General features: G+C 36.3%; 3 protein-coding genes, 1 non-coding gene and 1 pseudogene across 5 annotated transcripts; 2 read left to right on the top strand and 3 right to left on the bottom strand.

Annotated features, from left to right (window-relative positions):
- The first annotated feature begins 9,086 nt into the window (after nucleotides 1–9,086).
- Nucleotides 9,087–12,319, top strand: LOC127085919 (iron-sulfur cluster co-chaperone protein HscB homolog). 2 transcript variants are annotated; one of them, XM_051026472.1, is made up of 7 exons: nucleotides 9,087–9,355; nucleotides 9,960–10,086; nucleotides 10,804–10,900; nucleotides 11,063–11,152; nucleotides 11,407–11,466; nucleotides 11,853–11,921; nucleotides 12,060–12,319. In XM_051026472.1, exons 1-7 carry the CDS (start codon nucleotides 9,337–9,339, stop codon nucleotides 12,195–12,197), a joined length of 600 nt encoding a protein of 199 aa, XP_050882429.1. In that variant the 5' UTR covers nucleotides 9,087–9,336; the 3' UTR covers nucleotides 12,198–12,319. The 2 variants fall into 2 exon arrangements, with proteins under 2 accessions (XP_050882429.1, XP_050882421.1); XM_051026464.1 differs by having other exon boundaries at nucleotides 9,090–9,355; nucleotides 11,401–11,466.
- An 897-nt stretch (nucleotides 12,320–13,216) lies between these two features.
- Nucleotides 13,217–16,764, bottom strand: LOC127085909 (putative pentatricopeptide repeat-containing protein At5g06400, mitochondrial). Its single transcript, XM_051026459.1, has one exon. The coding sequence runs from the start codon at nucleotides 16,631–16,633 to the stop codon at nucleotides 13,520–13,522; it is 3,114 nt and encodes a 1,037-aa protein (XP_050882416.1). The 5' UTR covers nucleotides 16,634–16,764; the 3' UTR covers nucleotides 13,217–13,519.
- A 14,274-nt stretch (nucleotides 16,765–31,038) lies between these two features.
- Nucleotides 31,039–31,145, bottom strand: LOC127117009 (small nucleolar RNA R71). The gene has a single exon (XR_007801773.1). It is a non-coding gene; the product is annotated as a small nucleolar RNA R71 (small nucleolar RNA).
- A 26,494-nt stretch (nucleotides 31,146–57,639) lies between these two features.
- On the top strand, nucleotides 57,640–58,868 carry LOC127115325 (transcription factor SAC51-like; annotated as a pseudogene).
- A 413-nt stretch (nucleotides 58,869–59,281) lies between these two features.
- On the bottom strand, nucleotides 59,282–60,561 carry LOC127085896 (54S ribosomal protein L51, mitochondrial). Its single transcript, XM_051026457.1, has 3 exons — nucleotides 60,356–60,561; nucleotides 59,846–59,952; nucleotides 59,282–59,762 (listed from the first exon to the last, which is right to left on the bottom strand). The coding sequence occupies exons 1-3, from the start codon at nucleotides 60,433–60,435 to the stop codon at nucleotides 59,590–59,592; spliced, it is 360 nt and encodes a 119-aa protein (XP_050882414.1). The 5' UTR covers nucleotides 60,436–60,561; the 3' UTR covers nucleotides 59,282–59,589.
- Nucleotides 60,562–72,089: the final 11,528 nt, after the last annotated feature.

Raw genomic sequence — 72,089 nt, 5'->3', positions numbered from 1 at the left:
TTTTCGGGGAGAAAAATCCAGAATAACTTTTTTTTGGAAAAAAAAATTACTTTATTTTATATTTCAAAAGTTTTGGGGGAAAATTTCACTATAAAAATTATTTTATTCTGAAATTTTTATTTTTAAAAAAATATATTTTTTAAAGATTTTTTTATTTCAAAAAACAATAATTTTTTATTTTTCTGAAAAAATATTTTTCTTTCAAGGTTTGCAACACCACTCTCAGATGTTATACATGCTCTTCATCAGACTTCGAGTATATCCAAATATCCTCGTTGAATACAACCACAGATTGATCTAGATAAGGATGAAAAATCTTATTCACATATTCCATAAACACTCCAAACACATTAGACTCACCAAACGGAATCACATAATACTCATAGTAACCATATCTCATCCTGAATGCAGTCTTTGGAATATTGTTTGACTTCACACGAATCTGATGATTATCCGAAGGTAAAGCAATCTTTCTAAGCATGCAAAAACCAACCAACCGATCCATCAGATCATCAATTCTAGGAAGCGAATATATATTCTTGATAATAACCTTATTCAGTTGTCGATAGTCAACACATAATCTCATGTTACCATCTTTCTTCTTAACTAATAGCATTGACGCTCCCCACGGTGAAACACTTGGTCGAACAAACTTTTTCTCAAGCAAATCCTTTAACTATTTCTTCAGCTCACTTAGCTCTGAAGAATACATCTTATACGACGCCATTGATACATGACTAGTACCAGGTACTAAGTCTATGAAACTTAACTTCGTGCTCCAGCGGAAAATCACTAATTTCATTTGGGAACACCTCAGGAAACTCACACATAACAGTTAGATTTGTAATCTTTCTCTTGCTTCCCCCTCTCAAGGACGCGAACACCACGAACACTTGATCATTCTCTCTTAACGACATCCCTACCTATATCAGTGTAATGAAACTCGACTCGTACTATCCTCATATTCAAGGAACTTTAGTGATTTATCAAAATAGTTGATAAACACTTGGTTGAACTCCAACCCATTAATTACAAGAATAACATCGAGTTGACTTAGAGGCAAACAAACAAAGTCAATCCCAAAATCTCTATCATAAATTGTCAAAGGATAACTCAAACACACCAACAAAGTAGTCACTGAACCATTAGCGGGGGTATCAATGACCAGGTTACCACTCATAGCACACACTTCCAAATTCAATCTTGACACACACTCAGCAGATAAAAGTGAATGTGTTGCATCCGTATCAATAATAGTAATAAATGGAATACTATTAATAAAGCACGTACCTCGAATCAAATAAGATATTAGCACCCCGTGACATCCGTTTTAATCGACGAAAATCATTTAATTAGTTTAGCGAATAAGAGCGTTAGACTATGACATTTTTGATTTTTTCTAATTATTACGACATATTTAAAAAAAAGATAAAAATGAAATTTTTATTAGGGTGTTTTACAAGATGTTGAATTTTGCTTCTACGTATCTCTCAGTGCAATAGAGAATTTAAAACTACGTAGTTATGAGTAGCAAAAATTTATTTGTTAGTTGATTTTAATAAAAAATATTTTGATCGCATTCGAGCGAGAAAATGTTGCTTGCTGGTAGGGGTGTTCGTGGTTCATGAACTGCACTGAACCAAACCACATTTATAGTTCAGTTCAGTTTATAATAACCATTTTTTTTAAAAATGTAGTTAATTGTTAAAATGGTTTCAATTCAGTTTAAAACTAGTTTATAACCGGTTTATATTTATAAACTAGTTTATAATCAGTTTGCAATTATAAACCAATTTTATAATTTGAACTTTTTTAAAATCAATTTTTTGAATTTCATAAAAAATAACTAATTTTAAAAAATAATAATATTTGAAAATATTTATTTAAAAAAAAACTTTTATTTGTAAAAATTAAATAATTTTTTTTATTTTTCTGGAAAAAAAATCGGAATAAATATTTTTAAAATTTTATGCAAAAAAAAAAATTGATTTTAATTTTTCGGGGAGAAAAATCCAGAATAACTTTTTTTTGGAAAAAAAAATTACTTTATTTTATATTTCAAAAGTTTTGGGGGAAAATTTCACTATAAAAATTATTTTATTCTGAAATTTTTATTTTTAAAAAAATATATTTTTTAAAGATTTTTTTATTTCAAAAAACAATAATTTTTTATTTTTCTGAAAAAATATTTTTCTTTCAAGGTTTGCAACACCACTCTCAGATGTTATACATGCTCTTCATCAGACTTCGAGTATATCCAAATATCCTCGTTGAATACAACCACAGATTGATCTAGATAAGGATGAAAAATCTTATTCACATATTCCATAAACACTCCAAACACATTAGACTCACCAAACGGAATCACATAATACTCATAGTAACCATATCTCATCCTGAATGCAGTCTTTGGAATATTGTTTGACTTCACACGAATCTGATGATTATCCGAAGGTAAAGCAATCTTTCTAAGCATGCAAAAACCAACCAACCGATCCATCAGATCATCAATTCTAGGAAGCGAATATATATTCTTGATAATAACCTTATTCAGTTGTCGATAGTCAACACATAATCTCATGTTACCATCTTTCTTCTTAACTAATAGCATTGACGCTCCCCACGGTGAAACACTTGGTCGAACAAACTTTTTCTCAAGCAAATCCTTTAACTATTTCTTCAGCTCACTTAGCTCTGAAGAATACATCTTATACGACGCCATTGATACATGACTAGTACCAGGTACTAAGTCTATGAAACTTAACTTCGTGCTCCAGCGGAAAATCACTAATTTCATTTGGGAACACCTCAGGAAACTCACACATAACAGTTAGATTTGTAATCTTTCTCTTGCTTCCCCCTCTCAAGGACGCGAACACCACGAACACTTGATCATTCTCTCTTAACGACATCCCTACCTATATCAGTGTAATGAAACTCGACTCGTACTATCCTCATATTCAAGGAACTTTAGTGATTTATCAAAATAGTTGATAAACACTTGGTTGAACTCCAACCCATTAATTACAAGAATAACATCGAGTTGACTTAGAGGCAAACAAACAAAGTCAATCCCAAAATCTCTATCATAAATTGTCAAAGGATAACTCAAACACACCAACAAAGTAGTCACTGAACCATTAGCGGGGGTATCAATGACCAGGTTACCACTCATAGCACACACTTCCAAATTCAATCTTGACACACACTCAGCAGATAAAAGTGAATGTGTTGCATCCGTATCAATAATAGTAATAAATGGAATACTATTAATAAAGCACGTACCTCGAATCAAATAAGATATTAGCACCCCGTGACATCCGTTTTAATCGACGAAAATCATTTAATTAGTTTAGCGAATAAGAGCGTTAGACTATGACATTTTTGATTTTTTCTAATTATTACGACATATTTAAAAAAAAGATAAAAATGAAATTTTTATTAGGGTGTTTTACAAGATGTTGAATTTTGCTTCTACGTATCTCTCAGTGCAATAGAGAATTTAAAACTACGTAGTTATGAGTAGCAAAAATTTATTTGTTAGTTGATTTTAATAAAAAATATTTTGATCGCATTCGAGCGGGAAAATGTTGCTTGTTGGTAGGGGTGTTCGTGGTTCATGAACTGCACTGAACCAAACCACATTTATAGTTCAGTTCAGTTTATAATAACCATTTTTTTTAAAAATGTAGTTAATTGTTAAAATGGTTTCAATTCAGTTTAAAACTAGTTTATAACCGGTTTGTATTTATAAACTAGTTTATAATCAGTTTGCAATTATAAACCAATTTTATAATTTGAACTTTTTTAAAATCAATTTTTTGAATTTCATAAAAAATAACTAATTTTAAAAAATAATAATATTTGAAAATATTTATTTAAAAAAAAACTTTTATTTGTAAAAATTAAATAATTTTTTTTATTTTTCTGGAAAAAAAATCGGAATAAATATTTTTAAAATTTTATGCAAAAAAAAAAATTGATTTTAATTTTTCGGGGAGAAAAATCCAGAATAACTTTTTTTTGGAAAAAAAAAATTACTTTATTTTATATTTCAAAAGTTTTGGGGGAAAATTTCACTATAAAAATTATTTTATTCTGAAATTTTTATTTTTAAAAAATTATATTTTTTAAAGATTTTTTTATTTCAAAAAACAATAATTTTTTATTTTTCTGAAAAAATATTTTTTTTATTTCAAATTAAATTATATTTTTTTAATGAATAAAAAAAATTATTTTCAGAAATATTTTTTACTTTATGAAATAAAAATATTTTATTTTCAGATTTTTTTTCTAAAAAAACTATATATATTTTTTATAATTTTATTTTTAATTTTCAATAAAATATTTTTTACTTTTCATTATTATAAATATTTTTAATTTCCATTTTTGTCACTCTCATTAATTCTTCTTTTTTATATTAAAAAGATTATAATTAAAGCAATTTATAAAAGAAAACTGGTTATTAACCCGTTTTAAACTGAATTATAATTGGTTAATTTAAATGGTTCAGTTCATTAACTATTCAAGTGGTATAGTTATTTTACAGTGCAATGCAATTCAGTTTAGTCATATAGTTTGGTTAACCATATTTTTGCACACCCCTACTTGCTGGTCACGCTTGGGTGTAATGAAGTGTGACTTGTAAATCGCGTTAGAATATATAAAACATTATTCGTTGATAAAAAGTGAAATAGATTTGATCGCGCAAAGACGGAAAAAGTTGTTTGATTGGTTGTCTTTATTTTTAGGAGGAAGGCAAGGGTTCAAAAGGCAAGTTATACGACTTGTATCCAAACACTTGGAGAAAAAAAAGATATACATCCAATTAATCCTTTTTCATCCAATTTGGTTTAGAAAATATTTGATATGAATCAAACCACAATTCTTTAAAGAAAGACAAGTATTCAAAAGACAAACTATACGACTTGTATCCTGATGCTACGGGAAAAAAAGAATATATATTCAATTAATCATTTTTCATCTGATGAAATAATGAGTTTATTGAATTTTTAAAAGAAGACAAGTGCCCGAAAAGTACGTTATGATTTGTATCTGAATGCTCATGAATCAAAGAGACATACGCCTAATTAATCATTTCTTATTCCACTTTTGCTTTTAAATAAATTTTTAATACAATCAAACCATTATTAATTGTTTTAAAAAATCCTTGATGAAGGCTTAAATAACACACAATTTTCAAAACCTTAAATAATATAAATACATAATTATAAAGGCTTAATTTGACTTTTTCAAACATCCATATTTTCTAATTCCAAAATTAACACGCAAAAAGTGAAAAGAAAAAAATGCAAATGAAAACTTCTTTTTCTTCTTTACATGAAAACATATATCTCAAAGGAAGCATAAATATTGAAACAACAAATTGAGAATCTAAATGCATACGAAAACATGAATACATCGCAGAACAAAAAAAAGAAAAAAAGCAAACCAAATGGAAAATGACAACGGCGGTGACAATGTGTTTTCGGTGGCAAAGGTGGTTTCAGTGGAGTGAGGGTGTCTGGATCATTGTGTGATGTCTTGTGTTTCGCGGTTATTTGGCTTCTGCAATGTCAAATGAGGATTTTTGTTTCGTATTGTTTTGTTGTTCTTCACGCTTCTTTTTCCTTTGCTTTTTGTTAATAGTGTTTGTGTTAAATAATGGATGAGGAAAATATAGAATGGGTTCGGTGGTTATGGAAATTGAAGGGGATGAGATTTTTCGATCGACGATGGTGAGAGAGAGGTAGAAGAATCGTGAGAGAGGGAGAATAATTTATTAGTGAAGCTAGTGGAAATATACCCACATCGCACGCTCGAACATACAACAAAGTCACCATCAAACTTTATTTATTCCAGAAGGAAAGGGAAATCATCGATAAAACCCGGAGGGAATAGAAAATATATAAGGAAGTCGGTTATACAAGGGGAATGTATTAGCACCCCCTAACATTCGTTGTACTCAACGGGAACCATTTTGATTGTTCTATGCTCGGATGAGTGTTATATATAAGGTTACTCGCAAAAGAATAAGGGGAAAAATAGAATAGATAAAGTGCTCAGAGAGGATTGAGGCCATCATGCCTAAGTATCCTTATAGTGAAATAAGAAATTCAGAACTCCATAGTTCATATAACTAATGGTGGGAGGTGAAAGAAAAGTGATAACAAATATGGTTTGAACCAAATGATTAATATTGTTTGACTCCAAAAAGGGATGAAATCTAAACCCAAGAGTAGAACTGACATTAACCAATATGTAGTATAGCCTGAAGCATTAACCACTATATGGTATGACTAAAAAACAAAGAGAATTAAGTGTTTGGTATCAAGGAAAATAACTCTTGGATCAAAAGAAGACACTAGATGAAGCTCAAAGAAATAGTGTATTTGACTCAAAGAGAACAGTATATCACGTGAAGTGAATGATAAGTAGAAGGTATTAAATGTATGTAGTGAATAATGAATCATGGATATGAATGGAGTGAATAGAGAAAGAATAAATAAATATGCTCATGGAGGATTTGAACCCTCGTGTCTACGTATTCTCACAGTGCAATGAGAAATTCAGAGCTCTGTAGTTCGTGGAACTACGAAAATAAAGAAAGGCATTTGATTGGATTTTCAAGAGGCAAAGCAATTTGCTTAAAAAGGAAGAGTGTGGTATTAACCAATGATGGTAATAAACCTAAATGAATTTGTAAAGGCACGGTCTGAACCCAAAATGCTACCAGAGTTTGTGACTCTATAATTTAGGAAAAGATATTTGCTAGACTTTGCAACCCCACAAGGAAGAATGAGAGATAGCTAGAGTCTATAACTCTATAGGTAGAAATAGATGAATTCCCGAGTCTGTAACTCTATAGGATACAAGAAAATTAGCCAGAGTATGTAACTCTATAAGGCTGAGTGCAATGATACTTGCCATAATCTGTAGTTATATAAAGGCAAGAGACAGATTGTCATAGTCTGTAACTTTAAATGGAAAAATACAATGGGTGTGCCATAGTCTGTGACTATACAAGACGGAAGGAACTGAATGCCAGAGTCTGTAACTCTATAAGGCAGAATGAGGAATAGCCAAAGTATGTAACTATGTAGACAAGATGAACAAAGGTCAAAGTCTGTAACTTACAGTGAAATGTCTATTTTCCAAAGTCTGTAACTCTATAGGAAACGAGCAAGGTTATGTGCCATAGTCTGTAACTATATAAGACATACATAAGTGATTTCCAGAGTCTGTAACTTATAAGGGCAAAGAGAACTGATACCAAAGTTTGTAACTGTGTAGGTACTTAAAGAAGTTGCCAGATTCTGTAACTATAAGGTTATAAAGAATGAATGTATAGGTCTATAACTGTATAGGTAGAATGAAATGGGGCTTTGCCAAAGTCTGTAACTGTATAGGCAAAAAGCAAGGTTTCCAGAGTCTGTAACTCCATAGGGCGAAAAAAGAGCTTGCCACAATCCGCAGCTCTATAGGGCAAGAATGCCAAGATCTGTACTTTATAGGAAAGGAATAAAGGATGGCAAAATCTGTAACTGTATAGGCAATTCATGAGGAAATTGATTAGGAAATGGGTGTGTGGCCCTAAGATAATGATCCCCAAAGATGTATGGACATCAAAGAGGGGAGTCTGGCTCTGGATCCAATAAGAAGAGTATGATGATTAGAGCAAAGGTGATTCACTATTTAAGTGTTGAATTACTTATGTGTTTTCTTGAAGGAGACCTGTCAGTTAGATGATTCAAATTTCACTTAAGTCTATGAACAAAGGTGAACACCTTGAGCAGTTGGGTCATTTATCCCGTGCCCAAAGATATTCTAGACGAGGATAGGAATGCCTAACTCTCATTATTCTTCATTATTTAAGGCTTATGGCATACAACTTGAATCATGATTGATAAGTTGCTGGTAGAGGCTTTTGATTGCTGACCCTGGTGATACAATGTCACTTGTTGTGAGAGAAGGGTTGATAATCACTTGATTCGAATTGTGATAAAGTCTATGAATGAAGGTGAATACGATGAGCAACCGGGTCATTCATCCCGCACCCAAAGATATTTAGAATGAGTTAAGAAATTCTCCACTCTCACTCCTTCTCTGTTTCTTAAGGCTCATGACACATAACTTGAATCAGGATTGACAAGTGTTGATACCTTTGATGTGCTTGAGAAGTAATCCATTTTATTAGATATTCTTTGACTTGTATTGACTTTGAAGTCTTGATCTTGGATTTGAGTCTTGAGGCCTTGAGCTCCTGCGATCCAGCATATCTAGTACAACTTGAGCACAATGGATTTGTCATATCAAGTGATCAATGGTCTTTTTATCACTTGAATAGACTTGGGGATTTGAGCATAATACAAAGAATTTAGTTGATCAAAGTGAGCTTTGATTAACACTAATCATTGGGATTTAAGGAGATCAATTGAATTATGTAAAATAACCTAATGAATTAATTAGTTAATTAAATCAATGTGATTCTAAGGAAACCCTGAGCTAAGGGATCATGCAAAAATCAGGATTCCTAAACCCTAAGGGCAAAATGGTCAATGTATACAAATCAATTAGATGGAATTAATAATCAATATTATTTAGAATTAATTAATTAAAACCAATTAATTAATTAAAAACAATTCCTGAATATTTGATGAAAAATTAAGCTAAGTTCAATTAACTTAAACCTAAGATTTCTAAAGATTTCAATTAACCGATTAACTAACAAATTAAATCATAATTATCACATTAATTACAATTAATGAATTAAGTTAATAGTCAAAATTAATTATATTAATCCTAGGTATACACTAACCTAAAGATTAACAATTACAAAATTAATTAATTAAATCAAGAATTAATTGTGATTAATACAAAAAAACCAATGAAAAAAGGGGGGTACAATCCCCAAAAATTGGGGTGTGGAGCCAAAAAATCGTTTGGGCCTGAGGCTTTAGGCCCAGACACTAAATTGGTTGAACATAGGGGGTGCAGCTCATGAGGGAGTACCCAAGAAGAAAAAACTGTGGGGCTTAAGCCCAAAACCAAACCTAATGCTAAACCTGAATCCATCACAATTCACAAGCAAGCATGAAAACAAACTCACAAACTGAAGCCACCAACACTCCACAAGTTGAAAAACGGAATCAACTTATTTCACTAAGCTATAGCTGAAAAACGCTTCTCAAAATGGAAAGCTTCTCAAACCAATAGTCCACGTGTTATGTGATTTTGTCCTAAACTCATTCTCCACCCTCCCAAAATTCAGGAATCCCTTTTGTTACTGCTTTCACAATGACAAACAAGTTTCTCTAGGAATCCAGAAATGTTGATATGTGCTGCTTGATCATCGGTAACGAAGTTTTTTTCTCTCTATCTTTTCTTGCTAGCTAGTTGGAGAGTAGGGTTTGGAGGTGGTTTTGGTGTTTACTGGTTATTCATAAGTAAATAAATAGGAGATTTTTTTTGCGTGTTTATCTTTCCTGTCTGTCAAATGGAAGATGTTTTTGAAGTAGGGATAGGATCGGAGGTGGTTTCTGTTTGTTTAAGGGGATTTTTTAAATCTTGATATCTTGTAAATTGTGTTTGATGTTTGCTTATAATCCATTTACATTGATGCTGTTTTTGGAATGAGTTTTGATGGATTGTTAAGATCTTGCTTCTGATTGTGCAGTAAAGAGAAAAAATACTGACATTGAATGTTTGAGTATTGACAATTTGACAACCTGTGCTGTAAATTAGGGTTAGGGCAGTTTTTGGGGGAAAAATATTGAGACAAACCTTAACTTCAATTCCCCAAGGTTTATCTCCTCGCCTTAAAATTCAACCTTCATCACCACCCTTTGCACCACCGTATGATATTGATAATCTCTGTCATGGTTACCCTACCTGCTATTATTATTCTTCACTTGGGTCTCTCAGATTTTGCAGAAAAAGTTTATGTTCAAAACCTGCAGAGAAATTTCAAACCACATACTGGAATTGCCATGCTGTTCCTCAATCAACACCTTTCCTGTTCTGCCAATCATGTTGCTGCATTCAGGCTGTTGATCATTCGATTGACTATTTCGAAATTTTCGGGACGTAAGTTTGGGGTTTTCTTTTGTTGTTCTTGGTTGCTGAAATTGTTCATAAAGTTTTGATCTTTATGGGCTGACAAAATATGGTTTGTAATTTGTTGATTTTAAGCACACATTGTTTTACTAGGAAGGTGAAAGTTGATGCAGTAAGGAGGGTAATTGAAACAGATAGAGGTAAAGGTAGAGGTAGACCTAGAAAATCTATAAGAAATTATTAAGAAATACATAAAGATTAAGGATTTGGATATAAACATGGTCACATTAAAGCAAAAGTTGATCCATGTAGTCAACTCCATCTAATGGGATAAGATGGGTTATAGTTGTTGTTTATTTTTGGAATTGTTATATGTACTACGCAAGTGATTGAGCTATACAGCCATACTAGTTAATGAGCATCGGTTAAAGACTAGGGAAAACCCAAGAACAAATTCTGACTTAATTAATTTACTTACCTCTAGATCAAACTGAAGATTCACCTGAGAATCTGAGGGTTGAGACAGAAAAACTTGTTATATATTTCTGTGCAATGTCTTTCATGAAACTGCAAGATGAAATCGTATTCTCTTACATGTCATAAGTGTGTTTGTAATATTTCTGACATGTTTTAAGTTTTTGTAATGGAGAAAAAGAAATCTAATGATTTGTTTTTGTATGAAACTGAAAAGTATAATAAATAAGTAGAGAAACTTAAAAGATTTTTTTTTCTGTAAATTTTAAACAGGGAGAAGAAGTATGATGTAGAGGGTATTGATTTGGAGCGGAAGTACAAGGAGTGGCAAAAGAAACTGCATCCTGATTTAGTGCATTCTAAATCTCAGGTTTGTCTTACTGAGATATCCTTTCCTCTTCCTTTTTATTTCATATTCTACTTCGACCTTATTTTTTACTTTTTGTTTTGAATTGGGGCAGGTAAGGTAGTGAAGTTGAATGTGTTTTTGGAGATACTAACAGTTTTTGTTTTATTTGCTTCAATTTGTTAGAAAGAAAAAGATTTTGCTGCTGAACAATCAGCAAGAGTGATTGATGCATACCGTACACTTAGCAAGCCTTTGTCAAGAGGGATTTACATGGTAAGCATATTTCCACACCAAGATTCAAATTGATGACGCATTATTACATGAGCGAAAATCTCTACAGAATTTGAACATATTTAAAAATTCAATGGTTAAAATACATCTATCATGAAGAAATTTTTTATTTGATCCTAGAAACAAATTCAATATGTCATCAACAAGTTTGTTATTTGATCTTAGTTATATACCCTCTTCACTGTTTCTTCTTGATTGATACAAAGTTATGATACACCATATTTTGTTAGCTGAAGCTCAAAGGAGTGGAAATTGATGAGGAGCAGACAATTTCAGATCCAGAATTACTAGCAGAGGTGAGTAAAGCTTATTTCGTCTTCAATGTGAAATTTCCTTTGAACCTCATTAAGCAAATTAATAGTGAAACAAGTGCCTCCCAAGACAAATGGAGAGTTATTCTCTTTGAAGCTTGAATCACATCTCATTAATTGAGTCTTTTATCAAACTCAGAAGTAAAACTATCTAAAGAAAGAAAAAGATAGTCTCTGGACAACTGTGATGGTTAATTACAACAGCTCAGCTTTTCTTTTTGTGTCTCTTAAATAAAATGACTTTTTTTCCAAAATATAAAGTAGGACTCTGGAACTTAATTGGTAAGGGTTAATTTCTATCCCTTATCTCTTTTTACACTCTTCTAATCAAGGAAAATCTAATCCCATTCCGTTGCCAAAATTTATTGCAGATTATGGGAATCAGGGAAGAAGTTGAAGAAGCAACTAACTCCGAGGCTCTGAATCACATTCGCTCCCAGGTACGTCTAGAAATTCCAATTTGCTCAAGGTGGAAGTCCTATGCTGCAAATAGATTTCATAATCAGTTAAAATATAGATTTTGAATTATGATTACTTTGATGTTGTTTCTTCATATCATCCTTTGATTGTTCATCCAGATGCAGGGGAAACTGCAAAATTGGTCTAATGCCTTTGCTGATGCTTTTAAAAGACGGGACTTTGAAGAAGCAAAGAATGTAATTAGGAGAATGACTTATTGTAGTCGTGTAATTGAGGAAGTTATGAAGAAGCTTTGATGTTTTTTTTAAAAGAACAGAACAATAACACCATTTGATTAATAATCAAATAAGTAATACAAGAAGATGATTCATGGTTGATAGAAATTGTAACATCTAAGTATGTAATTAGTGTTATTATATATTTTGAAATATAACAACTACTACTGCCAATGCCATTGAGCACTCTTTCAACATTAATGAAGGTTCTTTACAAAAATGGATGGAAGTAAAAGCATGACTTTTTTTTTGTAAAGAGTCTAATGATTGGAATTTTCCCTCTTAAGTGAATAAATGGATGTCACATATTCAAACCCGTCAATCCCATACTCCTAAATCAGATGGACACTCAACTACTCCCTAGCTAAATTAACAGGACTCAAAGCATGAATTCTTAATCTATACTCCCTCCGTTTCTTTTTAAGTGTCGTTTTAGCATAAAGCTCTCCAACCAAGATAAATGAATTGTTATAATTTTTTTTCCATTGTACCCTCATTTTAATCCACCATATACTTTCTCTTTCTAAATAAAATTCATTAATATAAGTACTCATTAAATTATTTACTTCAAATAACTAATTCCATAATTTTCTCCACATAACTCTCTCTCTTCCGTTGCATTTTTCAACTACTCCTAAATTTTTGGAATTAATATTGCTTGCTATAGGAATACGTATTGCTTGCTATGTAACATTCGAAGCTATCATTTGAATTTAATTTTTATTGACCAGCCAATACTTTGAATAGGAATGAGAGTTATGTATGGGAATGAGAGTACGTATTAAGAAAGAGAATTTTATGGAAAATGTGGAGTGAGTTATTACATATATTAAGAAAGAAAAATTTATGGAAAATATAAAGTTGAGTTATTTAAATAGTAAGGGTATAATTGACAAATTGTAACATTAAAACATTAAAACGACACTTAAATAGGAACAAAAAAAATCTTCTAAAACGACACTTAAAAAGAAACGGAGGGAGTACTATATTATAAATAAAATTTTGAAAACAATTAAATATCTTCAACATTCTCCAATGACTTTTAATCCTTGAAGTTTAATACATAATTTCAAGTTCTTATTACATAATGATCTAAATGTTTTTATACTAAACAAGATTTTAAATTTCTTATATGTTCTTTATAGCTTAACTCAAATCTTTTGTGAGCTATTTGTTTGATCTATAACATATACATGATAACACATCATCAACATATCTTTAAGACTATTCAATAAGACAACTCTTTCAAGTTCACTTGCACTTTCAACCTTGACTCATCTCATGTCACAAGAAAAACTCTAAATGGCATAAATCCAACAACTTCCAAAGGCCAAGCAAAGAAATCAACTTATGAGCTTGCGCTTTCTGATCATTTCTGATTTTTGTTGCAACACAGCACGTGTTAAACCTTGTTTCCCTTCTCTATTCAACCCATATAAAACTGTTCTAAAGTTAATAGTACTAGGAACAATCCCACTCTCCAACATGTAAGAAATAAGTTGCATTGCTTCTTCAGATCTTCCAACTTTGCACAGACAAGAAAGAAACATAGAATATGTTTTAAAATCAGGAAATGGTCCTTTAAATTTCATACGGTAGAACAAATTCCATGCTTCATTAAACCTCCCCATGTTCATGTACCCGCGTATAAGCGCAGAATATGTAACAACATTTGGTTCATAACCCAATTCTAGCATTTCCTGATAAATCTCAGTAGCTTTTTCAACCTGTTTCTCTTTAAAGAAATGCACTATTAATGATGTGTAAACATGGATGGTAGGTTTTATCCCCTCTTGTTTCATTGCATTCACCTTAGTTAATGCTTCTTCTAATTTACCCTTTTGTAATAAACCATGTATTATACTTCCAGAAGTTAGCTTTTCTACACAAGATTTCTCTGCTCCAACCTCTTCAACTAATTTCAACGCTTCTTCTACTTTTCCAGCTCTACAAAGAGCTCTTATAAACAAAGAGTAGCTAAGGGGAACTGTGTAGCCGGATTTTTGAAGTGAATCTATGCATTTCCTAGCTTTTGAGATCCTACCCGTTTCACATAAACAACCAAGATAGGTTTCAATCAATTCTTTGTCGGGGACATGTCCTGAATTGATCATCTCATTATATATTTTGAGAGCATCGTCGATTTTCCTTCCTTTCCTCCCACACAAGGCGATGATCAAAAACTTGTATGTACTCCTACTTGGACTATAACCATCGGCTTCCATCTCGTTGAAACAATTCATGGCCATCTCTGTTAGTCCTGTTCGGCCGTAGAGCAATATCATGATTGTCCATGTTTCTGGTGTTATTGGATAATTATTTCTTCTCATTTCATAAAATAGGCTTCGCATGTGCTTGAAATCTTTCCCACATCCTGCGATTTTGATTGCAATATTGTATGATTCTACAGTGTGTCTGTAACCGGGTTGCTTTCCCACCCATGAAAAAAAGTTTAGCACGGTGTAACCATGCATTCTGCATATTTGCAATGTATCCATAACAAATTCTGGGGTGAACTCAATGTTGCTTTTCTCTAATTTTTCTTGGATTGAAGACCAGTGTAGAGAGGATGAGAGTATCCTACAGACATCGCAAACATCTTGCTCACGGTAAGTCTTAAGAATTGGATGTAGTGATGAGCAATCGACCTTCTCTAACTTTGTTTGGCCAACTCCTTTATCTTCTCCCAACTCGCTTATCAACGACACTTGTTTTTCAGACTCGTTGAAATTTTCAGGAACAAGTTTAGAGGCTGAATGCATCTGTTGGACTTTCTCTTTTAAAGCAAGCTCCCCTTTGTTCTCCATGTAAGTTATAACCCAATGAAATACTTCATCTTTGATTACAATCTTCGAAGCCTGCATTTCATACAATACTTTGATAATGTCATCGGTCCTTGAATCCTTACAAAGCTCCTTAACAAATACCGAATATGATTTCCAGGTAGGCTTGATGCCTTGACACTCCATACTCTTGAAAATTTTCCATGCTTCGGATATACGATTTTGTGAAACATGGCCGGCAACCATGGCTGTTATAGCTACGATATCTGGTTTAATTCCTTTTCGCAGCATCTCGTCGTACAACATGCAAGCTTCTTCATACCTACTCAACCTAAAGAGATGCTGTATCAGTTCTGTATATGTGGAAACCATAGGCATATAACCGGATTCATTCATATTTTGAAACACATCAAGTGCCATGCGAACATCATTTCTCCTTAAATACCCGTTTATTATAATTCCGTGAATGTTCCCATCAACAATGTCCCTTCTCTTCATAATTTCAACAATCTCTAAAGCATCTGAAATCCTGCCTTCTTTACACAGCCCTCTCACCAATGTCTCAAAATATCCAGGTTCAAGAACTACATCTTTATATTTGAGGTCACGAATCAATTCCAAAGCCTCTTTAATCCTCCCAGAAATACAAAGGCTCTTAAGCATACATCCAAGAACACTCCTCTCTGGCATCAGACTCAACCGCATCATGTCATTTCCAAGCAAACTAACAGCTGCAACATCTCCTGATTTTGCCATACAATTCATGAGCATCTTATACAATGTTACATCATCAAGTACAATGTCCTTCCGGACCATATCATTATAAAACTCCATAGCAATATCCCCCTTACCCGAACTGCAAAGCAAACGAATTGCCGTTTTATACGAAACAGCATCAGGTTCACAGCCAAACTTTTGCATATTTTCAAAAGCCAACAAAGCTTCACTGATTTTCTTACCCTTCCCATACTGCGATACAAGAATGGTCCACGTCTTAACATCCTTCTGAACTCCACATTCATCCATTTCCTCTGCCAACTTCTTCACCAACCCAAACTCCTTAGCTTCTCCAGCAAGGCACAACATGGTATTATAAGTCTGCGTTGTATGACTAAACCCATCCTTAACCTTCAACCAATTGAAAACCCTAAAACCCAAATGTGGCATTTTGAAGCACCTTTTAAACACTCTGTCAAAAGCCTCAACATTCAATTCACAATAACCCATATTCTCTAACCTCTCTTCCACAGAAACAGAACAATTTTCTCCTCGAATTATTTCCGTAATTTCACCCACCATCTTACATATATCTTCTTCTCCCATTTTACTCACCCGGGTATCTTCCAAAACAGGAAAGCTTTCATCTTTACCAACTCCCACTTTCTCTTCAGCATTTTCACAAACACGTTCAGTGCAATCATGTTTCTCCTTAAAACCAACTTGTGTATCACGAATTTCAAACGGAAACAAAAACCCAGATGGAGAATGGTCTGGGAACACAGTATCATACCCTAAAATCTCAGTAATCTCGTTAAAAAGTGAACGCGAGGCGTCAATGTCTGAGTTGGAAAGTTGTTGTGTTGTTTTGTTGAAGGTAGAAAGATGAAAAACACGGTGAGAGTGTGAAAGAAAGTAGGAATCAAAGAATTGGAGTTTGTTTTTCAATGCTCTCATGTCTTGGAATTTTGAAAATGTAATAGACTGTTACGCGTGTTATGGTTTATGCGAAGAAGAAAACACGATGAAGTTGTAATGGAAATAAAATGATATTTTTTAGAACCTACTTGACAGATTAAACATGAAGCACCTGTGGCCTAATGGACAAGGTGTGAATAGTTTTTTATTACTAGATGAAACATCTAAAATAAAATTTTATGAATTTTTTATTTATTTAAAGATTTAATTTAAGTCACTAGTCGGATTGTATGATTGTTGTTGATCCAATATATAAAATAAATTAAAATTCTTATTTGACATAAAATTGTGATTATAAAATCGGTGAGATATTGGATCGAAGTCTGTTCAGTTTAGTGTGTTAGTTTTCTTATAAATAGAATACTAGTCTCTCATCATTCTATAACGCAAATCGTAATTACGGTGAGAGAGATTATTTGCTACTCTGTAACACTTGTAACAGTTTATAACCAATTTCGTTGTGTTCTTCTTTCTTCCCTCTTTTATATCCTTGTGGATTTCTTGCCGATCAATGAACCGATTATACTTTTTTATTCCGACATCTGATAACGCGAAAAAGTCGAATGGCATTAACATCAACAAATTCGTCAATGTTAGGGAACAAAGCTAATCCATAAATGAGCAACACAAAGATAACTTCAAAAGCGTCCACACTACCAGCTTGAGCAAAAGCAGTAGCTTCCTTGATGAGGAAAACAGATGGCAACCCAAACAATCCTCCTTTCTTCATCCAATGAGCCTCTATCTCAGACTTCTTCAAGTGAAGAGCTTCAGCAATAATACTAGATCGAGGAATCTCCTCCAATCAACTAAAAGGCACTTTACTAGAAACAGGTATCCCCAAAAGATGAGAATACTCCTCCAAGGTAGGCACAAGTTGAAAATATGGGAAAGTGAAACAATGGTAGAGAGGATCATAGAACTTCACTAGCACACTCAAAAGTCCTTCAACCACATCAGCAGACAAGATGGACAAAAGCTTTCCATGACGTTGTTTGAAGTCCAAGGGATCTAATACAAAAGATGCAAGCTTCCTTAGCTCTTTCAAATCTGGACATCTGAAACTATACTTCTTAGTGTTCCTTCGTCCACAGTCCATGGTCTGAAAATATTTGCAAATGATACCTTAGTTTCTTGAAATTTTTGTGTGATGAATGTTATGATGCGCATGAATGCATGAATACAACAATCACAAATAAGGGATCACACACAAGGCAAACAAAGGTCAAAGGATGAATCAAGTCATTGTCAAGATCAATCATCCATTTTGGTGGATTATGGTTTACACCTTATCAACACCCAAGTTCCATTGATATTGACAAGACTTGATTGGATCAACCAAGAATCAAGGGTTTGTTGTAAGTCATGAGCATGGAGCATGGGTAAGAACCATCCCAAAGGAGTGAACTAAGGATAAAACTTGTAGATCATGTTCTAAAAAGTTCTCAGAGTCTTAATTCCATCTATCAGATATTATAGGTTAAGATGACTGACTCATCGACCCATAATATTCTCAAGAGAAACTCGTCTGAGTGTAGTATCGTGTAACAACTGTTATAAAGTCTACACTTGAACAGTTTCCGCACTATGTCCTAAATAGGCCAAGATTGTAACACCCTTCTAAAATACCCCAAATGTTTAATAATAAAACAACAACAATTAAATCATACATATCAGAGTAATCATGCATCTCAAGGGTGTCACATAACAACTTCTTCACAAAATTTCAACATAAAAGCAGTCATGCTCATTATTTAATTCAACATAAAACTCCTTGCAAAATACGCAGCGGATAAAATCATTCAACAACTGTAATATCTTAAAATTAACATTTATTCAACAATTCAAACATCCCGTCCCGATGTTACATCTATCAGAGCATGACCCTCTAACCACACTAGACTTCAAGCACTAGCTTCTATTCGACTCACTGCTCGTTACCTGAAAAATATAGCTGTAAGGGTGAGTTCCTCAATCGATATAACAAATATTATAATTTATCATGTTATGTTAAGTAATTCTACACGTTAATCACCCTAATTATATCATGCATTAGGCAACGGCACAGTCAACTCAATTATCATATTCAAACACAACGTAAAGGCAACTCAATAACAACATAAAATGCAACTCAATGAGACTCGACTCTTCATGCATGTGGTACCATTTGGAGTAAAACTCCCAACTTAAAATCATTGCCAGTTTAGTGGGCATCAAGGCATAAGCCTTCAACTTTCAACTTAAAATTTTGCCAATCCAGGCCAACGTGGTGTGAGCAAAAGCCCCATAATTTTGCCAATCCAGGCCAACGTGGTGTGAGCAAAAGCTCCATAATTTTGCCAGTCCAGGCCAACGTGGTGTGAGCAAAAGCCCCGACTTAATGCATATGAATGTATATGTCATGTACGACTTAAAAGTTCAACAACATAATAACAACAGCCACATAACAGCTTTCCAACAAAACAACTCATAATCAACTTTGGCTCTTCAGCCTACAACTCAGTAATTCTCAACAAAGCAACTTAGAATCAACGTTGGCTCATCAGCCTACAACTTAATAATTTCAACAAGGCAACTTAAAAATCAACTTTTCAACATTATTGCATCAACATTTCACAACCATAAACCTAATAAATTCATTCATCACAATTAACTATGATAGGCCAGCTACCAATTGCATTCACAACATAAAATCAACTATTTTTCCATACTGCAAAGACTCTGCTCAACTGGAGGGAGTCGGCGCAAAGGCCCCTTGCGTCGACGCATGGGGTCGACGCTTAACTCACGGGTCGGCGCCAAAATGCCTTGCGTCGACGCATGCAGTCGGCGCATGCCCCACGGGTCAGCGCACGCCGACCCTATAGTCGACCGCTCGCGCGCAGACTCAGTTTTTCTGAGTTATCCCAAAGTTCTGTTAGCTTCACGCAGATCAGGTTTTCCGGCCGCTTCTGCATCTAAACCCTTTCTCAGAAAACCTAATTTGTCTCTAATTTAGTAGTGCCGAATCAAGTTTTTAATCGGGATTCGTGCCATAGTCTAACATTTACGACCCACACAGCTATCAATTCAATTTGCAGTTTTTAACACGGTTTATCCAACGTCAATTTCAGCATATACAATCCCAATTAGGGTTAAATCAACGGCTTATCACTACCCATGACATGTTAATCTATAATACCCATTAACCGACGATAAACCCCCCTTACCTGAGATAATCCGGCAATTCTCTAAGCTTTAGCTTTTCCGTTCCTCAACCGTGCTTTCGGCTCTTTGCCCTTTTTCCTCTTCTCTGCAGCTTCTCTGAGTTTCACGTGAAATTTCTTTGTTAAGAATGAAACCCTTTTCTTTATTCCCACTTATATATATATTCCAATTATTATTATTCCAAAATAATAATAATAATAATAATAATAATAATAATAATCCAATAATCCAATTTATTTAATTAAATTAATAATTATATTATCAACTTAATTAAATAATTCTTTTTTTTCTTTATTTGGGGTGTTACAACTCTCCCCCACTAAAAGAGTTTTCGTCCTCGAAAACATACCTCAAGCAAATAACTCTGGATAGGACTCTTTCATCTGACTCTCCAGCTCCCAAGTCACATTGCCACCTGCTGGTCCTCCCCAAGCTACCTTCACTAAGGCAATCTCTTTACCCCGCAACTGCTTCAACTCTCGATCCTCAATCCTCATAGGCGATGTTTCAACAGTCAGGTTATCTCTCACCTGTACATCATCTACTTGGATCACATGCGACGGATCATGAACGTACCTCCTCAACTGAGACACATGAAAAACTTCATGCAAATTCGTAAGTGACGGCGGTAAAGCGATACGATAGGCTACTTCTCCTATCCTCTCCAAAATCTGATAAGGACCAATAAATCGCGGTGTCAACTTCTTCGACTTCAAAGCTCGACCAACACCAGTTATCGGAGTGACACGAAGAAACACATGATCCCCCTCTTGGAACTCAAGTGACTTCCTCCTCTTATCATGATAACTCTTCTGACGACTCTGAGCAATTCTCATCTTCTCCTGAATCATCTTAATCTTTTCCGTAGTTTGTTGAATAATCTCCGGTCCAATCACAGCACTCTCACCGGACTCATACCAACATAACGGTGTCCGACATCTCCTACCATACAAAGCTTCAAACGGTGCCATACCAATACTCGAATGAAAACTATTGTTGTAGGTAAACTCAATCAAAGGCAAATAACAATCCCAAGTACCTCCCTTCTCCAAAACACAAGCTCTCAAAAGATCCTCCAATGACTGAATCGTCCTCTCAGTCTGACCATCAGTCTGCGGATGATATGCAGAACTCAATCTCAGCTTAGTCCCTAAAGCCTTCTGCAAACCTTCCCAAAACTTCGATGTAAATCTAGGATCTCTGTCCGAAACAATACTCGACGGAATACCATGCAGACTTACAATCTTCTCAATATACAACTCAGCCAATTTCTCTAACGGATAATCCATTCTGATCGGAATGAAACGAGCCGACTTCGTCAATCTATCCACAATCACCCAAATAGCTTCAAAATTCTTACTTGTCCTCGGTAAACCAGAAACAAAATCCATACTGATACTATCCCATTTCCACTCTGGAATCGCCAACGGTTGCATTAGTCCCGATGGCTTCTGATGCTCAATCTTTGACTTCTGACAAGTCAAACAGGAATAGACAAAACTTGCAATTTCTCTTTTCATTCCCGGCCACCAAAATAACTTCTTTAAATCATGATACATCTTCGTAGCTCCAGGATGAATACTCAACCCACTACGATGTCCTTCCTCAAGAATACTCTTCTTAAGTTCTGTAACATCCGGAACACACACCCGACTACCAAATTTCAAAATACCAGTCTCATCAATTCTGAATTCGCCACCTTGACCTTGACTCACTAGAGTCAACTTATCAACCAAAAGCACATCAGATTTCTGACCCTCTCTGATCTCATCCAGAATACTACTTGTTAACTTCAACATTCCCAATTTAACACTATTGTGAGTACTATCACACACCAAACTCAAATCTCTAAACTGTTCAATTAAATCCAACTCCTTAACCATTAGCATAGACATATGCAATGATTTCCGACTCAACGCATCAGCCACTACATTTGCTTTACCCGGATGGTAATTCAAACCAAAGTCATAATCCTTCAGAAACTCTAACCATCTCCTCTGTCTCATATTCAGCTCTTTCTGATCAAACAAATACTTTAAACTTTTATGGTCACTGAAAACTTCAAATCTTGACCCATACAAGTAATGTCTCCATAACTTTAGAACAAACACCACAGCCGCCAACTCTAAATCGTGCGTCGGATAATTCCTCTCATGAATCCTCAGCTGTCTTGAAGCATAAGCTATAACCTGCTTATTCTGCATCAACACGCCATCCAAACCCAACAATGAAGCATCACAGTAAACTTCAAATGGTTCCGACGAACTCGGTAATGTCAGAATAGGAGCAGTAGTTAACCTTCTCTTTAACTCTTGGAAACCTTCTTCACATTTTGAGTCCCAAACAAATGCTTGCCCCTTTCTAGTCAACATCGTCAACGGTAACGCCAACTTAGAAAACCCTTCAATGAACTTCCTATAATAACCAGCCAAACCAAGAAAACTTCGAATCTCAGCAACAGACTTCGGGGCTTCCCACTTAGATACCGCTTCTATCTTAGAAGGATCAACAGCAACGCCACCTCTTGAAATCACATGACCAAGAAAACTAACTTCTTCTAACCAAAATTCGCACTTGGACAATTTAGCAAATAATTTCTTTCCTCGTAGAACTTCCAAAACCACTCTCAAATGCTCAGCATGCTCTTCTTCCGATTTCGAATACACCAAAATATCATCAATAAACACCACAACAAACTTGTCTAGGTACGGATGGAAAATCCTATTCATATACTCCATAAATACTCCAGGTGCATTAGTCACACCAAAAGGCATTACAGAATACTCATAATGTCCATACCTTGTCCTGAAAGCAGTCTTCTGAATATCCTCAGTCTTCACACGTATCTGATGATACCCAGATCTCAAATCTATCTTGCTGAACACACTTGCACCAACCAACTGATCCATCAAATCATCAATCCTCGGCAAAGGATACCGATTCTTGATCGTCACTTTATTCAGTTGCCTGTAGTCCACACACAACCTCATAGTACCTTCTTTCTTCTTAACCAATAGCACTGGCGCACCCCACGGTGACACACTCGGACGAATAAATTTCTTATCCAACAGATCTTCCAACTGACTCTTCAATTCAGTTAACTCAACAGCAGACATACGGTACGGAGCCATCGATATCGGTCTAGTACCAGGTACCAAATCAATCGAGAACTCCACTTCGCGTTCTGGTGGTAATTCACTCACCTCTTCAGGAAACACATCAGGAAAATCACGCACCACGGCTAGATCACAAATCACCATCTTATCCTTGGCCTCCAAAGTCGCTAACAGCATGAACAACTTTGCTCCCTCAGCTACTGCCTCATCCACTTGCCTTGCTGATAGGAACAAACTCTTTCCTTCTACAATCTCAGGAAAGATCACCGTTTTATCAAAACAATTGATAGAAACTCGGTTGAACACCAACCAGTTCATACCCAGAATAACATCAATCTGCACTAGTGGAAGACACACTAGGTCCATCCCAAAGTCTCTACCAAAAATACTCAAAGGACAATTTAAGCAAACCGACGTAGTAGTCACTGAACCCTTCGCAGGAGTATCAATTACCATACTACCAAACATCTCAGATATCTCTAACTTAAGTTTCACAACACACTCCAAAGATATAAAGGAATGAGTCGCACCTGTGTCAATAATAGCTACTAGAGGAAAGCCATTAATATAACACGTACCTCGGATCAAACGATCATCAGCAGAAGTCTCAGAACCCGATAAAGCAAAGACCTTGCCTCCTGACTGATTCCCTTTCTTCGGCTTCCGACACTGACTTCCAATATGCCCTTCTTCGCCACAATTAAAACAAATCACTTCCTTGTGCTTGCAATCAGCTATTGCATGCCCAGTCTTACCACAGCGAAAACACCTCTTCACTTCAGCAGTACATACATTACTCTTATGACCAGCCTGACCACATTTGAAGCAAACTATACCAGTAGGAGCACCTCCCCTACTAGTCCTCTGAGCCGGAGCAGCTACTTGTTTCCCTTTTCCAGCTGGAACATCATACGGCTTGCCACGGTTTTGATGTTGCTTGCCTCTGCGGTCACTGACAATCTTGTAATGAGCATTATTGTCCTCTTCAAATATCCTGCAGCTATCAACCAACTCAGTAAAAATGCGTATCTTCTGATACCCAACAGCCTTCTTAATTTCAGAGCGCAATCCATTTTCAAACTTGATGCACTTTGAAAATTCAGCACCAGCACCAGTGTAATGAGGATAAAATTTGGACAACTCCACAAATTTCGCAGCATAATCCGTGACAGACATGTTTCCTTGCTTCAGCTCAAGGAATTCAATCTCCTTCTTACCACGGACATCCTCTGGATAATACTTCCTCAGAAATTCCCTACGGAATACATCCCAAGTAACGACTTCACCTGCCGCGGTCAACCTCTCGTGAGTCTCTAGCCACCAGTCATCAGCTTCGACTGCTAGCATGTGAGTACCATACCGAACCTTCTGAGCTGGAGTACAATCCATAACACGGAAGATTCTCTCAATCTCTTTCAACCATCCCAAGGCTGCATCTGGATCATGCTTTCCTTTAAACACCGGCGGGTTCTCTCTCTGAAAAGTCGCCAAGCTACGTGATCCAGCATCTCCACCAGCATTTGGCAAGTTCTGCACAGCTTGTGCCATTGCTTGCATTGCGGCAGCCATTGCAGCGTCATTCCTTCCAGCCATTTCAACTTATCAATACAACACAACTTAAAGTTAGATTGGTAACAATACACAATTGTTAGACAAAACGACACGACAACTGGCCGGACGGACCGACCTGCTCTGATACCACTAATGTAACACCCTTCTAAAATACCCCAAATGTTTAATAATAAAACAACAACAATTAAATCATACATATCAGAGTAATCATGCATCTCAAGGGTGTCACATAACAACTTCTTCACAAAATTTCAACATAAAAGCAGTCATGCTCATTATTTAATTCAACATAAAACTCCTTGCAAAATACGCAGCGGATAAAATCATTCAACAACTGTAATATCTTAAAATTAACATTTATTCAACAATTCAAACATCCCGTCCCGATGTTACATCTATCAGAGCATGACCCTCTAACCACACTAGACTTCAAGCACTAGCTTCTATTCGACTCACTGCTCGTTACCTGAAAAATATAGCTGTAAGGGTGAGTTCCTCAATCGATATAACAAATATTATAATTTATCATGTTATGTTAAGTAATTCTACACGTTAATCACCCTAATTATATCATGCATTAGGCAACGGCACAGTCAACTCAATTATCATATTCAAACACAACGTAAAGGCAACTCAATAACAACATAAAATGCAACTCAATGAGACTCGACTCTTCATGCATGTGGTACCATTTGGAGTAAAACTCCCAACTTAAAATCATTGCCAGTTTAGTGGGCATCAAGGCATAAGCCTTCAACTTTCAACTTAAAATTTTGCCAATCCAGGCCAACGTGGTGTGAGCAAAAGCCCCATAATTTTGCCAATCCAGGCCAACGTGGTGTGAGCAAAAGCTCCATAATTTTGCCAGTCCAGGCCAACGTGGTGTGAGCAAAAGCCCCGACTTAATGCATATGAATGTATATGTCATGTACGACTTAAAAGTTCAACAACATAATAACAACAGCCACATAACAGCTTTCCAACAAAACAACTCATAATCAACTTTGGCTCTTCAGCCTACAACTCAGTAATTCTCAACAAAGCAACTTAGAATCAACGTTGGCTCATCAGCCTACAACTTAATAATTTCAACAAGGCAACTTAAAAATCAACTTTTCAACATTATTGCATCAACATTTCACAACCATAAACCTAATAAATTCATTCATCACAATTAACTATGATAGGCCAGCTACCAATTGCATTCACAACATAAAATCAACTATTTTTCCATACTGCAAAGACTCTGCTCAACTGGAGGGAGTCGGCGCAAAGGCCCCTTGCGTCGACGCATGGGGTCGACGCTTAACTCACGGGTCGGCGCCAAAATGCCTTGCGTCGACGCATGCAGTCGGCGCATGCCCCACGGGTCAGCGCACGCCGACCCTATGGTCGACCGCTCGCGCGCAGACTCAGTTTTTCTGAGTTATCCCAAAGTTCTGTTAGCTTCACGCAGATCAGGTTTTCCGGCCGCTTCTGCATCTAAACCCTTTCTCAGAAAACCTAATTTGTCTCTAATTTAGTAGTGCCGAATCAAGTTTTTAATCGGGATTCGTGCCATAGTCTAACATTTACGACCCACACAGCTATCAATTCAATTTGCAGTTTTTAACACGGTTTATCCAACGTCAATTTCAGCATATACAGTCCCAATTAGGGTTAAATCAACGGCTTATCACTACCCATGACATGTTAATCTATAATACCCATTAACCGACGATAAACCCCCCTTACCTGAGATAATCCGGCAATTCTCTAAGCTTTAGCTTTTCCGTTCCTCAACCGTGCTTTCGGCTCTTTGCCCTTTTTCCTCTTCTCTGCAGCTTCTCTGAGTTTCACGTGAAATTTCTTTGTTAAGAATGAAACCCTTTTCTTTATTCCCACTTATATATATATTCCAATTATTATTATTCCAAAATAATAATAATAATAATAATAATAATAATAATCCAATAATCCAATTTATTTAATTAAATTAATAATTATATTATCAACTTAATTAAATAATTCTTTTTTTTCTTTATTTGGGGTGTTACAAAGATGGGTTAAATGTTCTAAGGTCCTCAGCTTCTCAAACCCAATTAGAAATAGTAATGCCTAACCATAAATACTTGTGTGACATTTCCAAATCCAAAGGAGTCTCTACTGAGCAGATGGATCTCAAGCCAACTTGTTAAGGACTACTCCACACAAGTCGAACATGACTATACCATCCTCCTATCTTAATTGCACTCAAGTTCGGGTTAGAACTTATCTCACCACTCAGAGATCACCAAGCACAGCAAGCAGAGTATATCACACATACATATATACAAACATCACATATATACAAATATATTCACACAAAAAGTAGGCTAAACCCATTGGAGACTACTCCCCAACAGAGTCGCCACTTAATTTATGTAGCGGGAAATTCATGATCATCAAGTTATTGACAAGCTAGAAATCAAATAACAAGAGTCGCCACCGCACTTTTATTGTTTCCAAGGGAAAAAGGAAAAAGTACGAACAAAACCCAAAAAGTAAGAAGTTTTCAAACAAAAACTAATAAAAAATAGAGATCACAGGTAAGGGGGTTGGTTACGCAGAGGGAATGTGTTAGCACCCAAAGTATCCTAGGTACTTCTAGGGAGCCCTTTTTGTATGCATATGTATTTTGTACAAAGTGATGTTTACAAACAAATAGAATGGAGGGATGAGAAAAGAATTCATTAATTATATTTTTGTGTTTGACAAGACCTTCGGTCTTGTGCCTACATACCAACATAAAAATGAGGGATCAAAACCTCGTAGTTCGTGATACAAATTTCAAAGTGGATGCATTGATTTTAAGAAAAATTAAGTTGGAAAGGCACAAAGGCCTAAAATGGTTTGAATGAGTTAGTTCTTTTTGGCTTTTTTGAAAGTTTAAGTCAAGTATAGTTAAATTTATTTACAAGTTTGATTTAAGAAAATAAGTTTGAAAATGCAATGGCATAAGGCCAAAGTTTCTATCTTTTTTTTGCAAAAGTGGTCAAAGTTTAGAACAAAAATAGTTCTCACAAAGAAAATTTTGAAAAGGGAGGAAGAGATTTTGAAATTAAAGAAATGGGGAGAAGATGAAGAGACTACCCTATGCATAAAATTTAAAAGTTTAGAGTTGAAAAGATCTGACCAAGTGGGTAGAAATCCAATAGACAAAAATTGTCAATAGAAACCCATAATTTCCTTGGACTTTTAGAAACAAGCAACACACAAATGCACAATCATATTATCTTGAAGAGTAAGGCATCAAATAAACACGGTCTCATCCAAGCTTATCCATTTCATGATCTTCTTCAAAATAGCCCATGCACCAGATGAATTCCACAAGTCACAGGTTTAAAATAACAGCTTCACAATGATCATGTTGCAAATGAATCTTAGAGAGATCTTCAAAGATGTATCAGATGAATTTCAAATTGCAAGCACTTGATTCTTCAACAAGTTGGCATTGGCCAAGTCCTTTAGCTTAGGAAGGTTGTCTAGATTCTAAGTCCATTTGTCTAATATCAAGCCAACAATCCACTCAAAAAGTTTTTTAGGGTTTTTTGTTATTATTATGTACATTAATGGTCAAAGACCACACAAACAAGCAAAGTATATACAAACAAAATATATCACACAATATGGTCCAAATGGATAAAGTGAAAATTACATTAACATAAACAATTAGAATGATATGAACAATGGAAAATGAAATAAAGTGCTAAAAGTAAATTGCATTAAAGTAAAAGCTTGAAATTAAAAGTTAGTAGTTAGTAGATTAGAAGTTAGTTTTGTTTTGCTTTTGCTTTTCAAGACATTCTTTGGAGAACACTCAACCCACTTATCACAAGCATGAATCCTTGAACCAAAACATATTCCAAAGGAAGGAAAGAAGGCCAAGTTTCCACACAATACCATGAAACATGGGAGACTTACAATCTCACTAACTAGAATACTTATGCCTTTTATGTCACAAATTTAGTGCTATGTTAAACAATCGTAATTGGACTTATGTAGAAGTCACAACTATTTGAGGTCGGGTCATAGAATTTTGGTGTTAATGCATGTTAGAGACATAGTATAATGGACTATGCTCATGAAACATACCACACACAAAAAAGAATATGCAAAAGGTGTGACTTAATCTCATCCATACTCATGTTAATTTTTCAATCAACTAGCATTAGGACTTTGAGATGTCATAGGCCAAATGGAATGAAAGAATTAAGAAGAGGAATAAGATGAAGTGGGAAAGGGATGAATGAAATCACAAATTGGTCAAAGGAGGACTTTTACCAAATTAATATCATTCATTCATTTTGGGAGATGGAATGTACATTCCATCAATCCCCTAAATCCAATGATATTAATTTGACAAAGTCAAATCAATCTTGACCAATGCCCAACAACAACAAGCAAACTCAAACAAGTCAATACAAGTGGTCAACAAAAATAATTGGCATTTATTTAATTAAAAATAATAAAATAGTGCATTTAAATCAAATATGTTTTGTCCAATTCCTAAAATCTCATCAAAACACCAAAGAAATCGCCATGAGATTTATCATAGGTCAAACAAGGTCAAAGGACCTTGGAGAAAAAATTTCATAATTTTTGGACATTTAAAAATATTTTTAAACAATTAAAAACAAATTCAAAATCAATTAATTCATGAAAAATATTAATAATGATCCAAAAAATAATTTTAATTCAGAATATGAAAGAGAAAAATATTTGAATTTTTTTGGTGAAAGTCCCATATTTTTTGGATCAATAGTGAATTTAATATGAATTATTGAAAATAATGCAATTAAAATAAAAATTCAGAAAATAAAAAATACGTGGACCACTTGATCTCCCTCATTAATTGAGGTGGCAGATCAAGTGGCCAAGAGCGCGCTATCCACCGTAGACCTTAGTCAACGCGTGGCAACTTACGGTTTATTATTTTTCACGCATTTGGGATTCAATTGTAAGAGGTATTCATTGCCAAAGCCTGCTGGAATTATTTAATCGAAGATTGAAGATTCAATTCTCGTTCTTAAATTACCATCCAGGTTTATTATTATGTACTGTTTTATTTATTTATGCCTTATTGTATGTTTAATTCCCCAATTGGCATGTCTGCCACCGGATATATGTCCGGCTAAACCCTTAGGGATCTGTATGTAAAGACCGTCGAAATGACGGGATTCAATAAATAATTCGTGTTAGTTTTTATAAAACTTATTTTTCCGGTTTTAGTTTCTTATTTTAATCAAACTGTTTTTCGTACGAGAGTACAAAACAAACTAAGGTTACGGTCAATAAAAACGAGAGTTTGAGATTTTAACCAGATAGCTGAAACTAGGCATTGATCCTAAATACAGCGAGAGCGCTTTAAGATTAATTAGACTTTATCTATATTCAAAAAGTACTTTTAAATTCAAAATGAGACCGCGAGAGCCAAGCATTCTGGTTTAGGAGTATGGTCGAAGTCAACAAAACGAGAGTGTGAGGCTAAGTCCTTTCTATAAATAATTTCTACTGAAGAATATTTTAACTAATAAGATTACACCAACTATCTATCGAATCCCCGAGGTTTGATGTATTACATACCGATATCCCCTATATCTTATATCTTTATCTTTATTCTATTCTATAGTTATTTCTCTTCATCCCTCCAATCTTAGAACAATCATTTGCCTTAGATTTACATAGTAACCTCAGACGATGATACGTTCGATTATTAGTCCTTGTGGGTTCGATAATCTTTAAAACTACGCGATAGGACTGTGCAGTTGCAGTCACGATTCACATAGAATTACCAAATTCGCGATCAAGTTTTTGGCGTCGTTGTCGGGGACTAATTTAGTCGATATCGTAACTCTAGTGTTACCTAGTATATACTAAGGCGACAATTCTTTTTCCCTTTCTACATCTGTCGAGTGTATGCCAAGTACTCGCTCTCAAGGCGAGAAATTAAAGCTACAACTCGACGAACCCGAGCGTTACCTTAGGTTGGAACGCCGTATACGAGACTTGATATGGGAACATCGTATCAAGCTAAATCTTCCTGACCTTAACATTCCTACTTCTGCATCATTTGTTCAACCAGAGATGGCAGAACATGTGCAAAATCGTCCTCTTAAGTATTATGCAATCCCTTCACAAGATGAACCTCATAACAACATCGTTGCCCCTACAATCGAAGCCAACAATTTCGAACTAAAACCCTTACTGTTGTCATCCGTACAACAAAACTAGTTTTCAGGTAGTCCCACGGAGGACCCGAACATACACTTGTCAATATTTTCGCAATATGCAGACATAGTGAAAGCAAATGGTGTCAGCTCAGAAGCTATAAGACTCCATCTTTTTCCATTTTCATTAAGAGATAGAGCTAGATCTTGGATCCAGTCACTACCATCCAACTCTGTCACTACGTGGAACAGGTTGAAGAAAGTCTTCTTAGCCCGATATTTCCCACATAGCAAGACGGCTATGCTAAGAGCCCAAATAAATGGGTTTAAACAAAAGGATAATGAATCACTTTTTGAAGCTTGGGAGAGATACAAAGACATGATGAGGCTATGCCCACATCACGGTCTAGAAGAATGACTGATAATTCACACCTTTTATAACAGTCTCTTGTACAATACAAGATTGAAAATAGACGCCGCCGCAGGTGGTGCATTGATGGATAAACCATACAACGAGGCCTATCAACTCATTAAAAGTATGACCCAAAATCATTACCAATGGGGAAGCGAAAGAACCTCTGTAGAAAAACCTCAACCGAAGGGCGACATGTACGAATTAAGCAGTCTTGACCATGTCAACGCCAAGGTAGATGCCCTGACTCAGAAGATAGACAACTTGACCATAACACCAGCAACCACCGTGGCTGCCGTAGCACCAAACTGTGAGATATGCGGAGTCCAAGGGCATACTTCCCCAGAATGTCAACTCTTGACAGGAACTTCCACAAACCAGGTGAACTATGCTCAAGGAAACCTCTACTCAAATACCTATAACCCAGGTTAGAAGAACCATCCTAACTTCTTATACAAAAACAATAATGCATTGTATACACCTAATCAAGCACCTGCCATACCACCAGGATATCAAAAAATTGCCACAAATACTCAAAATGCTCCTAGGAAATCAAACTTAGAAATAATGATGGAAAACTTTATAGCTACCCAAGCTCAAACAAATAAGGATTTCTTAAATCAAAACATACACACTAGTGAGCAAATCAAGCAGTTAGCAAACAAGGTAGACGCATTAGCTACCCATAACAAAATGTTGGAAACACAAATCTCACAAGTGGCTCAACAACAAGCACCTACCGCTGCTCTTGCAGGCACATTTCCTGGACAACCGCAACCAAACGCAAAAGGTCACGCAAATGCTATCATACTACGAAGTGGGATAGAACTAGACGGACCGACCCTAGAACTCAAAACCCATCCATGCATCAAGACCCAGGTAAGGTAACTGAGAAGGAAGACGAACAAGAGGAAGATAAAAACGAAGAGGCCGTAGAGAAAGAAGAACCTTATGTGCCTCCACCACCATATAAACCCCCTATCCCTTATTCTCAAAGACTTTTTAAATCTAAAAGTGTAGGGCAATTTAAAAAGTTCGTAGAGCTTCTAAAACAATTGAATATCACAATACCCTTTACAGAAGCCATAACTCAGATGCCCTCATATGCTAAGTTTCTCAAAGAAATCTTATCTAACAAGAAGAAGATAGAGGATAACGAAACCGTTACACTTACTGCTAAGTGTAGCGCCATAATACAAAACAATATGCCTCCTAACCTGAAAGACCCAGGTAGTTTCTCCATACCCTGCATAATCGGAAAGTTTGTCATCGACAAAGCACTATGCAACTTAGGAGCTAGTATTAGTTTAATGCCCTTATCCATATGCGAAAGGCTAAAAATGGGAGGACTAAGACCTACGAGGATGTCTGTACAACTTGTAGATCGTTCCGTTAAATTTCCCGTAGTTATGCTAGAAAATGTTCCGGTGCACATAGGACAATTCTATGTTCCTACAGATTTTATAATCATGGATATAAAAGAGGATTCCAACATCCCTATCATATTAGGAAGACCATTCCTAGCTACAGCCGGAGCTATCATAGATGTTAAGAAAGGCAAGTTAACCTTTGAGGTTGGTGAGGAAAAAGTCGAATTCATTTTGACGCAATTCCTAAAGGCACCAGCTATAGACGACACATGTTGTCTACTAGATGTCATCGACGAATGCATAAGAGAGATGGAGAATAAACAAACATCATACTCCGAAATACTTAAAATTCTAAGGCCTCCTACTTTTGAAGATGAAAAATTAAGTAAGGAATACCGAGATGACAACCTAAGTGAATGCTTAGCACTAACGCTTGATCATATGCCTTGCCCAAAGAAACCAACCCTAGAACTTAAGATGTTACCCAAAAATCTAAGGTACGAATTCCTAGACACTGAACTTGAGCGACCTGTAATCGTAAATGAAGACTTAGGGCAGATAGAGACCGAAAAGCTTCTACACGTTTTGAGAAAATACCCAACTGCTTTAGGCTACAATATCTCAAATCTAAAAGGAATAAGCCCTTCCATATGCATGCATCGCATAATGCTAGAGGAAAACAGTAAGACCTCTAGAGAACATCAAAGAAGGATAAATCCCATTATGAGTGATGTGGTAAAGAAAGAAGTGTAAAAGTTGTTAGAAGCAGGTACTATCTACCCGATATCCGATAGTCAATGGGTCAGCCCAGTACATGTCGTACCAAAGAAGAGAGGCGTCACAGTTGTTAACAATGAAAAAGGATAATCTATAGCACAAATATTGGTTACTGGAAGTAGAATGTGTATTGATTATAGAAAATTAAACAAAGTCACTCAGGAGGATTATTTTCCTTTACCTTTTATCGATCAAATGCTTGAAAGATTGCTAAGCATTCTCACTTCTGCTACCTAGACGGTTACTCGGGATTTTTCCAAATTCCTATTCATCCCGACGACCAAGAGAAAATGACCTTCACATGCCCCTATGGTACATTCGCCTACCAACGAATGCCATTCGGACCGTGTAACGCTCCTGCAACATTCCAAAGATACATGATGGCAATTTTCATAGATTTCATAGATGACATCATGGAAGTCTTCATGGACGATTTCTCTGTATGCGGACAGAGCTTTGAAGGTTGCTTATCAAATCTTGAAATGGTACTAAAAATATGCGTAAAAGTGAACGTAGTGCTAAACTAGGAAAAATGCCATTTCATGGTCCGACAAGGAATCGTGCTCGGACACATAGTATCCAACAAGGGGATTGAAGTCGACAAGGCCAAAATAGAAGTTATAGAAAACCTCCAGCCTCCGAAAACCGTAAGATAAATACGAAGTTTCTTAGGACACACCGGTTTCTACCAGCGATTCATTAAAGATTTCTCAAAATTCACAAAACCACTGACTGGTTTATTGATGAAAGACGTCGAATTCATCTTCGACAATAAATGCCTGGCGGCGTTTGAACAACTGAAAACATCTCTTATTACCGGGAAACTGATATCACATGTCAAGACAACACGTGTGACAACTTGTGATAACTCTAAGTTTTACTAAAATTGATGCCAACACATAGAACCAACAAACTCCCCCTTTGGCAAATTTTGGCTAAAACATACATCAGATCATACGTTTCACAAGAAATCAATCACAATATCAGTTCAGTAGCAGAAGTAAACATACAAACAATACTAGCAAAAATAGCAACTAGTAAACACACAGGCACTTGTGCTCAGAGCACGCCACCTCCCTCTTCAGCTAGCACCAATCTGCTTTACACAGACATAACACTTCCCTCTTTTCTCCCTCTTTGTATCAAACATCCAACATCATATCCAACATCATCTATAACATCATCTATAGCTATAACTACTTCTCCCCCTTTTTATCCAAAAGAGACCAAAGAGACAAAATAAATGTTTATTCAGTCAAAAATCCAGAATGTCAAAAGTTAAGGGTTACAGAACCAAGTACATAAATAGCTTTAAACAAGCTGAGATACAAACATCAAAACAGCAGAACATAACTGCCAAAATCCAGAAAATCCATCAACACAGAAATAAAAATCATCACATCAATGGGGGGCAAATTCAAAGGAGCTAATCAGAGGAGCTTGAGCTTGAAGCTTCATCAGCATCAGAAACAAAATTGCCACTTGTCTCATCATTAGTTGCAGACCTCTCACTAGAGGTGTGGGCTTCAACTTCCTTAGCATGTTCAATATTCTCACCTTCAGCTTGTTCCAAGTTTGCAATCAGGGCTCCCAACGATTTCTTCCTAGCTGTTGCTACCCTTATCCCTTCACCCAGCTCTTTACACGTCTCTTTCAGCTCAGCAATAAGTCCAACTTTTGAGGCTGACTTTTTCATAGCAGATGTCATGACAATGTCTTCGACATGACTGCCTTCAAACAGTTTATAATGCACTGACAAAGCAGGTTTTCTTCTACTTGGTAGGTCATTAGTACTCAGAATCCCAAGGTGTTGACTCGGGATAATCCCACAAATCATAGAGGGAAAGGCTATAGGATGTTTCACTGCATTAGTAGATGCATGCTTGACAATTTGTTCAAACATAAATCTACCATAGTCAAATTTTAGTTTGGTTCCAACAACAAAGATAAATCTTCCAAGGGTATTAGAAATTGTGGAAATGTGGTTGGTAGGCACTCAATTTGCATATCCTTTTTTATGCAATATAGCATACTTCATAGTCAGCTTCCCAACAGGAAGATGCTTTTTAATAGGCCACCCTTTCACATGCCTTGCTGTAATTTCTCTACAGACCTCATTGTCTGTAGCTTCCAATTCACCTGCACCCTCTACTCTTCTTCCCAGAAAATTGTTAATGACAGTGGGAGAAAATGTGATACACTTACCTCTCACAAATACTTTTCAAAAGTCCTTGTTGTTCTTATCAGCAATATCTTCCGGAATATTGACAACGAATTCCTTAACCAATCCCTCAGAGCACTGAGATAACCCAGTCACAGTCTTCATTAACCCAACATTCTTTATTAGGTCCATGACCTCTTTGACTGCAACAACATCCTTCCCTAACTCTCTCTCTACAGCCACCCTTCTTTGAATCACAAATTTCCATTTGGCAGCTCCATCTTCAAGATGGAAAGAGATATTATCCAAATGCAAAACAGAAACTTTCCCAGGGGACTTCTTCACAGTGGTCCTCTTTACAGGGGAGATGTCAGTGACATCTTCCTCAACATCTTCTTCAGACTCAGAAACTTCTCTAACCTTCCTCTTCTTCACATTAACCTTGCACCAAGATTTGGAAGGACCAACACAAGCAGTCTTCTTAGCAGTTTTAGCTAACATCATTTCAGCCACAGATCTTCCTTTTCTAGTCTTCATACGCTTAGCCACACTAGGCTGTAAGTCTTGAAGTAAGCTATCCTCTTGATCATCAGACTTATCATCCTCTAGATCAATCATATTGTTTGCAGCATCATGCTTCTCAGAATGGGAAGCATTGGCAGTTATAAATATCATAGATTTTCCTTTACCAGACACAGTTTTCCCTAGAGAGCACAAACCTTCAGCAACCATGTCCTTCTCAAATCTAGAGGAATCGTCAAGGGCTTCGTCTGGAATAACAGATAGAGGGACCACATCCAAAATCTCACCATCGTGAATGTCCATGGAAGGAGTGTTATCCCTGTGAGTAAGCTTAGTAGTTTTTGAACCAGATGGAGTTTGATGTTGTGACATCTTGACGTTTCTGTGGAAAAATTTCGGTTGCCCTAGCAGAGGAGTTTGAGGAAGAAGCAAGGAGTTGGAAAAGTTGGAGTAGGTAGTGAGGTTGCATGTGAAAAGGTAATAGATGGTATTTCCAAGACTAGGTGATGATTTACCAAAAAGGGGGCGCTTTATTTTAAGAAAGTAAACAATAATTTGATTACCTTTTCCACTCCATATTAATTGCTACAAATTTTCATAAATGCAAATCCCTAATTTCCCTCTTAGGAATTCAAATTGATTTGCATCCAAGGCCTTTATAAAAATATCAACTAATTGCATTTCGATAGCAACATGCTCTAGGGCTACAATTTTATTCTCCACGAGTTCTCTAATAAAATGGTGACGGATATCAATATGTTTTGTCCTACTGTGCTGAATAGGATTCTTAGAAATGTTTATAGCACTCAGGTTGTCACAGTACAATGTCATGACATCTTGCGTGACATTGTATTCAGTCAACATTTGTTTCATCCACACCAGTTGAGAGAAACTACTTCCAGCTGCTATGTATTCAGCTTCAGCAGTAGACAGAGACACACAATTTTGTTTCTTACTAAACCATGATATTAAATTGTTCCCCAAGAAGAAGCATCCTCCTGATGTGCTTTTCCTATCATCAACACTTCCAGCCCAATCAGCATCAAAATATCCAGACAGCACAAATTCAGATCCATGAGTGTATAGCATCCCATAGTCACTAGTTCCATTGACATATTTCAGGATCCTCTTCACTTGGTTTATGTGACTCACCTTTGGTTCAGCTTGATATCTAGCACATACACCTACAGCAAAAGCAATGTCAGGTCTGCTTGCTGTGAGATATAGCAGACTCCATATCATGCTTCTGTAGAGACTTTGATCCACACTGACACCATTTTCATCTTTATATGTCGGCTCATTCGATGTATGTGTCGACTCATACAGGTGACACATCAAACAGACGTTACATGCTTTAAAAATCACCTGCATGTGTCGACTCATAACTCGTATGTGTGGACTCATTGAAGAATTATTATTCTACGTGTCGACCTGCAATGCTCTATGTGCCGCATAAAACAGAATGCTACATCCTTTAAAAATGATCCACATGTGTCTACTCATAGCATGTATATGTCGACACATAAACCTATTTTTCATATAAAACCTAGTTTTTGATGCATGAAACCTTTTCTAAACCATTCCTAATTTACCTAATACTAAGATGCATATTTATACTCAGAGAATACCGTCCAATATATATAAATGCTAAATTGTCCTAGTTTTGACATCATACAAAACAATTCTAATAGAAAGGTGCACTCATAACAATGAAATAAGTTCATTTTCAGATGAATATCACACAAACAAGGCATTGATGACATCACATCATTCACGAGATGAAGAACATGAGGTTAATGATTTTGAAATTGATGATAGACTTTCATATGATGAATTACAAAATGTTTTTCATGAATTACATGAAGAATTTTTGAAACTTTGTAGACAATGTTCAAATCAAAAGAAAACTATTTTAAAACTAGAAAGCATGGCTAACGACACAAAAGTGGAATTATAAAAAGTCAAAAATTCTACATGCAATAAATGTCAAGATCATGAATCTAAAATTGTTGAATTAAACCAAGTGATCAAGAAATATAAAAAAGGTCAAATTGGTGTAGGAAATGTGTTCAGTAGTTAAAGATATTCAAGTAATAAATGTAGACTTGGATTTCCTAATTTTGATAAACCTAGTACAAGTCAAACTATCTTTGTAAAGACTACTAGAAAATTCAACAATAAGGAATTAGAGAAAGTACATGTTGTAAATCATCATAAATAGAAATAGGGGTGTACGCGGGTTGGGTTGGACCGGGTTTGGTCTAACCCGTTACCCAACCCGTTCAAACTTCAATGGGTTGGGTCCAATGTCTAACCCGTAATTTCATTGTCAAAACCGACCCGAACCGACTCGTTCATTAACGGGTTAGGTTGGATTCGCGAATTGTGTTTCAAATGAAAAATATATCTTTTATGATTCTTTTTGTCGGTTTAAAAAATGTAACACAACTCAATACAATCATACTCTTCTATTACACTCAAATTCAATGAAATACATCATATAATATCTAATAAAATTTATCAACACGACATAACACTTTATAATAGTATAAAATTAAACAAGACACGTTATTTCCATAAAATACATAAGTTAGAAATGATACAAAAGAAAATAAGAAACAACATTTAATCATAGAATTACGTAAACTCATTAGTTTAGTAGTAGTATTGGTGGAGATAAAAAATTGGAAAAATTATGGTTATTAGTGAGATATTAATTTTATATTTTTATTTAAAATAATAATAAAAATAATAAGAAATTACTAAAATCGCATCAATGGGTTGGATCAACGGGTCTGCGAGTTGCAAAATTCAACCCTGATACCCGAACCAAAATTATACGGGTTGTTATGGGTTGGATTGGATATACCCGTAAATGAATGAGTTTGGGTAATTTATGGATTGAGTTGGGTTGATTCACCGGGTTCGTGGGTCGACCCACACCCATGAACACCCCTAGATAGAAATAACTTTTATGTCAATATAACGAATCATGTTTTTAGACCTACTTGTTTTTATTGTAATGCAAAAGGTCATACTTCATACCTAAAAAACTATGGTATTCCTTATGGTATTCCGTATCATTGCATTTCTAGAAGTATTTGGTGCATTATAAATAGAAAGATTTCTGATTTCAAAATCACCTTCTCCAAGAACAATTTTCATTTGTTTCAAGTGTCAGTATTATTCTAACAGAGAAACTTTTTCCTGCATAATTTGCATTCACATGTGAATTTTTTTAGTGAAAACACTTGAGCACTTAAATGTTTATATCATATTGATTTGTTTATTGAAGGAGAAGATTGAATTTTCATTATATCAGAAAAGAAACAAAGCTCTCAATATTATCAAGCCTAGTATAAGACTTATACATACTCATTTTTATCAGTTTGTTGTAATTTATTCACCAAGTGTGTGGTAATTTTTGTCTGTAAGAAAATGGTTATTCTTTCTACAGGTTTTTGAAAATAGGAAGGGTTGTCTTTCTATTTGTTGAAAAAGTCATTTGAATCGGGGTGATTCAAACTCCACCATAGTTGTTAGTGTTGTTGGAAATCAAGGAAGTGATTTGCTTCTTTGTTATTGTTAGAAGATTTTAAGAGAAGTCTTAGTGGTAGGCTTGTACTGCTACACCACGTATGACATACATCTAGAAAATACATTCTACACATTTTTAATTGGTACTGATACAACAAAAGTTCCTAACGACATCACTATATATATACACACACACACACACACACACACACACACACAAACACACACATACATGTCCAAAATAAAAAAACAGCTATGGCACATGTTATACAATGGTGCCTAATCAAAAACTAAGATCTATGTATAATATCCTTATTACATATAATTAACAGTGGAAGATCACGAAAGTCTTAAAAACACCATCATACAAGCTCATCATTGCCTCTAACCTACAAAGAACCACGTGAAAAGCAACAATAATAATGGAGTGTGACAATAATCTCAATGAATTCCCCTATCTTATGGATCCACTCGGCTCTAAAGGGATCTCTTATTGATTCTTAGCTTAAGCCAATCAACTTCATCCTATTTGTGTATATTACACAATTAAACAAGTACATAAGCATCTAACGGAATTCACGATTCGTATGGAAAATACACAACATGAGTTCACATAAACTCAAAGAGTCATTATTCGGAAGCACGAAATATCATTCCCCGACCAGACTTAAGTCTAGGGCAATGATCGGTTCAGGTTTGTTCGTATGATTCAACTTTCTTGTAGATTTTGGTTCTTTATGGGACTCAAACTCACTTCAAGAACTATCGGTCGTATGTGACTCGAACCCACTTAGAGTATCTTTCACCGTATATGACTCAAACCCACTTAGGCGTCCACCTCTCATCCATGGATCCAATCCATAGTTGGGACTCAAACCCATTGTAAGGAATGAATCATGGGTGCCCATCCCAATTATAATTTACATAAGTATCTCATTTTGGATATGAACAATCAAGAGAAATTTCTGAATATATGACTAGTCAAAACAATCACCACGCGATTATTCTCATTAAACACTATGTAACCATATCACAATCACCATGGTTGATATCACAATTACCATATTAATCATAGTCACAATATACAATGTGTTTCCATACAGGCTGGTTCAATTCAAAATCTGATCATCATTAACCATTCATGTCATCTGACACTTTTGGTAAATGGAACGATCCATCTCTAGCAACTACTCGTTCATGGATGCACACTGAGGCACCTCTTATATTCGATAATTCCAAGCTAAGTACCATAACCTAAGTTATCTTTCTAATTAATTCAACTAGTCACAAACCTAGATTTATCCTCACTTTTCATCATAGGTTTTAACCAATTATTATGCATTCAACACAAACAACATTTCATGGCATTGTTCATAACATAAGCATAAGAGTTCATCGTTAATCATCAATCGTTAATAAACATACATTCATGATTTTACTTCATTAAAGGATATATCATTGAATTCGCTTGCAAACGGATCCGACCGCGTCTCATTTTTAGTTACGAAACTCAAGATATGTTATTTTCGATATTGTTGAATTTCTCATATCAGCAGATTTCGCTAAGTGAGAAATGCAGTCGCTAAGCGAAATATGACAAAGTCAACTCCAAGCGAGATTTTGCTTAGCGAAGCATGTTCTCGCCTAACGATAATAACATAAAATCTTCTGCTCCAATTACTGATATGCTCACTTAGCGAGCAGTTCTCTCGTCTAGCGAGAGTTGCGAAATAGAGCCAGTAGCAAAGAGTAAACAGGTTGGAAAAAATGAACACTCAATATTATCATGACATGGAAACAGCACAAACAAGCACACAAGACAACAAAAATCATCAAATAACATTATATTGCATCAACAACATCAAATATCACAGGTTAACACTTTGAATCATACAAAACAACAAGTAGAGAACATACCAACATCAATATCCATGATCAAAGTAAAACACATAAATCCTAAGTTCCCATTCATGGATTTTCCCAATCCAAAATATCTATCTAAGAACCCACCTTGATAAGATGAAGATGATGAAAGTTGAATATGATCCTTGATGAAGCAAACTATATTCTTCCTCTTTCGATCCTTTTTCCTCTTTTTCATTCTTCTCTTTTTCTTCTTTCTCTTTTCTCTTCTAACATCAAGATAGAAAATGAATGGCAAATGAGAGGGAAGATAAATATCTAAAGAGATATTGTGTCCTTAGTAACCATTTATCATTTAATAATATTACCAAATGTACTTTCTTGTAGCAACTATTACACATCAAGATAATTGAGCAAAGTTAATTTCCTGTGAATCCACTAATACTCTATTTGTCCTAACTGACAACTAATAGAATATTCGGGAACTCAATATGTCACAACTGACAACAACCGACAATTAATAGAGCATTTAAAATGATATGGGACATTACATGTACAAAAATCTAATAATAGTGAAATTCTCTCACGGAGTATGAGGGAGCCGGAGTACTCTTGTTTGGGAAGAGGAATTGATATATATATATATATATATATATATATATATATATATATATATATATATATATATATATATATATATATATATATATATATATATATATATATATATATATATATATATATATATATATATATATATATATATATATATATATATATATATATATATATATTGTTTATTTTTTTGCACTTTATTTTTCTACATTTCTATTATTATCAAACAAGAAAAATAAAAGAGATATTTATTTTCAAAAATAACAGGATAATTTCATAAAACCTAATTCACACACCCCTAGGTTGTGCATTCTGAACTTACAACAACATCAATTTCTCCTCCCCGCTCTTTAGTTTAACCATTGATACATGACCTTCAACAACTTTAAGCATCGCTTTGAACACTAGATGCAAACAAACTCATGCTGAACATTTTGAATGCTTTACAACAGCAAAACGTGAGACTTTTTGAAAAGGGATTAAGACTGGACTGTATATTAAAAGAAAATCTAGGATTCGAGGAGCTAGAGACTATGAGTCTCCTTCTTACTTGAACCCACCCTACATTAATTATAGGGAGAAGTTTTTAGTTGAAGATGTTGATAAAAATAAGGCAATATGGAAATGGCAAGCAAGGATACAACAAACGTCGTGAAGGTAAAGATAAGGAGAGACACAAAAGACCTTGGCCTAGACTCTTACAGTACACTTTATTGACACGTCTAGGGAGAGAATCTTACATGAATGCACCAATACCGAGTTCAAGGAAGTCAGGGTGAAATGCCCCTTCGCCTTGAAAGAGTGAACACAAGTTGATAAGACAAAGTACTACAACTTTCATAAATGTCATAGGCACGAAACTGACGAGTGAAACCATCTAAAAGATGCAATAGAAGAACACTTGGTAATTAGCAAATTTATTCTTTCTTCTAACCTCTATTTTCTCCAATGAAATCTTATGATCAGTGCACTTGCAATTTTAGCAAACCTATTCTTTCTCAAAGTTATAGAATATCATATCTCATTCTTCTTGAGATTATTTGTTGTATTTCCTTAATAACTTTTAGTAGATTTAGAGCCAATTATTTGGATATTTGGTGACTTATTTTTCTAAATTCATGATTGATGCTTCATTATCCTTATTGGAAGTTTCTTACACCAACTTAATGTTTTTGAGGTTGTACTATGTTGTATACATGAAATGGCTCAAGGCATCCTTCATTTGGAAAGATTCCGTTGGTTGTTGATGTTGTTGAGGCTGACCTTGACCTTGGTGTTGTCGTTGTTGAGGCTGATTATTATATCTCTATTTAGGCATTTGTTGATGCTCATTCTCATATGGTTAAGATGGTTGATGTTGATTTTGATATGATTGTTGTAAAGTATGGTATGGTTATTATGACTTCCTTTTGTATTGATTTTGATATGAGGTTGGTATTGTTGACCTTGATTTGAACCTTGTCATGGATAGTCGCTCCATGCAAATAGAAAAATTAATCACATGCCTAGAGTGAGTGGGGTACAAAATCTTACTAATGATTAGATAGAAAAGTGTAAGAATCAGATGTAAGTTTGTTTCCAGAATCCATTAGAGTGGATGATGGTTTGGCTACAAGGAGGCCACCCTCTTAGAGAGAATATAGGCAATATTTTAGCCAATAGTTTTCTTTTAGGGAGAGTGGTTGAATCCCAAGTGTTGTTATCAATAAGGGATTTAAGTTCTCCTTGTACAACTTATTACCAGTTAGGATTGTGAAAGGGTAAAGAGTGGTTGGTACTTGGGCAACCATAAGTTGAAGGAGCGGTTTTACATTGCAGTATTGTATAGTGATAGTCTCGTAGGTGTAGGTATGTAGGAGGTTTGGATATTATGGTGGATTTTCTTAATGCTAAAGTTTGTTGAATGGTGGGATCATTGATGGGGGAAAGAATGGAAGAAGTATGAAGGTTATGTATGCAAGGAGAGGATTCAGAGGTGGTTAGTAATGGCAAGTGTATGTTCAAGAATGTACATGTGAGTGTAGTCTAAGGAATAGGCACCGGTTGTAAGGTTATTGAGAGGTTAAGGAATAATATAGGAAGAATAGCTATAGGGAACATGTGGAAAAATGTGTGGAAAAAATATAGTGTCTCTTGAAATTAAAATTTGTTTGTTATGTAAGTCAAAAAGGATATGGCTTTTAACACCGTCTTTAATACCCAAGTAGATACATTTCTTAGATCTAGAATCAAATTTGTTTCTATACATTTTAGGACTATAGGCAAAAACCAAACAACGAAATAAAGTAAGAGTCCAAAAAAAAGATGGTAAGTAGGCTTGAAAGAGGAGTTTGGGCCCATACCTAAAAAGTGTTATCTTTTATCCCCACTATATCATTTCGTCCTGATGTATAAACATGATGGATTACATAATTCAAGAAAATATATGTTAAAGTAAATCGAGAACCATCATAAGATTGAATTTTTTTATACAACTTTGAAATTGAATTTTTACAATAAAGGAAAAATATTTGACTAAATTAAGGGCTTTAAATTTAGATTTAGTTAATTATATCTGATATGTACAGGCCAAACGCCCAATCGACTAAGACCCAATCCATCTCAAATTCACTTCACTTGATTTAAGGTATAAAATCAATTCATACGCTAAAAATAAGGTACAATCTCTAATCTTCACTTTTCAATATACTCGTCATGAATCTTGAACTGACTTGGGTGTTGAAGTGTTAACCATATAGGTCTACATCGCACTGTCGTAAAGGAGATCTGAGCAACCATTCAAGATCATCAGTTTACCAACTGCATCCATTTCTAGTTCCTGAACGGAACAATGGCGCCGCCTGTGAAAATCAACTTCTGATTCCTACATTTTCCATGATTTTAGATTTAATTTATGATATACCAGTTCACAACCTCTTTAGATCACCGAATTAAGGACGAATTAACCTCTGATTCATACACTTTCCACGAATTTGTATTAGTCTTCCAACTCCATTGTTCACAACCTCCTCATATCTCATAATCGAGAAGCTTTTAGAAGCCAGCGCAGAGTATCAAAAGGAAAACCCGTGATTTTCCAAAACCTAGATATCTGGTTCTCTCAGAAAACCCGCAAAGTATCAAAAGGAAGGATCTGGGATTCAGATCAAGGGTTACGTCGGGGGTCTAAAAGGCGATTTCCATGAAGGTCGGACCGGAGATTTGCAATCCATACTTCAATCTAATGTCGCTCATATTTCACACCACTATCGGTGTACCTAAGGTGGCGACAACATAAGATACCATAATTCATAGTTAATGGTTCCAGAAGACCGGAAGTTCATAGTTAATGTCGGGTGACAATCCATTATCGGGGTGCCTTCCATTGGTACCACAAGATTTCCACTTGATGCATCGGGGCCTCCTCAAGCCAGATCAAATAGTAGAGGTTCGACGAGCCTAAAGTATTATACGGAGAAACTCAACGAGCCTAAAGTGTCAACAGTCACCCTCAAGCTACATCCCTGGAGGAGCCAATCATCCAACTATTTATCGGCAGACGAATACAAAGCGGGGTACCTCGACACCCCATCCAAGCGGGGGAGATTGTTAATACCTTAGGATTGGCATTAATTTTGTAAAATAAATAATGTAATCATCTCTGTTGTTTTAATATGTTGGGTTGAAGAAGTTCAACATCTGGACCAACATGTCATGTACGATGTCACGACATCATGCCTGTGACATCGCATATGTGTAGAAAACTGAATTAATTAATTCAGTATATATTCTAGGATTAGTGAGGATATTTGGTGAATATCCTAACTTCCATGTGGAGGTCTTAAAGACTCAATCAGAATATATAGGCTCTAAATATGGAGATATATATGGAGAGATTTTAGGAACTAAAATCTTGAAGACCTTATTTGTAGCAGAAATTTTCTGCTGACTTTGTAACAGCAAAGAAGAAGTTTGCTGCGATTTCTCAAGGCCCAAATCCAGTTGGGTGTTTAGGTTATAAATAGCATATTGTAACCTAGGTTTTGTAAGCCTCATAGATTGAAAAATTAGGGGTGTGTGTGAGGTAAACCTCCCAACCTGTGGGAAGATTACCATGTGTTTCTCATTGTTCAAAGCTGAGAGTATTTATAACTCAAAGCCTGTAGGCAAGAGTTGTTATGGTCTTGAACGAAGCTGTGAAGCATGTTCAAGTTGTTTTAACATTACATTATATTTGTAGTGATAGGAATGGAAACTGGAGGTTTCTATCTAGGAGTTCCTAGGTATAGATTGCATTGGGTAGGGATTAAGTGAAGAGTTGTAAACGGGGGAGTTTAACTCTGAATTAATACTGCTGATAGTGGATCTTCTTCCTGGCTTGGTATGCCCCCAGAGTAGGTGATGTTGCACCGAACTGGGTTAACAATTTCCTGTGTTTGTTTACCTTCTGCATGTTATAATCCTGTCTGCCATAACTCAGCTTGTATTTCAGTCTGCTTATCAAGATAATAACAGACCTGATACATAGCCTCCTGTTTGAATATCAATCAGAATGTTTTGACATTCATCATTAACAACATATACTGAATAATAGGCTGGTTGGTTTTTCTGCTTCAGTTCAGTATTTATTTCAGTCTGGTTATCAAGAGGATAACAGACCTGGGCAAAGGATCATTGTGAAACTGTCAAACTGGATGTCTTGACAGTTAGTCATGTATGCTGATACTGAAGTAGAGACTGGTTAGTCTTTTACAGTACAACAAATTTAGCACAATCGGTTTTCAGGGACATAACTGAATCAGCATGAGGTATATGTTCTGGTTGTCAAACTGAATGTTGTAACATTCATTCCTGACAGCATGTGCTGAATTGTAGGATGATTAGTTTTTCTGTTTCAGTAATTTTCTCAGGCTATTCTTCAGGAATTCAACAGCTGAGCTAAAAACCAGGAAACTAACAACTGAACTACATTTAATGAACCTAACAAATAGCCTATTTGTTAGCACCCTAATAAGTGAAATTTAGATTAACTTGTTCAACCTTTATTTTAGGAAATACAAGTACAAGGCCAGCAAACTGGAATAATGTACCAGATGATGTTCAAATCACTATCGAGACATCTTGCTGATAACTGTGTAGGAAAATAACAGAAGTCAGTGCTATGGTTGATCTCTGCTGAGCCCTTCTACCAGATGCACAGAACTAGGTGTTCCTCCATTCTAGGGTGATATAGAAGCAGATGTCGTGACATCTGTGAACGTGTGCATATTAGTACAGGGTTTAATTTGTATAACTGTCTTGCTGTATTAGTTACAATGTTGGATCAGATGTCATGACTTGGAGTAGAAAATCTGAAATCTGACTACGCCAGAATTTCAAATGGTATCAGAGCAGGCATCCTGTTCTGTTTCTGGATGAGATCCATGGGTGATACTTTCTGGTATCTTGCAAGGAGTTATGTTAGTACTGATGTTGGAACCTGTTGAAGGTTCTATGAGTTCCCTGAATGGTCCCTTGAAGTAGGTGGATGGACTATTCATGACAGGAACTGTGGGTACCTGTCTCTGGAGGTTGGTAATTGGCCTTTGTGTGGAACAGCTGTGCTAGTATTGAAACATATTCAAACTTGGTATGTTCTTGGAGGCTGATCGGGTGAAGTGTGTGGTCATAGGTTGAGTTGTATTATGATTTCCGCTGCATAATACCTGGCAAAACTCAAACTCTGATGAAGTTTCCCCTCATGTGGATTAAAGGCTGTTGTATTGAAGATTTCATCATACTCTACTGAAGATGTCAAAGATACTTGAGTCTCCTCAAGTCCACTCATCATGACGTTCTCACTTCAGGATGGTAAGAATCACCTGATCACTGATTCTGTTACTCTCTTGGGTAGTGTATATGAAGACCTTGAAGATTTTCAAGGAGGGTTTGTTCCAAGGAGGTGGAACTAATGTTCTATGTGATGTTAGAACATGTTGTTCAACAAGTATGCAGCTACTGGTTGAAGAGCAGATGTTTTTAGGTGTCAAACAAAGGGATACTTGTGTTTGGAATCTACTCCTGACCTGGAAGAGGAGACATCTGTGGGTACAAAGTTGACAAGGATAGGGTCAACTGTGTGTGTGCTCAAGAAGGTCACTTTCGGACGTCTGAACTCTAGAAGTGGAGCTGGTTGAAATGTGACATTGTGCAACTTCCTGCTGCTTGTCTTATTCCTGTAGATTGATCAGGGTTGGATAGTTGTTCCCTAAAGTACTATGTTGTGTTGGAAGACAAGTCCCCTGGATGTTAGAAGTCAATGATGGGGTAACCTGATTGCTATTTCATTTAAGAGGATTGGGACCATGAATCTGGTTATTCAAACACCACGCTCAGAAGTGGCAGTTCTTTCAAGGAGTGTGAATATGAAGATTCAGAGGTTGGTTGAGGTAGTATGCTCTGGCAATGCATATCTATCATTGACTGGTGTTATTTTGTATCACTAGTACTTATGGTCAGCTGGAGTCTGATTGGTGTGATTGGAGTATGTATAGGTATAACTCATAGAGTTAGTTACCACTGATAGGGATGGTGTATGTCATGTTGAGACATTTGTGTGCAATGCATGGATATTGGTGTGGAGTCTCCATGATTGTTAATTTGAGGGGGAGTTTTAGTTAACCTCCTCACGTTTGGTCAGCCTAGGGTCTGGTTGGCTGTTGACCTGTGTCACATAGGTTCCGGTTGTTGTGTGACACATTTGCAAGGAAGGATTCATCTCTCTCCTTCCTAAGGGTGAATCTAATCTGGAAAGATTCTCAAAACTATTGAGGTGCTTGCAAGCAAAAGATGTTGACACAAGAAGAGTATTTTCAAAGTATTCTTGTGGTGGAAGTATCTGAAAGGATAATTGGGAAGGGATTTAAGATCAATGTCTACTTGTGCCAAGTTCAAGTATTTAATTGATTATCCTTAGAGCTCAAGACAATTGATGTTCCTAATGATGTTGGAACATCTCTTCTTCAAGACCCTGTGCAGAATCACAGGAAGGATAGTACAGTGGTTTATGATCTATCTCTTTGGTGGCAGCAAAAGCATATGATCTCTGAAAAGGTTTCCTGGCAAGAAACATGTTCAGCCTTGGTGTGTACAAGAAGAAGAAGATATCATAGTCTTGATGGTGGTTACTTGGATCAGTTTATTTCTGATCTAGGTAAGGAAGTGCATTGGCTAATGCACATTGTGGAGTTAAGAACAAGTGGCAGCATTCTTGACATCATGGAAACAGCCTTGCTTTAGGAAGTGAAATCCTTGGTATAGCTGAAGGGTTAGTCTCTAACTGGTCCTTCTGAAGACTCATGCATCATAGTGTCTGATGTCTTTGGAGAAGAAGCAGGGATTCATCAAGGTGTGAGCTTGGATGACTTAACTGCAAACCTGCAGGATGGAGGTTGTTTACTCAAACTTGGTTCCACAATCAAGTCTATGAGAGCATTGAACTCTTGTTCTGTGTAGGGAGGAAGTTCTTTCAAGTGGCAAAAGAAGGAGCTGAATTCAACAGCTAAATGTTAAAACACAATGTTGTGACATTTGGTTCAACATCAGAATCTTAGTTGGTGAAGTGGCACATCAACTTAAGATAGAAGGGTCTACAGAGTTGTAGATTGGGTACTTCAAAAAGATCGTTCTCATTGCAGTTCTTTGGAGTTGCTGGATGGAGAAGATGTTACATGTTCATGTCTTAGAGAATCTAAGTTTCGTTTAACATGTAGCTTGAAGTTCAAGTCTCACTTGGAAGGTCAGAATATCTTTGGGAGAAGTCTGATAAACTTGGAGAGGTCAAAAAGTGGCATTTGACTTGTTCATATGAGGATTCATGAAGGAGGTAATCAACCAGTGGCATTTGGTCTATCTCAGAAGTGAGTACGAAGAATCAAGATGATCGACATATGGCAACTGATTATTCTTGAGGAAAGTCTGAGACAAATTACTTTTGAGCAGAAAAGTAGTAAGTTGAAGACAAAAGGAGGTGTTTTCTATTCATCTCTTGGAGCTTGTGGTAGGAGTTCTGAGCTATCTATGGAAGATTATCTCTTGTAATGGGATGAGAATGTATATGTCCCAAGTTCTGTCTGGGCTCTTGTGGATCAAGCCAATAACTCAGTGATATCTGAAGAGTATCAGATGGAGTTATGTTGTGAAGGATGTCCTAACTCATGTTAGAACACTTTGTAATGTGGTTTTCTGTTCTGGCTAAAAGAGAGAGAGATTGACACAGAGTATGGATGTGTTCAGCCAAGAGGGTTGAACAGAGGGTGTGCTCTTGAAGACATGAAGATGCGTCTAATGTTTTCCATTCATCAAGTGGTATGGGTTCTCCTTGGATCAGGAAGTTTGTAAAGGTCCAACTTTGGGGTGTTGGATATGTTCATATGTGATCTCCATGTTTCAGGAGGAGAGTTGGTTGTTCATGACAGGGGGAGTTCTGTCGCTACGTTGCAAGTAATCATCAAGCTTGTGGTCTATGTGCTCTCAGATAACTGGGTATGGCACCTTGTTAGTTATTAGGATGATGTGGTGTATGTCAAGGCTGAGTGAGCAGAAGAATGTCTGATCGGATGTCATGACATTGCCTTGGACAATACTGTTATTTCCTTCTGAATCTTAAAGTCATGAGGAAATATGGATGTGGTGTGTCTAATTATGATAAATTAGAATAAGCCTGAGTGTTACAGTTGTGTGGTACAGAGGGAGTAACCATCTACTAGTGTTTGTGATTTTGGCTTTAGTGGTGCCAAATGTCAAGTTTCTACTGGAGGTACGAAAGTGGTCTTAGGAAATGTTGATAGGAAGAATACATGATGAATGCAGGCAAAAGCCGCGTTGAATGTTAAGACATCGCGTGCAACGTATCTGACTGCATATATGGAATAGTCTCCATGCACTGGAACTATTGTTTTGGAAAAGAAACAGTCAAGAGCTATAAAAGGTATTCAAAGATAGTCTGAGATTTTGTTGGTGATTCTCTAACTGTTTCTCAGCAAATATTAATGAATCTTGACCAAGCATTTATTCCTACCGTTAATTCCTAAGCACAGGCTGGACTATTTAAAGGATGTAACAGCACTCCTCTTCTCACAAGAGAAACATTCCATTCCCTCTAAACCATGGGGTATGTTAAGGTTTGGGCAAACTGCGCCTGGATCTGGTTTTGTGAAGGGTTCATTTACAAATGTTTAGCTAAAAAGGGAGAGAGAAATATTGTCCAAAGAATGTACCAGAAGCAAGCAAGCAAGCAAAATGTGGTAGCAAGCAGAAGTTGGCTTCAGGCACTAAAGTCACTAACTGTGTATACCTCTTGTGTCGTGTGATCTGAGTTAAGAAGACAGTTGTGTCTTGTGATCTGAGTTACATTGTCTATGTACTCAGCATTACATATTCTTCAGGAAGCCCTCCTGTTGAGGGGAAGGGTTGTGATGCAACTGCGTCTTGTACCTCTACTTCCTCATGTACACCAACTTTGGTGTTTGTGGTGGTGGAGATAATGACAGAGGCTTATTTGTTTTAGCTAAAATTTGCCAAAGGGGGAGATTGTTAATACCTTAGGATTGGCATTAATTTTGCAAAACAAATAATGTAATCATCTCTGTTGTTTTAATATGTTAGGTTGAAGAAGTTCAACATCTGAACCAACATGTCATGTACGATGTCACGACATCATGCCCGTGACATCGCATATGTGTAGAAAACTGAATTAATTAATTCAGTATATATTCTGGGATTAGTGAGGATATTTGGTGAATATCCTAACTTCCATGTGGAGGTCTTAAAGACTCAATCAGAATATATAGGCTCTAAATATGGAGATATATATGGAGAGATTTTAGGAACTAAAATCTTGAAGACCTTATTTGTAGCAGAAATTCTCTGCTGACTTTGTAACAGCAAAGAAGAAGTTTACTTCGATTTCTCAAGGCCTAAATCCAGTTGGGTGTTTAGATTATAAATAGCACATTGTAACCTAGGTTTTGTAAGCCTCATAGATTGAAAAATTAGGGGTGTGTGTGAGGTAAACCTCCCAACCTGTGGGAAGGTTACCATGTGTTTCTCAGTGTTCAAAGCTGAGAGTATTTGTAACTCAAAGCCTGTAGGCAAGAGTTGTTATGGTCTTGAACGAAGTTGTGAAGCATGTTCAAGTTGTTTTAACATTACATTGTATTTGTAGTGATAGGAATGGAAACTGGAGGTTTCTATCTAGGAGTTCCTAGGTATAGATTGCATTGGATAGGGATTAAGTGAAGAGTTGTAAACGGGGGAGTTTAACTCTGAATTAGTACTGCTGATAGTGGATCTTCTTCCTGGCTTGGTATGCCCCCAGAGTAGGTGATGTTGCACCGAACTGGGTTAACAATTTCCTGTGTTTGTTTACCTTCTGCATGTTATAATCCTGTCTGCCATAACTCAGCTTGTATTTCAGTCTGCTTATCAAGATAATAACAGACCTGATACATAGCCTCATGTTTGAATGTCAATCAGAATGTTTTGGCATTCATCATTAACAACATATACTGAATAATAGGCTGGTTGGTTTTTCTGCTTCAGTTCAGTATTTATTTCAGTCTGGTTATCAAGAAGATAACAGACCTGGGCAAAGGATCATTGTGAAACTGTCAAATTGGATGTCTTGACAGTTAGTCATGTATGCTGATACTGAAGTAGAGACTGGTTAGTCTTTTACAGTACAGCAAATTTAGCACAGTCGGTTTTCAGGGACATAACTGAATCAGCATGAGGTATATGTTCTGGTTGTCAAACTGAATGTTGTAACATTCATTCCTGACAGCATGTGCTGAATTGTAGGATGATTAGTTTTTCTGTTTCAGTAATTTTCTCAGGCTATTCTTCAGGAATTCAACAGCTGAGCTAAAAACCAGGAAACTAACAACTGAACTACATTTAATGAACCTAACAAATAGCCTATTTGTTAGCACCCTAATAAGTGAAATTTAGATTAACTTGTTCAACCTTTATTTTAGGAAATACAAGTACAAGGCCAGCAAACTGGAATAATGTACCAGATGATGTTCAAATCACTATTGAGACATCTTGCTGATAATTGTGTAGGAAAATAATAGAAGTCAGTGCTATGGTTGATCTCTGCTGAGCCCTTCTACCAGATGCACAGAACTAGGTGTTCCTCCATTCTAGGGTGATATAGAAGCAGATGTCGTGACATCTGTGAACGTGTGCATATTAGTACAAAGTTTAATTTGTATAACTGTCTTGTTGTATTAGTTATAATGTTGGATTAGATGTCATGACTTGGAGTAGAACATCTGAAATCTGACTACGCCAAAATTTCAAAACTAGAAAGAGGGCCGTGTATTTTCATCGCTTCTTGCAAAGAATTGGCAGCTCTAACCTCCTCCTGCAGCAGAGTAAGCTCCTTTTGGAGAATATAGCACCTTAGCTCAATAACTTCAGTATCCCCTTTCCAAGTATCCTTTTACTTGAAGGGATTATCCAAAGCCAAGCCATCTCCCAATTTGGAAAAGTTAAGAGAGAAGATAGAATTTTTTTTAAACATGTTGTGGGCAAGCTTATAAGCCAGTTCCGTCTTATCCTCCTTAGGGAGATTCTAAATGAAGGACAAATCTGATGTTGAAGAAAAGACAGTAATGGCCGCCTCCTTAGGGGTATGAGCATGCCAAGAAGAAAAGACAACCAACACCCGCATGAAGGGAGATACCTCCCAAAAGCATCACCCTTATTAATGAGAGTCTGTTTTGGAAAACCCTCATCTCGGGGGGAGTGTTGTTCCTCATCCCGAGCCCTCTTTGTTGAAACTAGAGGCGAGTTGACTCCTCCATAATTAAAGTGGATGCAACTTCTAAAAGTTGATCCACCCCATGAGCAGAAGCTAAATGAGTGGGGGAAAAGATAACATGGTTTGAATACCTTAAGCATTTGCAAAATTGTATAATAATTTTAACTTGCTTACTTTATCCATGATATCTGCAAAACACAATCACACATGTCAAAAAAAAGCACAAAGCCTCCGCTCTCACTAAAAATCTTTCTGCTATGCTCCTGGTTAACTGCACTCAAGATAGCATGAATGGCAATCAGTCTCTTTTTCACCTCGATATGGGATACCTCACCGGGGTCGAACCCTTCTTTATAGCCAAGCCCATGAAACCAGAATTGTAGTTCCTCCTTCATTGTCACATCGTTCGAGAAAGAGAATTTGACTTGGTATAGTATAAGTGAGCACTCCAGTTAGAGTGGCTCTTGAACCAGTGCTTCAGATACAAAATTTAACAGAAGTGAGAAGAATCGGTAGAGAGATAACAAAAAATGAGATGAGTCACGGATGTTAGAGGTTTTGCCAATAAAAACACCCCATGAAGTCGCCCTAGTCCAGAGTAAAAGGCTCGAACTAAGAGTTGACTAGATGAAAGTAAATAAGTCCTGGATTATAGAAGTTGTCATGGGAAGTACGCCTCAAATAGAAAAGATAAGAAAAAAAGCTAAGAGGGAGCTTTCAAGATTTGTGCTCGACACACAATTGAAATACCCTTATATACACCCAAGATCCCAGGAGAAGCTAGGAAGGGGTAGTTTTTAAATATTTCAGGGCGACTAACTCAAAGTTAGAAAAGGGTGATCGAAGTCCTATTCTTATAAACAAACATTCATCAAAAGAATTGCATGTCCTTTTTTTCGACTCCACTAGAAGAGCTAACCACTCTAAGGGATTACCGACCACAATGTCGCTCGCATTTATAACAACATCGGTGTCCAAAGCCAATAGAGTACCCATTATTCTTGAATCCACCTAGACATACTCAACCGCGCCTGAGTGGCTCAAAGTTCTAAATGATCCAACCCTTTAGTGTCACTAGACTCACAATTGTCAATCCTTAGACGAAACTGAATATAATTCTTAGTTTGTTATCTCTTTTGTCGATTGGTATGTATCTCCTCATCGGATAAGACACAGGGGGCATAGAGAGTTCGACGCAACTTATTCCTCCACCATTATTTGATATAAGGGTATCTAATGAACCAGGTGATGAAGTTTCTTCCTCTAAGAAATACCTAGACACCCTTTTCTGGGTCATAATCGTCAAATATAGGTATGATTTGTGCTTCTAGGTGATCTCTACTAAGAGGAGAAAGATGAGAATCAGGGGAGGTTCCCATTACAGAGGAAGATGAAATTTCAACTTAAAAATCGCTACTAGGACGATTGTATTATCTCTCATCCTGACTAGAAAACAAGAAATGCTAAAGATAAAACTTGAGTTAGAAGGGTAACTGGTTAGGTAGGATTGATGAAATATGAGGATTGGAAGAAAGGCGAAAGCTTTAAGTGTTAAAATTGCTTATAGTAATACTCTCAAGGAAGAAGGAACAAAGACGTTTTTTAAAAAGTAACCGCACTTTTGAATGATACAGGTTGCAAAAAATTCCAAATACTTAATTCACTATGTTTATAAACAATGGCAGCTAAAAGGATCAAATCAACTACAGAAAGAAATCACAAGATCAATGGCTAAATTTTCACTCGTGGATACACGTCAACTCGAGTGCACTCAAGTACTCTGTAAACTGTGTCATACTCTAGATGATCACGTCACTGCACGTGTCAAAAAACTGATGAAGTGTTTCAATGATGGAACCCCATCAAATACACTCGTTCCCTATTACTTTTTCAAAAAAACGGTCACAAGTGTTTTAGTTCCATTCCACATCGGACCACATCATAGAGGTCGTCCAGTGACACTTAAGGCTTCCTTCGACTCCTTCAATATCTAGTAAAGCCTTGGGGGCAACTGTTCTGGACTGGCCAAAGGCCCAAATAACCAAGGTCCAATCTATCTCAAATCCACTTCATCTGACTCATGGTATAAAATCAATTCATGCGCTAAGAGTAAGGGAGTAAGGTACAATCTTTGATATTCACTTTTCAATATACTCCTCTTGAATCTTGAACTGACTTGAGTGTTAACTATGCAGGTCCACCCTGCACTACCTTAAAGGAGATTGGAGCAACCGTTCAAGATCATCAATTTTTCAACTACATCCATTTCTGATTCTCGGATGGAATAAGACCCAACAAAACCTATATCTTTATATATATATATATATATATATATATATATATATATATATATATATATATATATATATATATATATATATATATATATATATATATATATATATATATAACAACGACCATTGATAAAAAAAAAAGAAACAAAGAAAGGTATAGAAAAAGGGCCTTAGACATCCATAGGTACATGATCAAAGCAATTATGAGAAACTTTAATGCTATCATGAAAAGAAGGACATTTGTGTTTAGCATAAAAACAAGTGTCACAAGTAGAGAAGATTTAGTAGGTTTAACTTAAGGAAAAACTTTATTAATATGGACAAGAGTGTCATTAGAAGGATGTCCAAAATGATAATGTCAAAGGTCCTAATTTTTTATCATGAAAATGTTAACATTGTAACTACAATGCTTAGGTTTATTATTGTGGAGACATGAAAAGATGAGTAAGTACAATCTCTAATGTAATCAAGTTGCACCGATCATCATTCAAGTGTGGTTGCCATATATGATACAATTTTTTGAATCAAATATGTGTGACAATCAAGGGAAAATGCAAGTTTAGGTATGGAAACTACATTGGTGTAAAATCCAGGTATAAAGAGAACATTATTAAGATTAAAAAATAAATATAAAAAAAGGAAAGATCTCAATGCTGCCAAAGTAATTATTAGTGATGGTGGAACCATTGGAAGGTTTGATAAAAAAAAAAGGTTTATGTTTCGAGTAAATTTCTAGATAGATATTTGGAGTGAACACATGATTAGTGGATCTTATATAAATTATCCAGACATAATTATCATTTGGAAGAAAATATCAAAGTATGAATATTTGTTGGCGGGTGAATTGAGGAGTTGAGATTATGAAAATTTGGATATGGTTGATAAGGAGTTTTCTGTTGGCGGGTGAATTGAGGAGTTGAGATTATGAAAATTTGGATATGGTTGATAAGGAGTTTTCTTTACTTTTATAAATAAAACAACTAGAGCCTTTTGCTTGTCGGGAGTAAAGGTCATGTTCCCATCTTCATCATTGATCTCCTCAACATGTTCAGATAAGAATCTATCACCAACATTGGAGGAGGGAGCAAGAATAGTCCTCTTAAAATAAAGAGGGGGCATGTTTTTTTTAAGCATACTTCAACAGTGTGGCATTAGCTTTACCAGTATAGTCGGTAGAACGACCATGGTTAAAGGGTCTAAATGGATTAGCAAGGATGGAAACCGGTTTTTCTCCTTCTTCGAGAGGTGTTGTATTTCCTAGACTTATAAAAACCTTGTTAATGTGAGGGAGATGATTCATGGGCATAAATTTAAACATATAAGTGCATATTGCTCACTTAAGCTTTAGAGAAATATGATAGCATAATCACCCTCACGATATTCTTTGATGGTATGGATTAAGTTGAAATAACACTTGATTGAGCAAGAACAAACAGGGATAAGTCAAAAATTGTTCAACTATTAACAATGTTTTTAGACATTGGTATAATATTGTATAATAGATTGGTCATTTTATTTTAATGAGTAGATTTCTTCAAAATCTGAGATGCAAAAGATAAGCCCTTAATGAAAGCACAGCTATCAGAAAATAAAAAAGCTCTCAATGCATTTCCAAGTTTCACAGCTCCTGCTACCCCAAGCCTTTAGACTGATCAGATCAATGAAGTGCAAGGGTTCATCCCAAAACAGAACCGTGTTTGAAAGAAAGAAATAATTACAGAGTTAATAAGACAAGGTTGTTTTACAGTCCTTGCTTCTCACTTATTCAGAGTCCATTTGTTACTACTATGCAATCCGCTCAAGCTTACGATGTTAATCAGGACAGACGGGCAACTAATTTTGGTCAAAAGCATTTACAAAAATACAGTTTGCCCAATGAGTCCGATCAGAATCATGTAATAAATGTAGAAAGTGAAATGCACAAAAACATAGAAGAAATCTATGCATTGCTTTATTCTGATGATGACGGCGATTACAATGAAGTAACAAGTACAGGTCATTCTCCATTGTCTAATGAAAGGACTTATTTGATATAAGAACCCAACCGAAGACACAAAGGAGGATTTTGCCATCTCTGATTAGGCAACCAAAAGCATAAGTTAATTGATGGTATGTACAAAAGATTACCACGGCCCGTGGACAGTGCTAGTTCAGTAAACCTACATGAACCGCGTGAGTGTGTCAGCGACGCCAAATCAAAGTATTCTGGTGGCCAAATGTATTTTACCAGGAAAACCGAAGAAGATAATTCAGCAGTTGGTGATATTCAATTGAGAAAGGCTAAAATCCGTGAATCATTGAAAATTCTCGAGAACTTAACTCCAGGAGCAAAAGGAAAGCATCCGCTGTTAGTCATTGATGAAACTATTGATTACTTGAAATCTTTGATGTCTCAAACTCGTATGCTTGGGGTAAAATATCACTACACAATAAGTAATAAGTATGAATGATTGTGTTCTTAGTTCTTACCATTGTTGCATGGTAATTCTGAACATAGCATGCTTTCTACTGTTATTCTCATTCTCAAAGTATATTTGAATGTTATACCAGTGTAATTTCATTTCAAATAATAATAATAACTTTACAAATGTGCATGCAGAGATTAAAGATACTAAAAGATCAAAAGATTCTAATAAGAACTTACAAAGTTAAAAAAGACTAAAAGATTTTGTGCAGTTTAGCAACATTACAGAAAAACAAATCATGCCTAATTTTTACCTTTAATTTAAAACTGTGGTTTGTTCGGATATTGTTCTCCATATATTGTATAGAGTTTAAGGAAGGAAAGATAGCCTGCTGTTGAAATGGGGCCTATAGAGATTAAGGGTGTCGAGGAGGATTTACTGGAAGAGAAAACTGAGGTATGCCATAACCCTGTTGGATATGGTTTGATGGCGCTCATACAACTAAGAGAGCGAATCACCAATTAGCATAGCTAATGTGGAATAGACCACCAACAATAACAGGGGAATATACTATGAAGCAGCTATTTGGTTATACAAAATAGTTTAATGATGTTTTACAATATTTGATAATTGTGTTTGTGTACTAAAATTTTTAAGCATTGTTATGATTAAATCGAGTTTCCAGTGTCGTTTAATGCAGATCCATTATATAGTAACAATGAATCATTTTTCTTCAGCGACTAGAGTACAGGATGGTTATTTCACAAGATAGAAAAAGCACGAATGCAAAAGAATTTTAGAACTCTGATGAATCTGATAGATATTATTACAAACTAACAATTTGAACAAGTTCACTTCCTTAGCCATAATAAGATGATAACTAATCAAAAAGAGACTTAAAAGGCTAAGCTATGACTTTTAACAAACAGAAGGTCTTAAACCAAACCAACAAAGAAAATATATCTGACCTGAACTATTGAAATCCTGGCAGTTGATCAAGACAACATAAGAACTTACGCTAACCAGTTCACAAATATTTGATGAACTGGCAAAAAAAAAGGATTACTTAGCACTACTAGGGTAGCTTTCTCACACACCTGGTTTGTTCATCCTAATATTTCAACGCAGTTGTCCATGTACCTTGCACACTAGGGTGTTTGGTTACATGCCTTGTCCTCAGTTTTATTACTTTTCTTCCGAGTGCATTTCTCAGCCTGGTTGCATGCAGAAGTATCTCTTCCGGATCCATATTCTTCACACACACCACTCGGTCGTTATGGTTCTCTGTTTTCCACAAGAGAATCATTGGTTACAATTACTAAAAAAAAAATTAGTGGCAAAGTTATGAGCGAGCCCAGGAATCTTACTGTAAAAAGCCTTTAAATGTGGATGCTGACCACGAATCATTTCAGTGGCCACCTCTAACTGAGGATTCGACTCCTTAAATGCTGGCATATGCGACTCCATAAATGCCCTATCAAATATTTAAAACTTAAAGTAAGAATCTCTTGTTTGAAGCAGGATAGCTTTCGAAAGAGATTACTCATAGCTTATTATTCAAATGCAGAAACTAATTCAAGTTAGAATACAAAAAACTAAGCCAGCACTGATTGAAATATTGATAAAAGAAAAAGCAACATTGTAAGCTTGTAATCAATCTCAATTGTTAAGAACAAGAAAACCCAAATTTCTGGCAAAATCAATTTAATGAACGTGATTTAGGGTTCATAAGCCACAATTTGAATAAAACCAAGCAAAATTAATTTTCTGAAAATTCCACAAACAAAATACGTAAATAGAAAATAGGTTCCCGAAGCATAAATCGATGGATTTGAGATTGAAAATTAAAGAATGTAAGGGGATTGTTGTATATATACCTAATACCTCTGCTACTTCCGCCCCAATCACTATAGCTAACAACGAGCTTCTTCAGTTGCCAAACTCCTCGCAGAGCCATCGGAAGCGGCGGTTGTAGGGCGGATGACGGTGAACGGAGACGGAAACAGTGCTAGGGTTCCAAAATTTCAGGGTGTGTCTACTAGGACGAGTTCAAATATTTGTTTGTTTTCTAAAATTAATTCCTAATTTATTATATTAAAGTAATTTAATTAAATGTTTGAAAATAAATTAAAGTTGTGATTTTTTTTTTAAAATAATCAACTTTTAAAAAAAAAATACCAAAATAATCAATTTTGGAGAAGAGACGTCTGATGAAAATATTGGTTATTTTGTTTTTTTTTTGAAAATATGATTATTTTCGTATTTTTTTAAAAAGTTGGTTATATTAAAAAAAAATCAATAAAAATTTATTTTTACATCGATTCAATCAAATAGCTATTTAAAATAAATAATTTGAGACTTATCAGAATCAAAATAGAAGGACAAAAGAAAAAGTAATACATTGTAAAACCAATTTTTCAAAAACGTTGTTATTTTAAACATTAAACGAAAAGCTTTTCTATTTAATATCACATTTGAAAAAAATGTTATTTTAGAAAAAGAAAAGTACTTTATACACATTTTTCTTATTAATAGTTGAATTTGCCTTTAATAATTTTCACTTAACAAGTTAAGAGCCGATCAATGTTTTTCTTTCTATTTTAATTTTTTGTTTTCATTTTTTTTAGTTACTTATTATTTCCCACATTATTTAGTAGTACCCCCATAAAAAGTTTTAGCCAATGAAAGAGCATCTACATGTTTGCTTAAAATTTATTTATAACTCAGTTTCAAGCTTAAAACGTAATAAAAACATAAACGATTGATGGCAACATCTTTTTTATATTTCAAAAAAAAATACATAAAGGAATATAAATTATGTCCTTTTCCCATTTTTAGTTAATGGTCCCCTTATTAGCCATATATGTCTACTAGTATGAAAGTAAATGTTGCATCTGTGTGATAGTAACATCTATTTTCTGATTAATTTTGTAAAGTTGTGTTCTCCAAGACTGCAACTCAACTGATTGCAAGAAAATATTCTAATACCCATCTACAACTCAATTGATTACAAGAGACACTTCTAAACACCAATAAAACCAAACACTTCTATAATAAACAAACTATTTTCAAAACAGTATCCTCCTTTAGTTGCAACGAAACATCCTTTAGTTGCAATGAAACAATACTACTTCATGTTCTTCATATGTCTCCCTCTCATCTTTTTCACTTCTACGTCTTCATCGACTACACCAAGGTAAGGTTCAAAATTTTGTACTTGTGTTTTTCACTTCTACATATATTATATTTTCACTTCTTTTTTTACTTCTACCTCAGCAATGAAACACTAGTCCCGCGAAGACATTGTTGCTTGATTATAGATTTAGAATAATGCATGTCTTTAAATTTAATAACATCATTCATTGAAACATGTAGAATACAACTTTCAAGTAACTTTCTATGCACTTTTATTCAAAATAGTTGCATTATTAGATTTTTCAAAAGAAGGGAGGGATTTGTGCTACAAAAATATGACATTCACATAGATAAACACTTTCTCTTTAGGGTCACACAAAAATGGGAAGAGAGAGGGAGGACAATATTGTGTATTGTTATGTCTAGATGTTTTCTTTTCTTTTTTTAATCAATCTATACTATTGAATATATCTAATGGCGATATTATTAAATTTTACCGAAGCCACCATAATATATGATTAAATTAATTAACTCGGGTTTATGCTTTTAAACCAATTCATGACTCATACACATTAAACATAAGGACAATATTCTTAAAGTATCCATAATCAAACTTTATTGTGAAGTGGGATAACATTAAAGCATTGAGACAATTATGTGGATAGCATAATGATCACGTCTCATGAATCATGGATAAAGAGTTATCAAGTCTTCACATAGGTATGAATATTAGGAGTAGTATTCATAGTGGATTGACCCACCATGAGAATACTATATATAATGTTATGCAAGTGTCATAAGTTATTCTCAAGGTGATAATGGTATATACTTTATTGTAAAGTATTAAAGTATTGATACTATTATGCAGAAACATATGTGATCACATCTCATGGATCATGGATAGAAAGTTACCAAGTCTTCACATATGTATGAATATTATGAGTTATATTTATACTTGGTTGACCCGTTATAAGAATAGTACATGCAATGTTATGCCAGTATCATAAGTTTTTCTCATGATGATAGTGGTGTATACACCTTTTGACTTGAAACTATTGTGATCCCTAGATATGGAGTCGAGTACTTTATTATTGGTCAAACATTGTCCAAAATAGGATGACGATAAAGATGGTTAATAGGTACTCCAGAAATCATGCTGAGAGACATGAGTGTCTTAAATTGAATTTTCCCATTCTGCGTAACAGAATATATGTCTAAGGGTCCAATATTGAACTAGACAAGGGTGACACGATCTATGTCTTGTGTCAAATATAAACATGAAGGTAAAAGGATAATTGTACACACAAGCATTATCATGGAAAGGTTTTCTCAAATCACATGATATTTTCGTGACTTGGGTAGTAGTGATGTGATGTTAGATACACTCACTATTTATTATGTTAAATATATGATATAATATACTTGTCAACGCTGCAAGAACCTATAGGCTCACACATATAGGGACAAATTTATGAGAAAGTGAAATATAAAACACCGTAAGGTGCATATCATATTTATAAAGAATCTAGGTAATAGAAGGTTACCGGCTGTAGCCAGTTTACTGACTAACATGTGTCAGTCATTTAGTTACAGCTTGAACTTCCTAACTGCATCACAACAGATTCAGTTACAGTGAGGAACATAATCTGTTTAGAGGAGTAATCATGTGTGTTTGGATGTAGGTCTATTGCAGTGAATCTTTCACTACTCTATCCTTTATTAGAGAATTTATTTTACTTTATACTTAAAATTGGACCGACATAAGAACAACGACGACAAACTCGGCCCTAACCATATGTGGGCTTATGGATCCATTCCAAATTCTACAATCCTTTGCTCGAGTCCAAGCCTATGGATAACTATGTAAACACGTGGTCTCTCCGGTGGATAACTACGTACGCATGTGGTCTCCCCTGTGGATAACCAACCACACACACATGTGGTCTCCCCTGTAGATAACCAACCACACACACATGTGGTCTCCCTGATGGATAAGTACTGTTAGAAAACTACTTCTGCATTCTATTTGCAGAGAACTCATTTTCCTTTCTACTGATTTTTCATTTTAGTTATTGTAGAATTACACAGTATGCAATGCTTTATATACGCAATGCAACTCTAACTGAATCAGTTACACTTTGGATTCAGTTAGAGTTGGTTAGGAGAGGGGACTACTACTGTGCAGCTAGTGCACAGGAGGTACATTAGGTTGACTTCTATTATACCACCTTCAATACCCCTCTGCAAGCTAAACTGAGGGGGAGGAATGTGAATCCCTCACAGTTAGCATGAGTCTAAAGTCTTCAAACTTTGAAGGAAGGAAGCCTTTGGTCATGATGTCAGCACACTGATGTTGACTAGGTATGTGTTTAGTGTAACACCCTTCTAAAATACCCCAAATATTTAATTAAAACAATATATATAAATCAGAGTAATTATGCAGTTAAGGGTGTCACACAAACACTTCACACCATTCACCATAATATTTAGTCATGCTCATTATTTAACTCAAAATATAAAGTATTGCACAATACGCAACGGATAGAGATCAAATCGATCATTCAAAACATGTAACATACTACATGTAAACTGGTTCAACAAACATCAACAACACAATTAAAAATGTTCCCTCCCGATGTTACATCTATCAGAGCATGACCCACTAAGGAGACTACACTAGACTCCAAGCACTAGCTTCTACTCAATCACTGCTCATTACCTGAAAAATAGTTGTAAGGGTGAGTTCCTCAATCGATATAATAAGCATTATAGAATATAATGTCATGTTAAGTAATTTAACACATTAATCACCCTAATCGTATCACACATTCAGTAACGGCACATCAACTCAAATATCATACTTAATATCAACACAATTCACACTCATGCTCAATGCCAACACAACACGCGTATAACATTGGAATACATCCATTCATATTATACACTACACATATATTATGCAATGAGACTCCATGCATGCGGTACCGACTCTTCGTGAACATATAGTTCAACCTCACCGACCAAATCCAGGTACGGCTACCAAGCTCACTAGTCCCACTCATTTGAGACCTAGTGACTCACATCACTAATTCCTCACCATGGGAATTAGCTACCACCCCAAAGGCCATGTTATGCACGCTAATTCACCTAGCATGCAAACATCAAAAACAGTCCAAACAACTAACATCACTAATTCCTCACCATGGGAATTAGCTACCACCATAAAGGCCACAATATGCATGCTAATCACCTAGCAATGCAACATCACAACAATAATCCACAATGGACCGATGCTCACTCTCTAAGCCATAAAACAGTCCATTCACAACACATGCATAACATACACATTCACCACATTATGCATACCATCATACATTATCAACCCATGTATCAACACATCATATCATGTTAAATAATTAAACACAGTATTAGCACACTCTACTAATACCTATACTGCTCAAGACAGCGGGAAATAATCCCTACTATATCACACACCGATATAGGCAACCATCAATTAGGCACACAACATTTTAATTAACAATTTTTCCACTCTGCAACAGTGTTAACCGGTTAACGCCCTGGGTTAACCGGTTAACGCAGCACAAACACGCTTCCTGCCCAAAGCTTAACAGTGTTAACCGGTTAACGCCCTGGGTTAACCGGTTAACGCAGCACAAACAGCCATATCTCAGCATTCACAACAGTGTTAACCGGTTAACGCCCTGGGTTAACCGGTTAACGCAGACAAAACAGCAGTTTTTACACAATACAACACAGTGTTAACCGGTTAACACCCTGGTTAACCGGTTAACGCAAGACAGAAGCTGTTCCTGCGCTAACACAAAGCAGAATGCAGAATTCTCCGCATTTTCCGCCGTTGGAGGACTTCCGGACCTCCGATTCCAATTCCGTAAAAAGCTATACGTTCGAAATTTCACCACTAACCCAAACACAGATTCAATTACAGCCTAAACACAGTTTATCCAACATAATTTTCCAGCATTCATAATTCTAATTAGGGTCAATTCAACGGCTTATCACTACCCATTACATGCTAACCCATAATACCCATTAAACGACGATAAACCCCCCTTACCTGAGTTAATCCGGCAATCTCTAAGCTCCAAGCTTTTCTCTTCTCCAACCTTTGCCCTTGCTCTTCCTCTTTGCCCTTTCTCCACTTTCCACTTTTCAGCCGCTTCTCTGTTTCACGTAAAACTCTTTTTACCAAATGGGATTCTTTTTCCTTATTTCACACTTATATATTTTCCAATAATTATTATTCCAAAATAATAATAATTCAATAATTCCAAAAGTAATAATAATAATAATCCAATTATCTAATTAAATTAATAAATATATTATTAACTTAATTTAAATAATTATCATATTATTATCGGGGTGTTACAACTCTCCCCCACTAAAAGAGTTTTCGTCCTCGAAAACATACCTCAAGCGAATAACTCCGGATAAGACTCCTTCATCTGACTCTCAAGTTCCCAAGTCACATTGCCACCTGCTGGTACTCCCCAAGCTACCTTCACCAAGGCAATCTCTTTACCCCGCAACTGCTTCAACTCTCGATCCTCGATCCTCATAGGTGATGTTTCAACAGTCAGGTTTTCTCTCACCTGTACATCATCTATTTGGACTACATGCGACGGATCATGAATGTACCTCCTCAACTGAGACACATGAAAAACCTCATGCAAATTCGCAAGTGACGGCGGTAAAGCGATACGATAGGCTACCTCCCCTATCCTCTCCAAAATCTGATAAGGACCAATAAATCGAGGTGTCAACTTCTTTGACTTCAAAGCTCGACCAACACCAGTTATCGGAGTAACACGAAGAAACACATGATCTCCCTCTTGGAACTCAAGTGACTTCCTCCTCTTGTCGTGATAACTCTTCTGACGACTCTGAGCAATTCTCATCTTCTCCTGAATCATCTTAATCTGTTCCGTAGTCTGTTGAACAATCTCCGGTCCAACCACAACACTCTCACCGGACTCATACCAACATAAAGGCGTCCGACATCTCCTACCATACAAAGCTTCAAACGGTGCCATACCAATGCTCGAATGAAAACTATTGTTGTAGGTAAACTCAATCAAAGGTAAATAACAATCCCAAGCACCTCCCTTTTCCAAAACACAAGCTCTCAAAAGATCTTCTAGTGACTGAATCGTCCTCTCAGTCTGACCATCAGTCTGCAGATGATATGCAGAACTCAATCTCAGCTTAGTTCCCAAAGCCTTCTGCAAACCTTCCCAAAACTTCGATGTAAATCTAGGATCTCTGTCCGAAACAATACTCGACGGAATACCATGCAAACTTACAATCTTCTCAATATACAACTCAGCTAATCTTTCTAACGGATAATCCATTCTGATCGGAATGAAATGAGCCGATTTCGTCAATCTGTCAACAATCACCCAAATAGCTTCAAAATTCTTATTTGTCCTCGGTAAACCAGAAACAAAATCCATACTGATACTGTCCCACTTCCACTCTGGAATAGCCAACGGTTGCATTAGCCCAGACGGCTTCTGATGCTCAATCTTTGACTTCTGACAAGTCAAACAAGAATAAACAAAACTCGCAATTTCTCTTTTCATTCCCGGCCACCAAAATAACTTTTTCAAATCATGATACATCTTCGTAGCCCCAGGATGAATACTCAGGCCACTACGATGTCCTTCCTCCAGAATACTCTTCTTAAGTTCGGTAACATCCGGAATACACGCCCGATTACCAAATTTCAAAACACCATTCTCATCCACTCTGAATTCACCACCTTGACCTTGATTCACTAGAGTCAACTTATCAACCAAAAGCATATCGGATTTCTGACCATCTCTAATCTCATCCAGAATACCACTCGTTAACTTTAACATTCCCAATTTAACACTATTGTGAGTACTCTCACACACCAAACTCAAGTCTCTAAACTGCTCAATTAAATCCAATTCTTTAACCATTAACATAGACATATGTAATGATTTCCGACTCAATGCATCAGCCACTACGTTTGCCTTACCCGGATGGTAATTCAACCCAAAGTCATAATCCTTCAGAAACTCCAACCATCTCCTCTGTCTCATATTCAGCTCTTTCTGATCAAACAAATACTTTAAACTTTTATGGTCACTGAAAACTTCATATCTTGATCCGTACAAGTAATGCCTCCATAACTTCAGAACAAATACCACAGCTGCCAACTCTAAATCGTGTGTCGGATAGTTCCTCTCATGAACCCTCAGTTGTCTCGAAGCATAAGCTATAACCTGCTTATTCTGCATCAACACACCATCCAAACCCAACAATGAAGCATCACAGTAAACCTCAAATGATTCCGACGAACTCGGTAATATCAGAATAGGAGCAGTAGTTAACCTTCTCTTTAACTCTTGGAAACCTTCTTCACATTTTGAGTCCCAAACAAATGCTTGCCCCTTTCTAGTCAACACCGTCAACGGTAACGCCAACTTAGAAAATCCCTCAATGAATTTCCTATAGTAACCAGCCAATCCAAGGAAACTTCGAATCTCAGCAACAGACTTCGGAGCTCCCCACTTAGATACCGCTTCTATCTTAGAAGGATCAACAGCAACACCACCTCTTGAAATCACATGACCAAGAAAACTAACTTCCTCTAACCAAAATTCACACTTGGATAGTTTAGCAAATAACTTCTTTTCTCGTAGAACTTCTAAAACCACTCTCAAATGCTCAGCATGCTCTTCTTCAGATTTCGAATACACCAAAATGTCATCAATAAACACCACAACAAACTTGTCTAGGTACGGATGGAAAATCCTATTCATATACTCCATGAATACTCCAGGCGCATTAGTCACACCAAAAGGCATTACAGAATACTCATAATGTCCATACCTTGTTCTGAAAGCAGTCTTCTGAATATCCTCAGTTTTCACACGTATCTGATGATATCCCGATCTCAAATCTATCTTGCTGAACACACTCGCACCAACCAACTGATCCATCAAATCATCAATCCTCGGCAAAGGATACCGATTCTTGATCGTCACTTTATTCAGTTGCCTGTAGTCCACACACAACCTCATAGTACCTTCTTTCTTCTTAACCAACAACACTGGTGCACCCCACGGTGACACACTCGGACGAATAAATTTCTTATCCAACAGATCTTCCAGCTGACTCTTCAATTCAGTTAACTCAACAGCAGACATACGGTATGGAGCCATCGATATCGGCCTAGTACCAGGTACCAAATCAATCGAGAACTCAACTTCACGCTCTGGCGGTAATTCATTCACTTCTTCTGGAAACACATCAGGAAAATCACACACCACTGCTAGATCACAAATCGCCAGTTTATCTTTAGCCTCCAAAGTCGCTAACAGCATAAACAACTCTGCCCCATCTGCTACTGCCTCATTCACCTGCCTCGCTGATAGAACCAAACTCTCTCCTTCCTCAATCTCAGGAAAGATCACAGTCTTATCAAAACAGTTGATAGAAACCCGGTTAGACACCAACCAGTTCATACCCAAGATAACGTCAATCTGCACTAGTGGAAGACACACAAGGTCCATCCCAAAGTCTCTACCAAAAATACTCAAAGGACAATTTAAACAAACTGAAGTAGTAGTCACTGAACCCTTCGCAGGAGTATCAATCACCATACTTCCATGCATCTCAGATATCTCTAACTTAAGTTTCACAGCACAATCCAAAGATATAAAGGAATGAGTCGCACCTGTGTCAATAATAGCTATAAGAGGAAAGCCATTAATATAACACGTACCTCGGATCAAACGATCATCTGCAGAAGTCTCAGAACCTGATAAAGCAAAGACCTTGCCTCCCGACTGGTTCTCTTTCTTCGGCTTAGGACACTGTGGACTGATATGACCCACCTCTCCACAGTTGAAGCAAGTCAGAGTCTTCAACCGGCACTCTGCAGCCAAATGACCACCTTTACCACACTTGAAACACTTCTTCTCAGCACTGGTACACTCGTGGAAACGATGTCCAGCCTGACCACATCTGTAACACTTAGCAGGGGCACTGGAGTCTCCCCCACTAGGCCTCTTCATCCCACTCTGTCTCTGGAAACCTTTGCCAGCTGCATACGGTTTCCCACGATCATTCTGATTCTTGCCTTTCCTATCAACCCTTTGCTGATAGCTCTCTGCTCTAGCCTTGGAATCCTGTTCAAAAATTCTGCAACAGTCCACCAAATCAGAAAACACTCTGATCCGCTGATACCCAATAGCCTGCTTGATCTCGGGACGCAACCCGTTCTCAAACTTCACACACTTTGAAAATTCCCCAGCAGCCTCATTATAGGGAGTATAATACTTCGACAGCTCTGTGAACTTAGCAGCATACTCAGTAACAGACCGATTGCCCTGCTTCAATTCCAAGAACTCTATCTCTTTCTTTCCTCTGACATCCTCTGGAAAGTACTTCCTCAGGAATCTCTCTCTGAACACAGCCCAAGTGATCTCAGCATTCCCAGCAGATTCCAACTCAGTGCGGGTAGCAACCCACCAATCATCTGCTTCTTCTGACAGCATATGCGTACCGAACCTGACCTTCTGGTTATCGGCACACTCAGACACTCGGAAGATCCTCTCGATCTCCTTCAACCATTTCTGAGCGCCATCTGGATCGTATGCTCCTTTGAACATTGGAGGATTGTTCTTCTGGAACTCACTCAGTTGACGAGCAGCTCCCATTCCTACAACATTCGGATTCCCTCCAAGTACTCCAGCTAGCATACCCAGAGCCTCAGCAATCGCAGCATCATCTCTACCTCTTCCAGCCATCTCTATTCTGAAAACCCAACAAGCTAAAACAATAAGTACTGATAGGGTTACACAACACCTATCCCGTACAGGGGAAACAGAATAATTACGACTCGACTCGACCGACTATGCTCTGATACCACTAATGTAACACCCTTCTAAAATACCCCAAATATTTAATTAAAACAATATATATAAATCAGAGTAATTATGCAGTTAAGGGTGTCACACAAACACTTCACACCATTCACCATAATATTTAGTCATGCTCATTATTTAACTCAAAATATAAAGTATTGCACAATACGCAACGGATAGAGATCAAATCGATCATTCAAAACATGTAACATACTACATGTAAACTGGTTCAACAAACATCAACAACACAATTAAAAATGTTCCCTCCCGATGTTACATCTATCAGAGCATGACCCACTAAGGAGACTACACTAGACTCCAAGCACTAGCTTCTACTCAATCACTGCTCATTACCTGAAAAATAGTTGTAAGGGTGAGTTCCTCAATCGATATAATAAGCATTATAGAATATAATGTCATGTTAAGTAATTTAACACATTAATCACCCTAATCGTATCACACATTCAGTAACGGCACATCAACTCAAATATCATACTTAATATCAACACAATTCACACTCATGCTCAATGCCAACACAACACGCGTATAACATTGGAATACATCCATTCATATTATACACTACACATATATTATGCAATGAGACTCCATGCATGCGGTACCGACTCTTCGTGAACATATAGTTCAACCTCACCGACCAAATCCAGGTACGGCTACCAAGCTCACTAGTCCCACTCATTTGAGACCTAGTGACTCACATCACTAATTCCTCACCATGGGAATTAGCTACCACCCCAAAGGCCATGCTATGCACGCTAATTCACCTAGCATGCAAACATCAAAAACAGTCCAAACAACTAACATCACTAATTCCTCACCATGGGAATTAGCTACCACCATAAAGGCCACAATATGCATGCTAATCACCTAGCAATGCAACATCACAACAATAATCCACAATGGACCGATGCTCACTCTCTAAGCCATAAAACAGTCCATTCACAACACATGCATAACATACACATTCACCACATTATGCATACCATCATACATTATCAACCCATGTATCAACACATCATATCATGTTAAATAATTAAACACAGTATTAACACACTCTACTAATACCTATACTGCTCAAGACAGCGGGAAATAATCCCTACTATATCACACACCGATATAGGCAACCATCAATTAGGCACACAACATTTTAATTAACAATTTTTCCACTCTGCAACAGTGTTAACCGGTTAACGCCCTGGGTTAACCGGTTAACGCAGCACAAACACGCTTCCTGCCCAAAGCTTAACAGTGTTAACCGGTTAACGCCCTGGGTTAACCGGTTAACGCAGCACAAACAGCCATATCTCAGCATTCACAACAGTGTTAACCGGTTAACGCCCTGGGTTAACCGGTTAACGCAGACAAAACAGCAGTTTTTACACAATACAACACAGTGTTAACCGGTTAACACCCTGGTTAACCGGTTAACGCAAGACAGAAGCTGTTCCTGCGCTAACACAAAGCAGAATGCAGAATTCTCCGCATTTTCCGCCGTTGGAGGACTTCCGGACCTCCGATT

This window comes from Lathyrus oleraceus, chromosome 1 (genome assembly GCF_024323335.1).
Source record: "Lathyrus oleraceus cultivar Zhongwan6 chromosome 1, CAAS_Psat_ZW6_1.0, whole genome shotgun sequence".
Taxonomy (NCBI): Eukaryota; Viridiplantae; Streptophyta; class Magnoliopsida; order Fabales; family Fabaceae; genus Lathyrus; species Lathyrus oleraceus.
The sequence above is the reverse complement of the archived record's forward strand: the minus strand, read 5'-3'. Positions and strand labels throughout refer to the sequence as shown.

Bases quoted from the DNA above. Each gene is read 5' to 3' on its own strand.
- LOC127085919 (XM_051026464.1), top strand. The intron at 10,087-10,803 runs GTAAGTTTGGGG...AATTTTAAACAG, and splicing joins TATTTCGAAATTTTCGGGAC to GGAGAAGAAGTATGATGTAG. The intron at 11,467-11,852 runs GTGAGTAAAGCT...AATTTATTGCAG, and splicing joins ATCCAGAATTACTAGCAGAG to ATTATGGGAATCAGGGAAGA.
- LOC127085909 (XM_051026459.1), bottom strand. From the start codon at position 16,633: ATGAGAGCATTGAAAAACAAACTCCAATTCTTTGATTCCTACTTTCTT.
- LOC127085896 (XM_051026457.1), bottom strand. From the start codon at position 60,435: ATGGCTCTGCGAGGAGTTTGGCAACTGAAGAAGCTCGTTGTTAGCTAT. The intron at 59,953-60,355 runs GTATATATACAA...AATATTTGATAG, and splicing joins GGAAGTAGCAGAGGTATTAG to GGCATTTATGGAGTCGCATA. The intron at 59,763-59,845 runs GTAAGATTCCTG...TGTGGAAAACAG, and splicing joins ACATTTAAAGGCTTTTTACA to AGAACCATAACGACCGAGTG.